General features: G+C 33.1%; 5 protein-coding genes across 12 annotated transcripts; 3 read left to right on the top strand and 2 right to left on the bottom strand.

The window, feature by feature from the left end:
- Window positions 1-17,904: 17,904 nt before the first annotated feature.
- Window positions 17,905-20,919, top strand: LOC107907424 (probable inactive receptor kinase At2g26730). Its single transcript, XM_041093071.1, has 2 exons — window positions 17,905-19,526; window positions 20,223-20,919. The coding sequence occupies exons 1-2, from the start codon at window positions 18,239-18,241 to the stop codon at window positions 20,885-20,887; spliced, it is 1,953 nt and encodes a 650-aa protein (XP_040949005.1). The 5' UTR covers window positions 17,905-18,238; the 3' UTR covers window positions 20,888-20,919.
- Window positions 20,920-26,066: 5,147 nt separating this feature from the next.
- On the bottom strand, window positions 26,067-29,207 carry LOC107907425 (pentatricopeptide repeat-containing protein At5g55740, chloroplastic). The gene has a single exon (XM_016834797.2). The coding sequence runs from the start codon at window positions 29,087-29,089 to the stop codon at window positions 26,579-26,581; it is 2,511 nt and encodes an 836-aa protein (XP_016690286.1). The 5' UTR covers window positions 29,090-29,207; the 3' UTR covers window positions 26,067-26,578.
- Window positions 29,208-35,334: 6,127 nt separating this feature from the next.
- LOC107907426 (myb family transcription factor EFM) lies at window positions 35,335-38,128 on the top strand. The gene is made up of 4 exons (XM_016834798.2): window positions 35,335-35,905; window positions 36,306-36,935; window positions 37,027-37,103; window positions 37,228-38,128. The coding sequence occupies exons 1-4, from the start codon at window positions 35,713-35,715 to the stop codon at window positions 37,741-37,743; spliced, it is 1,416 nt and encodes a 471-aa protein (XP_016690287.1). The 5' UTR covers window positions 35,335-35,712; the 3' UTR covers window positions 37,744-38,128.
- Window positions 38,129-39,985: 1,857 nt separating this feature from the next.
- On the bottom strand, window positions 39,986-43,320 carry LOC107907427 (zinc finger CCCH domain-containing protein 25). The gene is made up of 9 exons (XM_016834799.2): window positions 43,003-43,320; window positions 42,552-42,650; window positions 41,951-42,387; window positions 41,516-41,579; window positions 41,389-41,442; window positions 40,985-41,053; window positions 40,838-40,903; window positions 40,670-40,738; window positions 39,986-40,296 (listed from the first exon to the last, which is right to left on the bottom strand). The coding sequence occupies exons 1-9, from the start codon at window positions 43,111-43,113 to the stop codon at window positions 40,216-40,218; spliced, it is 1,050 nt and encodes a 349-aa protein (XP_016690288.2). The 5' UTR covers window positions 43,114-43,320; the 3' UTR covers window positions 39,986-40,215.
- An 8,884-nt stretch (window positions 43,321-52,204) lies between these two features.
- Window positions 52,205-62,192, top strand: LOC107907428 (protein argonaute PNH1). 8 transcript variants are annotated; one of them, XM_016834802.2, is made up of 25 exons: window positions 52,250-52,528; window positions 52,996-53,087; window positions 53,805-53,907; window positions 55,953-55,954; window positions 56,732-57,089; window positions 57,169-57,377; window positions 57,486-57,766; window positions 57,867-57,976; window positions 58,142-58,248; window positions 58,368-58,506; window positions 58,588-58,704; window positions 58,789-58,896; window positions 58,996-59,067; window positions 59,192-59,314; window positions 59,428-59,587; window positions 59,802-59,923; window positions 60,001-60,138; window positions 60,215-60,357; window positions 60,739-60,801; window positions 60,912-60,975; window positions 61,057-61,192; window positions 61,288-61,361; window positions 61,439-61,533; window positions 61,621-61,652; window positions 61,743-62,192. In XM_016834802.2, the coding sequence occupies exons 5-25, from the start codon at window positions 56,739-56,741 to the stop codon at window positions 61,910-61,912; spliced, it is 2,814 nt and encodes a 937-aa protein (XP_016690291.2). In that variant the 5' UTR covers window positions 52,250-52,528; window positions 52,996-53,087; window positions 53,805-53,907; window positions 55,953-55,954; window positions 56,732-56,738; the 3' UTR covers window positions 61,913-62,192. The 8 variants fall into 8 exon arrangements, with proteins under 8 accessions (XP_016690290.2, XP_016690291.2, XP_016690289.2 ...); XM_016834800.2 differs by lacking the exon at window positions 55,953-55,954; XM_016834801.2 differs by lacking the exons at window positions 52,996-53,087; window positions 55,953-55,954 and having other exon boundaries at window positions 52,205-52,528.
- Window positions 62,193-63,464: the final 1,272 nt, after the last annotated feature.

Below are 63,464 nucleotides of genomic sequence, written 5' to 3'. Positions count from 1 at the left end.
CGCAATATAATCCTTGCCAGCCCTTTCGTTCACTTGATGTTTCCATTCAAATCTCATATTGATCAAAATGCTAAGATTTTGAGGTAATTATGGAATTCAACATGTAACTTGTTACATCCCTAACCACATAGATAAAAATGAGAACATGCATGCATAATTTACGTCGTTGATTGGTTGTTTTGCTGTTGGGGTAATCATATGTTTGCAGGATCAGATCTATAATTGAACTGGTTAGGCCATTGGTTAGTCAATTTGAATAATTAAATTAAAAAATTAAACAAATAAAAATATATTAAAGAAACAATTAACCGTAAGTTTAATTAATTTTTTAACTGGTTTAATTAGTTTGTACTAAATTCCGATTCAATCGTTTCAGTGTTATTTTCCGAAACGATACTTCAATCAATTTCGATCCGACCAACTAATCCGATTCAATTCAAATATATTAATGTTTAGTTGTTGAATTTACTATTAGTTGAGTAATTAATTCTCCGTTAATACAAGCTGTATAGTACTGCAGTTGATTGTACTCCCAAGATACCAGGTTGAACATCATAAAAATCAAATATATAATAATGTTTAGATTTGATCCCATTATTGCGAATTGATCCGCAAATTTATAAATGTAGGTTCCTGGCGGATATCTATTGCTGGAATCGTAGCATATGGTTATGGGTCGTCAACTGCCAACTGCTTTCTTTTCTTGGAAGTAACAACTCGGAATTCTGCTGTCCCTAAAAAAGATAGCCATACTTTTTCTGAATATGATATAATATTGTAATATCATTATGTGTTCGACTGAAAGTTAGGTCTTCCATCTTCAAGCTTCATTATTGTTCGAAAGGAAAATCTTCAACCTTGGTTTAATATTTGAAGGACGTATATATATTTAAACAAGAGTGTAAATTAAAAAAAAAAGAGAGTAAAAAGTTAAATTTCAAAAATAAAAATGTTGAATAACATTTAATTATTTGAATGAATCTAAATTATATATATCTTTTTGTTAGATTTTGTGTTGTTCGAATCTCGTCACTTGTTAAAAAAATAAATACAGTAAAAACAAAAGGATGTGTAGGGGCAAAGCCTTCACGATACGGACCATACAACACAAGTTGAATCCGTATAGAATTATTCTTCTTCTATCTGAATTTGATTAGAACAGGACTTTTCAACCCTTTAATAGACGTAGTCAAAACTCCTATTGTATATCATTTATTTTTCAACATTAGTGAATTTCTCCTCTTCTGTCGTGATTTTTTTTTTCAAAAATATTTGTACGTAAAATTTATGTGTTCTTATTCTTCTTTTTTTAATTGATTTACGATGATTTTACCGCTATTATAAACGTTTATTATTACAATTTTTATTATTAAACAAATTGGAAAAGTTGAAGCAAAAATTGAGGGTTACAGTCGGTCTAAGTAAATACAAAAAAAAAGATTAACTAAAACTGAAATTAAATTGGATGCCAACACCTCTGATTTATACGATCTGCCTTTTTTGGTCATATTGTCTATAAATATAACACTGTAAAATTCCGTGTGGCTGAGATTGCAAGCTTCCATGCGTTGGTAATGAATGATCAGATGATTATCAATAGATGGCGTCCAATATAATCAACTGATGCTCGGATTTTACTATAACCGATGTTACGTTCTCTAGATTTTAATTAGTATAAGTTTATTATTTTAATTTTTTAAAATAATTCATGATATTTTAAAAATAACAATATATGTTTTTATAGTTGATTTTGGAATTTAAATTTTTACAAAAGTACAAAAAAAAACACCAATGAAAAGATAATATGTTACTATAATAATGTACAATTATTTCAAATTATATTAATTTCAAAAGTAGATGAAATTATTATTTATTGTAATTTTTATTATTAATTATATGCTGTGATCACGATTTTATTCACTTATTCATAGAAATTTTTATTTACAGAAGTAGAGATCAGTGGTTACATAAAAATTCAAAATTTCAATCTAAAAATAAAATAAAACAATAATTTGAAAAACAATTTAAAATAATATACAATAATAATTTATAAAAGGTACTTACAGCTAGACCTCATCACGGTTTGGGTCACTTGTTCAAACTCAAAATCCATTCGAGAAATGGGAAGGTTTGAGCAAAAATATAGGCCCGAAAAATAAGTTTAGACAAAAAATAAGGCCTGCTTTCTAAATGAGTCGGGCCTTGAGTCAGAATTTTTGGCTCGAGCCCGACTTGTTAAAAATTAGTGCATCTTACTCGATTTTTTAATTTACTTGTTTTCTTTATGAAATAAGTTGGTTCCTATTTTATAGGGATATGATCAGATTATGTTTTGTTAGTTAAGGTTTTAGTGGGCTATTAGTTGCATGTTTTTAGCTTTAACGTTACATGTAGTTAGACTATTTATATGTCATTTTATCTAATGTAATTTTGTGTTTTCAGTAACCAAAAACGTTCTTCAATACTTTGAGCTTTTCTTGTTATTATTTCTTTCATTGCCTTTGTCATTCCCTTTTGTTTTATGGTATCTCAGAGCCAGGTTATTCATTGGTTAATTGTGTTAAAGGGTGTTTTGCTAGTTGCTGCAATGGAGGTTTCAAATGAAGGAAACAATCAGATTGGTATGGAGAAACTTGTAGGCACTAACTACAAGTATTGGAGGATGTGTATGAAGGTATTTCTTCAAGGCCAGGACTTGTGGGGATTGGTTGTTGACGCTGATGCAACAATCCCTCCTGATATTCTCGAGAATGCCAAGTCACAAAGGAGGTGGAAGGTTAAGTGCGGTAAAGCTCTCTTTGCTTTAAGGACTTCTATTAGCAAAGAGTTCATTGATCATGTTCGTGATGTTAACTCTCCAAAAGAAGTTTGGGAAACGCTCGAAAGGTTGTTTACGAAGAAGAATACCGCAAGGTTGCAATTGTTGGAGAACGAATTGGCCGGGTTAAAACAAGGAGGTATGTCAATTTCAGAATATTTTTACGAGTTAAAAATATTTGTGCTAAAATTTTAGAGATAGATACGGATGAGAAAGTTAGTGAAGCTCGTTTGCGTCGTTATATTATCCGCAGTTTGAAGAAGGAGTATGGGTTTTTTGTCACTTCTATTCAAGGGTGGTCGACACAGCCTTCGGTGGAGGAGTTAGAGAATTTGCTCTATAATCAAGAAGCTTTGCAAAGCAGATGGCGAAAAGTTTTGAATCTGATGCCGTTCTCTTCTCAAAAGGGAAGCCAAGCAAGAAGAATGAGTTTGGAAATAAAGGCAGATCTGAAGACTCTAGTTCGGAAAAAGATGGCAACTCGCAAAGCAAAAAGTCTTTCAAATGTTTCAGATGCGGAAAGACTGGGCATATCAAGAGAAATTACAGTGTGAAGATTTCCAAGGCCAATGTCGCGTCCACGGAAGAAACCGATGATCGACTCAATTGGGAGCATTGCTTGACTGTTGAAGCTATTGAACAAAAGTCATCAAAAGCTTTTGTCAATTATGCTGATAACAAGAAGGAGGAGTGGATTATTGATTCTGGTTGTTCTCACCATGTAATCGGAAATGATACTTTGTTCTCGGAGATGCATGAACACCGTGGAGATCGAGTTATTGTGACTGCGGATAACTCCACTCATCCGGTAGCAAAAGAGGGTGTTGTGGTGATCGATGTTGCCGACGATACGAGAACCGAAAGTGTCAAATTGATTGATGTGTATCATGTTCCAGGTTTGACGAAAAATTTAGTTTCAATTTCTCAAATTACTGATTCTGGAAAATATGTCTTGTTTGGCCCTAAAGATGTGAAGGTGCTTGATAATGTGAAAGAAATTTCTGTTGATGTTGTGTTTTCTGGTGAAAAGAGAGGCTCGTTGTTCGTTATGTCGGCAGGTGAAGCTTATCTGAAGAAAACAAGCCAAACTGATAACGCTACTATTTAGCATGCTCGATTGGGTCATGTGGGGTACCAAATGCTGCAACAAATTTCTTCGAAAAGGTTGTTAGATGGGATGTCGATCTTGAAGAGTGTACATGAAGATGTGATTTGTCAAGGCTGTTAATATGGTAAATCTCATCGTCTTCCTTTCAAAAGCTCATCAAATCGGAGATCTTCTTTGCTCGAATTGGTTCATACGGACTTGACCTGACCAACGAGAACACAGAGTTGTAGCGGCCACTGTTATGTCATGGTTTTGGTGGATGATTACTCAAGGTTCGCTTGGGTGAATTTTTTGAAAGAGAAAAGTGAAGCATTATCCACGTTTGTGGAGTTCAAAGCTGCTGTTGAAAAAGAGTTTGGAAAGAAGATTAAGTGTCTTCGAAGTGACAATGGCTGAGAATACATGTCCGATGATTTTTTTTTCAGTATTGTGATGACAACGGCATCTGTCGTCAAATGACTTGTCCAGATACTCCACAGCAGAATGGAGTTGCAGAAAGAAAGCTTGGTTATCTTGCTTCAATTTGCCTTTCATGTGTTAACATTAATGGGAGACAACATTAATGGCAAACAATACAAAATGGTGCAAGTTTAGCACCCTAAAGTTGACTTTGAAAAAGTGGCATGGGATAATTTTTTTTGGTCCTTGAGATAATGGGCTATTTATTGTTTGGTCATTGAACCTCAACTATAAATAGGCCTTCTCATTTCTCATTTCAATCATCCCAACCAATCTTTCTCTCTTAGTTTTCTCTCTTCTCCCATTTGAGAATTCTTAAGGAATTCTATTTGTTTGTAATACTTTGGAGATAGTAAAGTTATCATCTGGTGTTAGTACCCGAGGACGTAGGTATAATTTACCGAACCTCGTTAAATCTCTTGTGTTCTTTCTTGTCCTATTTTTCTTTCAATATTTGAGGGTATAATAGTAGTATTTAATTGTGCTATTAAATTACTATAGAAGGGATATTCTGTCTAAGGAAAGACTTGGTATTTAAGATATCCATGTGATCCACCTCTCTTCCCTGGGAATTGAACTTTGTGTGATTTTTTAGTACAATAATTTACACGCTTCCGACCCTATTGGAACAACAAGTGGTATCAAGAGCCGAAGGTTAATCGTAGTATGCTCTGTGGTTGCAGTTTGAACTAATCTTCCACATCAGAAAAGATTTCCTTAGGTATATTGAAAGATTATGGAGAAAACGGTCGGTGTAGGAGCTTCAACATCGTCCATGTGGACAAGACCGACAATTGCAAATGCAAGATTGACTGTGGAGATCTTTGATGGCACGGGCCATTTTGGTATGTGGCAAAGTGAGGTTCTAGATGCCCTTTTTCAGTAGGGTCTAGACATTGCCATTGATGAAGAGAAACCAGATGATGTACAGGAGAAAGATTGGAAGGCGATCAATCGGTTGGCATGTGGCACAATTCGATCATGCCTTTCTCGAGAGCAGAGGTATGCTTTTTCAAAGGAGACTTCTGCAAATAAGTTGTGGGTGGCACTTGAAGAAAAATTTTTGAAGAAAAACAGTCAAAATAAGCTCCACTTGAAGAAAAGACTGTTTCGCTTCACATACGTCCCAAGTACCACAATGAATGATCACATCACCAAATTTAATCAGTTAGTCACTGATTTGCTGAATATGGATGAGACATTCAAAGATGAAGATTTGGCTTTGATGCTATTGGGGTCACTTCCTGAGGAGTTTGAGTTCCTAGAAACCACTCTACTTCATGGCAGGAGTGATATATCTCTGAGCGAAGTCTGTGCGGCCTTATACAGTTATGAACAGAGAAAGAAGGACAAACAGAAAAACTCAATCAGAGATACAGAAGCTTTAGTAGTCCGAGGTCGTTCATACACTCGGAAGAAAACTCAAAAGGGGAGATCAAAGTCAAAGTCCAGACTTGGGAAAGATGAATGTGCTTTTTGTCATGAGAAAGGCCACTGGAAGAAAAATTGTCCAAAGCTGAAGAATAAGGGAAAAGCTGCTGTAGATGCTTGTGTTGCTAAGCATGATACTAGTGACTCTGAAATATCACTGGTTGCATCATCATCGTCGTTCCATTCAGAAGAGTGGATATTGGATTCGGGTTGTACCTATCATATGTCCCCTAACCGGGAGTGGTTCTCTGATTTAGTAGAACTAAATGGAGGAGTTGTTTATATGGGCAATGACAATGCCTGTAAAACTGTTGGGATAGGTTCAATCCAATTAAAGAATAAAGATGGATCAATCAGAGTTCTGACTGATGTTCGGTACGTGCCCAGTTTGAAGAAAAATCTCATCTCATTGGGAGCCTTGGAATCCAATGGTTCAGTTGTTACTATGAGAGATGGGGTTTTGAAAGTGACATCTGGCGCACTTGTGATATTGAAGGGCATCAGGAAAAATAACTTGTATTACTACCAAGGTAGTACAGTTATTGGAGCAGTCGCTGCAGCTTCCGGTAACAAAGACTTGGACTCAATGCAGTTGTGGCATATGAAGTTGGGACATGCCAGCGAAAAATCCTTGCAAATTCTGGCAAAGCAAGGATTGTTGAAAGGTGCAAAGGCTTGCAAATTAAAATTTTGTAAGCACTGTGTTATGGGAAAGCAAAAGAGAGTGAAATTCGGCACTGCTATCCATAATACAAAAGGTATTTTGGAATATATTCACTCAGATGTGTGGGGGCCTTCCAAAACACCTTCGTTGGGAGGAAAACACTACTTTGTTACTTTTGTTGATGACTTTTCCAGAAGAGTTTGGGTGTATACCATGAAAACTAAAGATGAAGTGCTTGGAGTTTTTCTTAAATGGAAAACTATGATCGAAAACCAGACTGGCAAGAAAATCAAGCGGCTTAGGACGGACAATGGAGGGGAATATAAAAGTGATCCGTTCTTCGATGTGTGCCAAGAGTATGGTATTGTTCGACACTTCACAGTTAGGGATACACCACAACAGAATGGAATGGCAGAGCGTATGAATCGAACATTGCTGGAGAAAGTTCGATGTATGTTGTCCAATGCTGGGTTGGGCAAGCAATTTTGGGCTGAGGCTGTGACATACGCTGGCCATCTTGTTAATCGTTTGCCATCATCTGCATTAGAAAGAAAAACTCCTATGGAGGTATGGTCTGGAAAACCGGCTACAGATTATGATTCCTTACATGTGTTTGGAACCACTGCATATTACCATGTGAAGGAGTTAAAGTTAGATCCGAGGGCAAAGAAAGCTCTCTTTATGGGAATCACTTCTGGAGTGAAGGGATTTCGTCTTTGGTGCTTAAGCACAAAGAAAATGATCTGTAGCAGAGATGTTACCTTTGATGAATCTGCCACATTGAAAAATGTAGCAGATAAAGATATTCAGACGAGCAATACTCCACAGCAGGTGGAGTGTACTCCAAAACAGGTGGAGTTTGAGCATATGGGGATTTGCCCAGTTAATAAGTCTAATTCTCCAACCACAATGGAGGAATTAGAGGTTGAAGAGGTTCTGACCCAAGAACCACTAAGTACACCAGAACCAGTTGCAGTTGCAAGGCCACGGAGAGAAATTCGTAAACCTGCTCGATTTACTAATATGGTGGCCTACGCCCTTCCCGTTGTTGATGATATTCCTATCACTTATCAAGAAGCAATGCAAAGCTTAGAAAGTGATAAATGGAAAAGTGCCATGGATGAAGAAATGCAGTCTCTCCGGAAGAACAATACTTGGGAGTTGGCGCAATTACCAAAAGGTAAAAGGGCAATCGGATGCAAGTGGGTATTCACAAAGAAAGATGGATCTCCTAGCAAGAAGGATATTCGCTACAAGGCAAGATTGGTAGCTAAAGGCTACGCTCAGAAGGAGGGAATTGACTACAATGATGTATTTTCCCCTGTTGTGAAACATTCCTCCATTAGAATTTTGTTGGCCTTGGTAGCACAGTTGAATTTGGAGCTAGCTCAACTTGATGTTAAGACGGCTTTCTTGCATGGTGAGTTAGAAGAGGAGATCTATATGACTCAGCCAGAAGGATACACAGATGCTGGTGGTAGAAATTGGGTTTGTAAGCTTAACAAATCGCTATATGGGTTGAAGCAATCCCCGAGGGAGTGGTACAAGCGATTTGATAGCTTTATGAGAAGGCAGAAGTACACAAGAAGCAAATATGACAATTGTGTATATTTGCAGAAGCTGCATGACGGATCTTTCATTTATCTACTCTTGTATGTTGATGATATGTTAATCGCTTCGAAGAGCCAAAATGAGATAGATAAGCTGAAGGCTCGGTTGAATCAAGAGTTCGAGATGAAAGATCTAGGTGAGGCCAAGAATATTCTCGGCATGGAGATAAGTAGAGATAGACCGAGAGGCAAGCTCTGTTTAAATCAGAAGCAATATCTGAAAAAGGTATTACAATGTTTTGGTGTAAATGAAAACACAAAACATGTAAGTACCCCACTTGCTTCTCATTTGAAACTTAGTGCTCAATTATCTCCGAAGACTGAAGATGAAAGAGAATATATGGCGAAAGTCCCATATGCTAATGCAGTTGGGAGTTTGATGTATGCGATGGTGTGTACGAGGCCTGACATTTCACAAGCTGTTGGAGTTGTGAGCAGGTATATGCATGATCCTGGAAAAGGATATTGGCAAGCTGTGAAATGGATTCTACGGTATCTTTGAAAAACCGTAGATGTTGGTTTAATTTTTGAACAGGATGAAGCACTTGGTCAGTTTGTAGTTGGATATGTTGATTCCGACTTTGCTGGTGATTTAGATAAACGTCGTTCAACTACGGGGTATCTGTTTACTCTTGCGAAAGCCCCAGTAAGTTGGAAGTCTACCTTACAGTCTACAGTAGCTGTGTCTACTACAGAGGCAGAATATATGGCAGTTACAGAAGCTGTTAAGGAGGCTATTTGGCTTAATGGATTGTTGAAAGACTTAGGAGTTGTTCAAAGTCACATAAGTTTATATTGTGACAGTCAGAGCGCTATTCATTTAGCGAAAAATCAAGTCTATCATTCAAGAACCAAGCATATCGACGTAAGATATCACTTTGTGCGGGAAGTCTTTGAAAAAGGAAAAATTCTACTTCAGAAGATTCCGACAGCAGATAATCCCGCAGATATGATGACCAAGGTGGTAACAACAATCAAGTTTAATCATTGTTTGAACTTGATTAACATCCTGAGAATTTGAGCACCTTCAGGTGTATGGCGCTCGAGAGTGCATTTGTAGGCACTACAAAAGATAACTTTATCGAATTTGGGGAGTTGAAAGAAGTGTGTGAAGATGTGATTATCCTAATCAAATCTTCAAGGTGGAGATTGTTAACATTAATGGGAGACAACATTAATGGCAAACAATACAAAGTTGTGCAAGTTTAGCACCCTAAAGTTGACTTTGAAAAAGTGGCATGGGATAATTTTTTTTTGGTCCTTGAGATAATGGGCTATTTATTGTTTGGTCCTTGAACCTCAACTATAAATAGGCCTTCTCATTTCTCATTTCAATCATCCCAACCAATCTTTCTCTCTTAGTTTTCTCTCTTCTCCCATTTGAGAATTCTTAAGGAATTCTATTTGTTTGTAATACTTTGGAGATAGTAAAGTTATCATCTGGTGTTAGTGCCCGAGGACGTAGGTATAATTTACCGAACCTCGTTAAATCTCTTGTGTTCTTTCTTGTCCTATTTTTCTTTCAATATTTGAGGGTATAATAGTAGTATTTAACTGTGCTATTAAATTATTATAGAAGGGATATTCTGTCTAAGGAAAGACTTGGTATTTAAGAGATCCATGTGATCCACCTCTCTTCCCTGGGAATTGAACTTTGTGTGATTTTTTAGTACAATAATTTACACGCTTCCGACCCTATTGGAACAACATCATGGCTGCATAACAAGAATCTTCCTCGAGAGCTTTGGGCGGAAGCTGTTCTTTGTGCATGTCATGTGACAAATAGGCTGCCTCTTTGGCCAGGTATACAGAAATCTCCTTTTGAGATTTTATATGGTGAAAAGCCAAATGTGAATTATTTTCGAGTCTTCAGTTCTATTTGTTATGTACATGTTCTGAAATCGAAAAGAACTAAACTTGATCTGAAAGCAAATAAGTGTGTATTTGTTGGCTATGATTCTTACAGGAAGGGATGGAGGTGTATGGATCCGGATACGAGGAAGTTTGCTACTTCGAGAGATGTTATGTTCGATGAATTATCATCTTTCTACTCCACTCAAAGATTTGCTGCAGAAAATATTGTTCTTGAAGGTGATGGTGAAAACTTGGATGAGCTATTTCCAAGAGTTAATTTGCAACCATTTACTGATGATGAGTTGGAAAATGAATCTCCAACACCAACTCCAAGTCAGAATGTTCAACGACATGAGGGTGGTGAGCAACAGAGAGTGAGGAGGTCTACCAGAGAAACGAGACAACCTGAGTATCTCAGAGACTATGAGGTGCAGCTTAATCATTGCAGTATCACTTCTTGTTTCTTTGTTGGAGCGTCTGATGAAGAACAGTAAGTTATGAAGAAGCCAAAGGCCATTCAAAATGGGAGGCAGCCATGGAATAAGAAATTGAAGCTTTAGACAAAAATGAGACGTGGGAGTTGGTTCCTAAACCAGAAAATTGTAAGTCAATCACTTGTAAATGGGTTTTTCGCGTGAAGAAAAAATTGGATGGCACCATTGATAGATTTAAAGCTCGTCTGGTGGGTCGTGGTTTTTCTTAAAATTATGGATTGGACTACGAGGAGACGTTCAACCCAGTAGCAAAGATGGTGACGGTGAGATCGATTATTTCGCTTGCTGCGTTTAAAGGTTGGAGACTATGGCAACTTGATGTAAAGAATGCGTTTCTTTACGGAGATTTAGATCATGAAGTATTTATGGAGCAACCTGTTGGCTTTGTCTCTAAGGAATTTCCCGGTCGTGTTTGCCGTTTGAGGAAAGCGTTATATGGCCTTAAGCAAGCGCCACGGGCATGGTATGGTAAAGCTGCTCAATATCTCATTTTTTGTGGCTTTAGAGTTTCTGAATCAGATTCTAGTTTATTTATAAAATTGGAATCAGGTGCACATCGCTTGGTATTATTATATGTTGATGATATGATAGTAACTGGAGATAATGAATCAGAAATTTGTAATTTGAGGAATGACTTGTCTGTTCGTTTCGAGATGAAAAATTTAGGGGAGATTGGATGTTTTCTTGGTCTAGAAGTGGAAAAATCATATCAAGGTTACCTTGTTTCTAAAAAAGGCTATGCAAGGAATCTCTTGGAGTGTTTCGGTATGAGGGAGTCGAAAGAAAAAGCTACTCCGATGGAGCCGAATTTGAAGTTGAAGAAAGAAGATGGGAGGTCGTTGGAAGATGCAAGGAAGTTCCGACAACTTGTTGGAAGCTTAATCTATTTGACCAACAAGGCCTGAAATTTCATACTCTGTTAGTGTTGTTTCTCAATTTATGCAGAATCCAACAACTATTCATATGGATGCAGCAAAGAGGATTTTGCGTTATGTTAAAGGAACTATTGGTTATGGTCTTCTATACAAGAGATGTGATAGCTTTATGTTGAGTGGATTTATTGATGCCGATTGTACTGGAGATACAAACGACCGTCACTCGACTTCGGGATATTGTTTCAGCATCGGTTCAACAATGGTTTCTTGGTGTAGCAAAAAGCAATGTGTTTTTGCTTTGTCAAGTACTGAAGCCGAGTATGTGGCAGCAACTATGGCTGCACAAGAGTGCATTTGGTTGAAGAGGTTGATTGGAGACATATGTAAAGTTGATTATGCTGTAAAAATCAAGTGTGATAATGAAAGTGCTACTAAGCTTGCATCGAACCTGGTTTTTCATGCTCGAACGAAGCACATTGAGGTTCGACATCATTTTGTTCGAGGAAAGGTTCTAAGTGAAGAGATTGAGCTTGTAAACATTCGCACCAACGATCAAGTGGCTGATATTTTCACTAAGGCTTTGGTGAAGCCTAAGTTTCAGCAATTTAGAGATGCTCTTGGAGTTCTTAATCGTAAGCATGCACTAAGGGGGAGTGTTAAAAATTAGTGCATCTTACTGGATTTTTTAATTTACTTGTTTTCTTTATCAAATAAGTTGGTTCCTATTTTATAGGGATATGATCATATTATGTTTTGTTAGTTGAGGTTTTAGTGGGCTATTAGTTGTAGGTTTTTAGCTTTAACGTTACATGTAGTTAAGCTATTTATATGTCATTTTATCTAATGTAATTTTGTGTTTAATTTCAGTAATCAAAAACGTTCTTCAATACTTTGAGCTTTTCTTGTTATTATTTCTTTCATTACCTCGGTCATTCCCTTTTGTTTTACGACTCAACCCAAATTTGCCTTTTTTTTCACTGTTATTTGTTGTTGTTTGTTGTCATTTTGTTATGATATTGCTAATATTTTGTTGTTATTGTTCGAATATTGTTTAACTCTTGTTTTATTATTAATTTTGTTATTATTTTAGAGTCATTTGCTTGCTAAGTTTTTGTTACTATCTTAAAAACATTTGCTTGTTAAGTTGCAACTTTCTTAATATTATTTAAGTATAAAGACTTTTTTGAATATATTTTTAATTTGTTGGGAAATTTTTATTTTAATATTTTTTAATGTGTTTGATATATTGTATTTTTAAAATTTTATTTTATATAAAAATAATAATATAAAAAAATAAAATGGACGAGACGGATCGAGCTCGGGTTTAGTATTTTTATCTGGGTCAGATTTGGACAAAATTTTAGACACATTTCTTGAGCCGAGCCTAAAAACAAACTTAAAAACTTATATTGATCCGACTCAAATCTAACCCGACACAGGATCAAATCTAGTTATAATATATTACAATAGTAAAAGTAAAAGGCTATTGATTTCATCGATTTTTCTATTTATAGAAATAAAGAATTAAAGATAGATGGCATGAAAATTCACAATAAAACAAAACTATAATATAATATAATATTATTTAATTATTCACATTTTTTTTTTCAAATCTTAAAACGACTCTTCCCAAACATATGATTAGTACGTAGTAGAGTAATTGGGTAGGGGGGCAGCAGCAACGGATTTAACCATTTTCTGCTACTTTACACCTCAAGAAACCAAATGAAGGACATTTATTTTTTGGGTAAACTGTAATCCTACTCAATTCCTATTGTTATTCTTCATTGAACTCGTGTTTAAAATATTATATATATTTTATATGTTATAATCATATGTAAAATATAACTCTACAAAAAAAAACAACAAATCATTATTGATTCATGTTGTTCGTCTTCATTGAACTAATGTGGACATGAAGTTACCAAAGTATTTAGAGGGGATTGACTCGATCTGTAAAATTAAATGGTGAGCTAATTGTATTGAGAATTACACTTTGACCGTTGTTTGATATTTAAATTTTATTGATTGTTGGTGTAAGGGTTAAAAGTGGTCTTATATTCTTCAGAAAACATTTACGATGAGGAAAATAAATATGCTATCGACGGTGGATACCCGATTTAGACAAAAAAAAAAAACTCATGTTATATATCAAATAGAATTGGTGGTGCTTGACAACTAACATAGTTTTCATTATTCATTTTAGGATCTAACAATATCATTCAGTAACCAATTGAATAATTAAACTAAAATTCATTTCCCTTCCCAAAATAAAACTAAAATACATTTGAATCATTCTGATACAACTGTTAAATTTATACTTGATGAAATTTGTATTCAGAACGGCAAAGAATTAATAGAATTTTTTCTAGTAGTTTTTTTTTTTAAAGTGTGTCAAGTACAGTTAAAGCACAAATACAAATATGTGTTTAAATAATTGTAAATATCAAATTATTACAACACATATTATTTAATGAATCGCAAAGTAGAATAAAACTATTACAATACGATTGAACTAATAATTAGTACAGTTTAAACTAAAGTCAATAAACTAAATTAACTAGACTAAACCCACACATAGTGATGTCCACGAAACTAACTAAAAAGCCGACTAAAACAAGTGCACCTATCAATTAATAGTATAGTTACAGTAAGTACATCAAATATGAATTAATAGTCTAGAAATGTCAAACTAATGATTAAGCACATATAATTGAGAATAATATCTAAGTATTTATTACGTAAAATAAAAATCATATGACATAATCAATCATAGGGTTCATCTCCCCTAGGTATTTAAAAAATTAGTTTATACTTACAAACAAAAAAACATCCTGGAGACAATAAAATTGAAAGAAATAAATAAACTCATCATGGTTTACTAAGAAATCAACCAGGAGTATTCAATCTTGACATAAATCTGCTTCAGAATCAGCTTCGATGATATTTTTTGAGTTGTTTTCTTGAGTTTTCTATGACGGATCACTCATATCTTCTTATTTTTGTCATATATATGTCTTAGAATACCCGAAAAATCTGAAAACCACGTTTTCCCGCAGTTCAGGGTGTCAATTCGCAGAATCGGCACGGTCTGCCACATGGTCGTGTGGCTCAAACGGACATGGGGAATGGGTCATCCCATGTGGCTCCTATACCTTACTCTGATTCGGTTTTTACTCCCAAATGCTCTCCCAAGTATAAAGATATGAATTTAAAGGATTAAGAGGATAAAATTCACCATTAACATTGAAAAACCACCAAAAAACGCATTAAAAATGAAATCAAAACATGTTGCTTTTAGCACTTATCACATAACAGTTACTAATGATAAAATTTGAGACTTAAACATAAAATTACAAATGATAAATCTTAAATTTGATACTTAAAAATCAATAAATCTAATTTTACCAATCGAATCAAAACTTCATTTAACTTTTTCTCGGTTGTCATCAGTCAAAGTATTGTATATTTATACAAATTGAATACGTGAATAATTTATATTATATGGAACTTAATTTATGTATCAAGTGTTTTAATAATAAATTTGATGGCATGAAATTGAATCTTATGGCTGCAGTGGTGGGCGTGTGAAATGAGCATTACCAAGTGGACTCGACAGAGAGTGTTATGGTTGCAGTTGCAACTTGCAACACTGCACTTTTTGTTTCAGCAAATACAGAAACCTATAGGAGAAACACATACCTTATATTCAGGGAAGAGTACAAATTTCGAATTTTGATGGCCATTTATGGGGGGAAAATTTACATTTCATGTATTTGATGGAAATTTTGTACAAAGTAAAATAGTCAACATTTTATTGATAGATAGAACTACTATTTGTATTTTTGTTATCATCAATATTTAGAAAGTATTATAAAACTCTAGTCAATTTACGTTTTATTTTATCCATTAAAAAATAAGTAAATTAGTTATTATATATTAAATTAAAAAATAAATTATTTTTTAGTTAAATTTTACTATTAAAAACTGATGTAATTGACAGAATAATCAAATAATTACACTTGATGTACCACGTATATCTCATTATGTTAATATTCATAAACTGATTTTTAATAGTAAAAATTGATGAAATTTTCAACTAAAAATTTAATTGGTGCCCCAGTTATTCTGTTAGTTTAAAATTCGTGTGTTTTGAACTCGATACATCATTCTAAGTTGTAGGTAAAAGAATGTATTATTTAAAAAAACAGAAAAATTATCATTGAATAAAATTTTAAGAATTAGTTAAACGAGGGGAAGATGCGAAAACAATTTTTTTATTACAAATATTGACCTAACTTTGGTTTTTACAAATATACCTACAGTAATATATATATGTAAGGTGCTTATAAAATTTTGAATTTTTAGGAGCGGTCCACCTCCCCACTTTTTATTTTAAAATTTTAAATAAAATCAAGTTTTAATGGTTATTGACAAATTTTATAACCTTGCTTATGCAAAAATAAATAAATAAATAATGCAACCTTATACATATTATTTTTTTAACCTTTTAAGTCACCCTTTTCCCCAAATTTCATAAGATAGCTTCAAAAATTAAAAGATTAAAGTTATACCATTTAAAAAAAGCTTTGCCAAATGAATCAAATTCATCTTATGAGAAATAATTATTGGGAAAAAAGTGTCCTACCCATTTAATAATTTGGGGCGTTAAAAAGAATGATGATCCCATTGCCTTATCACATGCTGAAGATATCCATACCATACCTTCTACCACTACTTTTCAAGGCTCTTTTTAGGATTTTTTTTTTATAAAATCAAATGACAACTAAGCATATATTAGAAAAATTAATTGGACAATAATAAGATTAGAACTGTTCGTAGATAGTATTTTGGTCACTCAATTATTATTTTATTTAGTCATTTAATTTTTTAAAATTAAATACTTTAGTCCTTTTTCGTTAGTTAAGTTAAGGGTTAGAAAGTTGATGTGAGTTTTTTTATTGGCCTATTAATATTTTTAACTTTCCAATATTTACACATCCTAGCAAAAATCAATAAATTTTATTAAAAAAATAACTGGACCCTCTCTTACCTATCTTATTAGACTTGGGATCAAATTAATAGAATATATCAAATTTGTTACTAAGCCAATAAAAAAAAGTCCCTATCAACTTTTTATCTATGAACTAAAATATTTAATTTCAAAAAATTAAATGAATAAATAAAAATAAAAATAACTAAATAATGATTATTGTTGTATTGTACCTTCACTCGACTTATAATCTTTAAATCCAACACAATATTTGTATCAATTGAAATGGCATTCAACAGAAACCCATCAAATTTGAATTTTGTAATTGATTTTGAAAAAGATAAGATTGTAACATGATTATATAATTATTTTATTTACATGCAATAAATTGAGAAATATGCGAATTGATGTCCAAAAAGTCAAAAGGGCAATTCAAATCCTCAACTTCTGAGTTATATTTTCTTTAACATACAACAAAGACGTTGCTTCACTCAAATACGCGTTTATTGTTTGAAATATGAACCGCCTACTTATAATTAATGAGTTTTCATTCAATTCAAATAACCTATTTATTATAAAGTATTGAATTTTTGTAAAGATTTAATAATACGCAATTATAACTAAAATTCATTCAACTTAAAAAAATTTAGATCTACATCAAAAACAAATTTGGATATAAAAGTATAAGAAAGAATCAATTTATGATATAAAAGTTGAAAAAATAAAGTGGAAATATATATTAATGTTTGAAGTATATAGAAAGGTAAGTTATAAAAATGTACCACTTACACATGCTAAATTTCAATTTATGCTTAAATGGAATTTGATTTCTTCATTCAAATTCTTAATCTGTTGACTATAAAGAAAAAGAATAGAAATGCCAAATGACTGCTGCCTCATTCCAGTTCATTTGTCAGTGATGCGTCAATTATAAACTCCCAACAATGGCACCCAAGCCGAGCCGAACCAAAGTACGACTGTGTCTAAAATCAAGCACTCGTAAGCTATTGCCACATGTCGATCGATTTTCAATGGTCAAACACTCATAAAGTTTTGCAACCATTAATCGTACCGGCCAAACCAATGTCACATTGGTCATGTGATGGGTACCCGCATCCGGAGCTCTGGAACCGTCCGATGAATCACCAAATGTGAAACCAGTGTGTGTACTGTGTACCGAATCAGTGCGAGAAAAGTAGGCCCTTTTTTAATTTTACTTCCCAGCACCTATCCAATAGGATCAAAGTTTTATTGAGAACTGAGAGCGAAAATAGTCTGACCATCCAAAGAAAAAACAAGAGAAACGTATATCGATGAATTAAAAAACCCCCCACTCTGTTTAAACGCGTGGAATCCACTCCCTTTAGCTGATACGATTCATAGAATACGTAAGTAGAGCGATGGTTTACGGTCGGGACCCATCCCTTCCATCACAACAAAGTCCAAATATTGACACTCACATGGAGCAATCGAAGTAGTAGCTATCATTAAAATTAACAAATCTCACGCGCTCCCAGTCGAGCGTTAACAACAGAATAGGCAAGCAAAAGTTAAAAGAAAAGAAAGACAAGCGCTTTTTTTTTTCTTCTTCTTTTTTAATTTTCAGTTTACCAATATGAAGAAAATATTATTAGAAAATAAAACGCTTTTCCCACCACTGCCAGTCGCCAGCAAAGCCATATGCTCACTTATCTCTCTCCTGTTTCTAGTTCAGCTCTATTTTTTTTTTTCGTTTTTCTGTAATCTCGTGATACCTTACAAAACCACACTGTTCTCCTTCCGATTTTTCATTTTTTCTTTTATGGGTTCTCACCGGAAAATCGTACTTGGGTCTCACCGGCCGCCGAGAAAAACAAAGCAAATATAGAGTGAAACCCGACTATTTTTCCTCATTTCTTTCTTGTGTTCCATTTTTTCAAGTGAAATCCCAAAATGGTTGTAAATTTTAGCTTTGTTTTTTTAGTTTCGGTTCTGATATTGTGTTTGGGAGTGACCTCAGAGCCAGTTCAAGACAAGCAAGCTCTCCTTGCGTTCCTTTCAAAGACCAAACACTCGAACCGGATCCAATGGAACTCATCAACTTCAGCCTGCAATTGGGTCGGCGTCCAATGCGATGCGAACCGCTCTTTTGTTTATACTCTTAGGCTCCCAGCTGTGGGTCTCGTTGGCTCGATTCCGCCTAACACCATCGGTCGGTTAAACCAACTCCGAGTTTTGAGTCTCCGAGCTAACGGTTTATTCGGTGAGATCCCTGCCGACTTCTCCAATTTGACTCTCCTCCGTAGCCTTTATTTGCAAGATAACGCCTTTACAGGCCCGTTCCCACCCAGTTTGACCGGTTTAACTCGTTTGTCACGGCTTGATCTTTCTTCCAATAATTTCACGGGTCCAATCCCTTTTGGGGTCAACAATTTGACTCAGCTGACACGGTTATTCTTGCAAAACAACAGATTTTCCGGTTCTCTTCCGAGCATCAACTCCGACGGTTTGAATGAGTTCGATGTTGCTAATAACAGCTTAAACGGTTCCATTCCCGATACGCTATCTAAATACCCTGCGTCTTCATTCGCCGGAAACCTTGGCCTTTGCGGTGGCCCACTCCCGCCTTGTAACCCATTTTTCCCTTCGCCGGCACCATCTCCTTCCGAGCCCATTTCGCCCTCAACATCTGGTAAAAAGTCTAGAAACCTTTCCACCGGCGCCATCATTGGTATTGCCGTGGGGTCGGCATTCGCAGCGTTACTATTACTGTTATTCCTCATTCTTTGCCTCCGGAAGCGGCAACGGCAGCCGTCGAAGCAGCAGAAGCCGGTTGCGACCGGCGCAAGGGCGGTTCCGCCGGCGGAGGCGGGAACCTCCTCGTCGAAAGATGATATCACCGGAGCATCAACAGAAGGGGAAAGGAATAAGCTGGTGTTCTTCGAAGGTGGGGTTTATAGCTTCGATCTGGAGGATTTGTTAAGGGCTTCAGCTGAAGTATTGGGAAAAGGTAGTGTCGGAACATCGTACAAGGCGGTGCTAGAAGAAGGGACGACGGTGGTCGTTAAACGGTTAAAAGACGTTGCCTTGAGTAAAAAGGAGTTCGAAATGCAAATGGAAACGTTGGGCAAAATCAGGCATGAAAACGTTGTTCCTTTAAGAGCATTTTATTACTCCAAAGATGAAAAATTGCTCGTTTCCGACTTCATGCGCGACGGTAGCTTGTCTGCCCTGCTTCACGGTAACTTTTCTCGGTTTCATTTCATTATTTCATTCTTTTATTTACTTGACTTTTTCTGGGTTCCCCCCCCCCCCTTAAACAGCCTAATAATTCATTCAAATTTATGCTTAATATTATTTTTGTGGGGACATTTTGGAATGTTGTTGGGATAATGTAATATTTAATTGGTTGATGTTACAGTGATGAATTTAATAATGGAAAGGTTCTTAATCATTGAAGAAAATGTTTTAAGTTTTCCAATTTAATAACCAGAGTAATGTCCGGGTTATGGGTTTCTTTGTACAATTCCCCCACTTCCTCTGCAAACATTCTTACAAGAGTATGTATTACGCTTGTAATGGCTGTCTTTTTTGTCTTCATTTGCATTCAACCACCAGCATTGTAACATGCAGTCTCATGATTCATATATGGATCCACCGACATTATTTCATTGCCCCCTTTTTTTTTTCACTAAAGTTGCTCTGCAACCTTGAAATCATGCTTTTAAGTGCCAATTATAACGCTTACTGCTTTGTAATAATCAAAAACTCTTTTCAATTCAAGGAAGCTACACTTTTTTTTTTTGGCTTATGCTTAGTATTAGGATTTTGACCATTAGGTTTATTTTGACTAATCATGAAAATTACAGGCTCACGTGGGCAAATTACTTTTTGTTTTTGATAACGATGTGAAGGGTTTTGTGAAAATATGCTGCAGGTAGTAGAGGCTCAGGCCGAACTCCGTTAGGTTGGGACAACAGGATGAGAATAGCGTTGAGCACGGCTAGGGGTTTAGCCCATCTCCATGTTTCCGGGAAGGTGGTGCACGGCAACATCAAGGCCTCCAACGTCCTTCTCCGACCAGACCAAGATGCTTGCATCTCTGACTTCGGTCTCAATCCTTTGTTCGGCAACTCCACCCCACCTAGTCGTGTTGCAGGCTACCGAGCACCTGAAGTGCTTGAAACCCAAAAAGTTACTTTCAAGTCTGATGTGTATAGCTTTGGAGTGTTGTTGCTAGAGTTATTAACCGGCAAAGCACCTAATCAAGCATCGTTAGGCGAAGAAGGGATCGATCTTCCTCGTTGGGTCCAATCCGTGGTTCGGGAAGAATGGACGGCCGAAGTTTTCGACGTGGAATTGATGAGATATCACAGCATCGAAGAGGAAATGGTGCAACTATTACAAATCGCGATGACTTGTGTGTCAACGGTGCCAGATCAAAGACCCTCCATGCAAGAAGTGGTACGCATGATTGAAGAAATGAATAGAGTGGAAACAGACGACGGATTACGACAATCATCTGATGATCCTTCGAAAGGATCAGACGGACAAACTCCTCCCACAGAATCAAGGACCACACCGCGCTCCACCACTCCTTGAGCGTGCGTGATATCAACAACGAAAGGAAAAGACAAAGTGAATCGGAAAAGTGAAAGGAGAGTGTGTGTGGGGATGGGAGTGTTAAAGTGTGCAGAAAGCGTAAGTAAAAGAATGATAAAGTGCGCATTTGATTGGGGGAAGTAATTAATGTTTGCCCCTAAATTTGTGTCTTTTTTTTTTTTGCTATTTTTTTAAATTTCGTTATCCTGGGGTTTATTCTTTTCCTTAATTTTTAATTTGCAATTATTTTTATAGATGGAGTTGAGAAAAGGGGGGGGGGGATTTGAAATGTTTTTGAAAGATGGGGGAGTTCCATGAACTTATTGGAATTTGACCATTTGATGAATTAGATGATTTTCTTTTTCTTTCTCCTAATCTCTTTTATTGCAATGGCCATGTGACAAGCTAATCACGTAGTTGAAAATTCCTTGTAAAAGTCTAAGGAGAAAATAGAAGTTGAATAGGTAAAATGAGGAAGAAAAACAATCCATTTTGGTTATTTGGTATTATTTCTAGAATTTCTCTCGCCACAATTTGAATTAAAAAGTAACGAGGTGGATAGTTTCCTTAAATTTCCTTATTTCAATATTTCATCACATAAGTTAATTTTATTTTGATTCCTGATAGAAAATTGAAATGTAGGCAAGGGAGCCTATTTAAACGGGATTAGAAGCGTAGTTAAATGATGGAATGGAGAACCGAACTGGAATCGGAGGGACTAGAGGCATGACACGTGTAGCTCAGAAGTACTAATGATGATGATTGGGCAGATTTGGAGATATGATATTTTCACCGGGGGAGAGAACTTTTGTCTGTTCATGGATTGGCATGGTAGCCAGAGGAAAAGAAACGCAAAAGCCAAGAGTGGGGAACAGCCTGGCCGGCTTTCCTTCTTTTCTTTTTCCCTAGACAAAAGAATAAAAATAAAATAATGATTTTTTTCATTTTTCATTTTTCATCAAAAATGGTTAAACATTATGTTTGACGTGGCTAAGCTGGTAACGTTGATCTGTTTGATCGGACCCACTCAGTCTATCAACTTCATTTTTCCCGCATACAATTTCGGCCTTGGACAAGCAAATACAAATGGTCAAAAATAGGCAGGGAGGGTATAAAGAAAAGTAATTATCGGAATTCGGGTAATGTGTAGGTATTGGTCGTCCAGCGAATCACAGTAAACACCAAATATTAATTCCAAAACGATTCGTTTCGAATGAATTTTTATTTTTGAAAAATAGAAGTGGGGTAGAGTGGATGTTTAGTTTTGATTAGGATAATGAATAAAGAGCGATTATATTAATTATTTGTCTCGATTCATTTCATTATATGAAATTATCATTTTATTTATATATACATTACAAAAAAAAGAGTAAATATATAATAATGAAATATAAAAAAAATCATATATTTTATGTTTAAATATATTTTTAAAGAATTATGTTTAACTATTTATTTGATTTGAAAAATATTAAAAATAAATAGTAAATTTTTCCATGGAGGTAGTAGTAATTTTTAAAATTATACATCTATAATGGAACAAGATGAGTGATGGAGCTGACCATACCAATTGTAGAGCGATGATGGGATTAATAATATTTGTCTCCGCCTCGCTTCATTGCCACCTGCCCATTGCTTATCTCTAATGTCTCTATGCTTGTATAATTTATTAAATTAGCATTTAATCGTTATTTTAACATTTTCTATATAATTACACGTATCATCATCCGTGATTTGAGCTTAATCCTAATCAAGTAAGAGATGATATTCAAGTGAAACTCTCTTAAATATGTTGATTTTAAAATTTGAGTTTGGTCCAAATACTACCGGAGAAAACAATTCACTTTCATTTCTTCAAATCATTTGTTGGCTCATTTGAACTATTTTACTAAATTAAGTAGTCATTCTTTAATTATATAATTTATATTTGCAAAATCTTAATTGACACATGAAATATTATAATATATGATAGGTGGTTAAAATATAGTATAGATTTCTGTATTTTTCACAAATTTAAAATTTGATCCTCTTATTTTTAATTTTTAAAATTCAGATTTAATTGTTAACGGTGTTAAATTTATTAGTGGATCATTTGAAAATAAAAAAAATTCATTTAATAGCAATGCAATTAAAAATAACATTATCATAAAACCGAGTTTAATAAAAATAATATTAACTATTAGATTTAAAAATAAAAGTATATAGGTAAAGAAAGAAGGGGGGGGGGATATTAACAGATAAGCAGTTGCCGGAGAAAGCAAAGTTTTTGGTGCACCGAAAGTGTGTAGTTTGCCAAAATAAAAAAGATAGAAAAAGAAAAAAAAAACATCTCTTACACATTGTCTGGTTTTGATTGTTTGACCTAATATTCGATTATTCTTAATTAAACCCTACATCAGGTTGTCTTCTCCATACTGTTTTTTCATTTCAAAAAGAAGAAAAAGGATTAATGAAGAAGAAAACAAGGTGTGGGTCATATATGTATGGACCCACCCCTATTATCACATCATCAATATCTTCACTTTTTCTTTTCAATTAAGTCTTGATAACACAGATCAAACCCTTTAGAATATTAAGTTGTAGTGGTTGAAATTCCCTGGACGTAATCAATTTGTATAACACCGTGAATGATTATGGCGACAGATCATTTGCATAAGATGCAAGGCTAAGAATATTTCTAGATTTCCTTTTTCTTTCTTTTTGTAAATTAAAACTACTCCCATTTATAATCAACAAAACATCCTTCTTTAAATAATTCATTATCAACTTAATTAAATTAATTTGAATCTTAACATATGCCATCTCCATTAAGTGAGCATTCGATCGAATCGAGTTAATTGAATTGACAACTCTTATTTTATCATCCTAACTCGATTTGAAATTTTTCGAACCGAGTCGAATAAAATGAAATTTAAGTCGAGTAGAATTGAGTGAAATTGTTCGAGTATAAGTCAAATTAAAATCTTATTACAGTATAACCAATTCCACGTTAGAGCACATAAATGTAAAACCATATACATTTGAAAATTTTTTCAAAGCAAAATAAGAAAAAAAAATCTTTAATATGATAAACTTGAATAATTAATTAACTTAATTAGGTCCCAAAATTATTAATTTTTAAAAAATTTAAATTTCTTTATATATTCTTTAGAATTTTTTTTGAATTTTTTAAAATATATATTTTGAAATTTTTATAAATATTTTAAAATTATTTTGATTTTTTTTTGTAATTTTTGTTGAAAGAAAGACCAATTTACTTATTTTCAAAATTGATAGAGACCAAAAATGTATTTATACGAATCTATTATTCAGATTATTTAAATTGTAAAATTTAACTTGACTTAAACTCAAAACTCGAATTACTTATTTGAGTTGACTAAAAAAATCGAATAATTCAATTTAATTAACACAAAATTTAAATTTATTTTCAAATTTTTCGAATTAAATCAAATTTTGCTAACCTCTAATCTCTATTCTTCCATCAACCAAAGAGATGGAAAAGGACCTTAGCCCCATTGGGCATTGGCAGTTTACGTAAATTATTTAGTGGTTCATGAACCTGAATTGATATAATAAAGACACCAAGAAAGCAATAAAAAAATCAAAACCAGAAAAATAAAATCTGTCTCACTTCTCTAGTTTTATCTGATGATAGTAAAAAAAATGACCTAAAAAACAAATAAAAAGAATGTTAATATAAATCTTTTTTATCATAAAAACACTTAAAAAGGAAATAGCCAAATAGGCACTTTTGGTGGGGGGGGGGCATTGGATTCTTCATTCATCAATGCATATTTACAACACTACTGTTTATCACTTAATTTTACAGGTCATGTTTAGCTTTATTTTACAATGATGAGTAATCCAGGTTGACCTAATTTTCTTTATTTTCCCTCACAAAATACAGTTCAGCTAAACTTTTTTACCCTATTCATTAAGTCCTTTTATGGGTCTTTTAAGGTGGCTTTAATTAGCTCATCTTATTTTTTTCAAAGACCTTTTTTTGGAGTTTGGCTGATAATAATAATGCAAATGTATTATGGTTATCTTAAACCCTAAGCTAACCAGTTTCTTGCCTTCTAAGTTCATCTTTGAATCCATATATATATATATATGAAAAGCTGCCATTTGGAAATGGAATTGGCTTTTTGCCATTTTACTTGTATGACAGTCAAAAACCATAATCATCTCTTGATTTTTAATGTTAGTTGGATCAGACAAGATAACCTCAATTCTCTCTCAAGGTTTCTAATGTTCTCATAAAATTTTCATTCATTAGACAAAAAAACACCTCCATTGAAATCTCACCAACTTGAAAGGCCTCATATGTTGGATGTAAGTAAGTGAATGCCAATTCATTGAAATCACATCAGAACTAATGAATTAATTGAAGAATCATAATAAATATAATAAGGTGAAGTACACAATCAAAGAAGGTAGTTGCGGAAACAATCTAATTCATAATAAATAGTTAATATATATAAATTACATCTCAAAGTCTATAAATTTAATGATTGTTAACTACTTTATGGAACATAGTTAACTTTAGTTTTGATGTGATGCCTTGTGAAAAGCAACTTGTTCCATTTGTGGGCTTCGCTTGCCCATGAAACAAGGTGCAGTGCTAGAGAGGGGTGGTTGCTAATGACGCAAAAAATGCCTTCTTTTTCTTTCACCGAAGACTAAGGACCTAGGGAAAAAAATTAAATTTGTATAACAGCCTAGTAAACCATTGAATGTTAATCGTCTTCATGCTTTATATCGATTGTTTGAGGTGTTTGAAGAAGCTGACTATAATGTTGTTCCATTGCAAACCACAGGTTGATTGGTCCCCATGGATTTGCAGCATTGGATATTGTACTTTGTGCACATGTGATGTGAGTAGAAAAGCAAAACCATACGAAGCAAGTGCAGGAAAAAGAGAAAAGAAAAAAGAGAGGAGAAAATACCCTTCATTGGATACCTTGGAAAAGGCATAAACATAAAAGATGGTGCTCGAAGTTTGGGCTTCGGCTATTAGCTGCTTGAGAAACCTCAACCGGTAAAAACTATCGGCTTATGTTACTCAGGATTCTTCTCCTATACTCGTATTTATGTACATCCAAATTTGTATAAGGTGTACGCAAATCCCTTTTTAGGTAGAAATTTGAGGTATTTATTATAGTGTAATTACAAATGATGCTAAAGTGAGAAAGATAAAAAAATAAATTGCTGATAATGTTCTTTGTTACTACAATAATCAAGCCTAAACTCATGATAAATGTAAAAAGAATTTGGTTTTGAAACCAAATTTTGTCATTTTTTTTCCAGTGCCCTCTTTTAATGGAAGATCCAGAAACTGAAGAAGCATAGCTGCATTATTCAATTTACTGTAATTTTTTCTGAATACGAACAGAACCGCCTCGAGTTTTGTGTGAGTATCTTATACAGATTGATATGAGTGAAGCAGTATTATCCATTCTTCCAACATGTCTAATGTGTGGAGCTCAAAGCTGTTATCTGGTCCGATAATTCGGATAAATCAGCATCAACTCATCGGTCCTGGCCGAACATTCTGAACAATTCTTCCTAATGAAGCAAAAAGTATCCATTTGTTGTTTGCTTCTTTTTGCTTAAACTCGAGCCGGTGTTGAGTCTCCTTGGAGCACTTCATTTGTTACCTACAGATCTGATTAGTGCGTAAGAACAGAGTTTTTAAGCACTGGATTTCATATCAATTCCCAACAAAGCCAATGTAGCTTGTATATCCTCAGTATTGGGGTGTGATCCATCACCACCAATGAAAGAATGAAGTTTTTCACCTATTTGAATCCAACTGCACCCGGGACTCTTCTTCAACCCTTTTTCTTTCATTAAATCCCTTATTTCAGATACGTCATCCCACCTTCCTGCAGTAGCATATGCATTTGAAATCGCCACATAATTCCCTGAATTATCTGGTTCCAATTCTAATAAATACTTTGATAAATGCTCCACAAGTTCAATCTCGTTATGCTCTCTGCATTTAGCAATAAGTTGTCCGATTATGTGTGCATCTGGTTCAAATGGCATTGTGAGAATAAGCCTAAAAGCCTCATCTAAACGACCTGATCTAGAAAGAAGACTAACTACACACCCATAATGCTCCATGCTTGGCGACAAATGATGTTTAGAGGCCATTTCAATGAAAATCTCTAAACCTTCATTTACCAGTCCGGTGTGACTGCACGCAGATAAGACACTTGTAAATGTTATACCATCGGGTTCTATGCCAGCTTCCTTGAGATTTTTGTACACCGCAAGAGCTTCTCCGGCTTGACCATGTAATGCATAAGCAGAAATCATAGCATTATAAACAGGCAATTCATTGCTTGAGATATGATCAAACACCCTCTTTGCTCGACTTAAACATCCACATTTAGCATACATGTCAACTAAAGCTGTTGAAACAGAAATCTGTGAACCGAGGTCATGCCGTATAGCGTATCCATGGATTGCTCTTCCATGTTGTAATGATGTCACATTTGTGCAAGCTGAAAGTGCACTACTGATGCTTACGGTATTCGGTTTGATCCCCGATTCTTGCATTTCTTGAAAAACCTGTAATGCCTCGTTGTGAAAACCATTATGAGACAGGCCAGTGATAAGAGTAGTCCAAGTTATAAGGTTAGGGTGGACGCCAAGCAATTGCATCTGCGAGAAGAACTCTTTAGCTTCATTTAACTGGGAGTTCCTGATAAATCCTAAAATCACGGAATTCCACGACGCTACATTCGGCGGCACACTCTCTAACTGCATTTGATAAAACAACTTCAAGGCCTCACCACTATGGCCAACATTTGCATAAGCAGCCAACAATGTATTCCATAATATGATATCTTTGTTATTAGTGGAACTAAATACATGTCCAGCATAATCAATTCTTCCACATTTGGCATACATATCTACAATGCTACTTGCAACAACCACATCAGACTGAAGGCTGTTCCGAATACAATAACAGTGACCCTCTTTTCCAAGTTTTATATTGCTCGAATTCGCAGCTGCGGTCAATATAGACGATAGAGTCACGCAGTCAAATCTCAAATTTTCCGATCTCATCAGGTGACACATATCGAGTGCCTTATCGATCAAGCCAGATTGCAAGTAACTAGAAATGATCAAATTCCAAGTAACTACATCCTTTTCAAGCATCTTATCGAAAACTAGATTGGCATCGTCAATCAAACCAACCTTGGAATAGAAATTCAAAACAGAACTACCCAAAATGCTATCCAATTCGAATCCATGTAAGACAGCAATGGCATGCCCCTGTTTTCCCTCACCTATTGCACCTAAATTAGCTGAAGCCGATAAAAAGCTCGATATGGATACCTGACTAGGTTCCACACCTTCCATTCTCATCTCATGGAACACCCCAATTGCTTGCTCATTCATCCCATTTTGCATATACCCAACGATCATCGAATTCCAAACAATTACATTCCTCTCAATCATAGCATCAAACACTTTCCTTGCATCTTCCAAAGCCCCACATTTTCCATACATATCAATCAAACTACTTGCAACAAAGACACACCCATCAAAACCCACTTTCACCACATGCCCATGAACCCCTTTCCCATACCCAAGCCATAACAAAGCACCACAAGCTTTCAATGCATTAGGGACCACGAAATTATCTGGCAAAAACCCATTTTCTTGCATCTCAGAAAACCCCATTAAAGCCTCTTCATTTAACCCAATTCTACACTTGAGTCCTATAATGGCAGCCCAGGAAAACACATTCTTTACCCTCAATCTACTAAACAAATTATTAGCAACATCAAAAGCACCACACTTTGCATAAAAAATAACCAACTTTGTTTCGATATACTCATTTCGTGCAAAGAAAGCACCGTGTTTTAGAACTTGAGCATGAATTTGCTGACCTGTGAAAAGATCTCGTTCATAAACGCAACCCTGAAGGATTTCGCCGTATATTTCAGGTCCAACCGATAGGTTTTTAGAGTCCATTTCAGTGAGTAAGTCAACAGCTTGTTGAATTTCGCCATCTTTGCAAAGTGAAGATATGGTGTGGAAGTAAGATTTATACAAAGTATGATGATTTCTGGTGGTTCCATTGAGTTGTGTAAGATGAATTGGCTCATTTGAATTGAAGGATTTGATTGTTTTTGATAATTTGAAATGAGAAAATTTGGGGGTTGTGAAAGGAAGCGAAGCCATGCAGCAAGTAATGAAGAAGAAGAGTGATTGTTGTAAGGGGAAGCGGGAAGGATGGTTTCATCATGAGAAATCAACGACTCTTTCCTTTCACCAAAAGGAAAAGAAGAAGAAGATAAGTTTATCATCCAGCAATCAAAATTGTGATGGATTTGAACCTTGGGCCCACAAAATATTGGGACCCAATTCTTAGTGAAAATATTTAATTATTATACCATCAAGCTGAAAGAAAACATGTCATCTCATGGATATATTTAGTGTTACGAGTAAATTATATATTAATTTAAAATAGAAAATTTAAAATATTGTTTTTTTATAATGAATAAATATGATTAATTATTTTTTTAATAATTTATATAAAATCTATGCAACTATCTCTTAAAAAATATAATATTAAGATTTGAAAAACCCAATCACTACTTTAAGCGGATATTATTTATTTTAATTTTAAAGACGAAATCGTAAATGAATCTCTCTTTTTTTTTTTTTTTAAACTCTATAAATTTCTCTAAATGTCAAGTAATTAAAGTGGAAGATATACTAGGCTGTTTACAACAATGGGTTCATAGAAATCAGCCTACTATCTTTTACAGGCCTTCAAGAATCCCTTAAGACCCCATACAGGGCCCAATAGCCTACTGCCGTAGCCGCAAAGGCAAACTTTTCCTTGTTTAACCTACCATGAGTGTGAAAGGGGAAACCATCCAAACTTAATGAAATATTGAATTGATAGATTTAATTAGTGAAATAAGGTGAGTCTAGAATTAATAATATCATTTTCATTATCATGATTGGTGGTCTGCAGTTTTAGTTTCCCTCCCACTTCACGTAAAGAAATTATTAATGAATGGGGTAGTGAAAAATCACGGATAATATATTCCTCCTTTTATTACATTTTTCACAATAATTTGGATCTTATTATTTTTAATTATAAAATATAACAGACTGGAATGAAAAGATAATTAAAAGATTTTTGATCTACCCATGAACAGATAAGAATGCGTGCGACACATTAAATTAGGTAAGGAATTTTTGGATTTTTTTTAATAATTGATATTAACTGTATTTAGTGTTGACACTTATGAGAACAACAGGTCAAAATTATTTATTATTACAAAATTCCAGTCTTCATCTACACTCTAGTTCCTGCCTTTTAAACTCGTCTTTTAGGTAAGAGGCCGACCAAAGATATTCTAATTCCATTCTCCACTCTCTTGCTTTCGATGCTAATGGCTATTGCTAATTTGTATTTATTTATTTATTTATTTTTCCTATTCTAAATTTATGGTCAAACCCCACTATTTAGTAAAGATGGAAAATATTTTTGTATCAATATATCAGTTTTAGTATTCTCTTTTTTCTTTTCTTTTTTCCCTTTACTGCGGCTCTCATCATCCAAAAAAGTAAATGATTTCAATCAAACAAAACTAAGAAAAGCACAAACTTCTTTTTTTATATGTACATTAAGATAAGCTTGCATCAAGAATCCAAATCATGCAAATCCCTATACAGCTAGATAGCAATATATAACATTTTTATATAAACAATAAACAAGTTTCTGATGCCAAAGCAAACGACGACGAATCTATCCTATGTGAATTGGGGAATTTATTAGAACATTGAACCACCAATCCCTATTTTGATGATTCCATTTTTTTAACACTTACATAATACATTACAACCCGTAAATGTAAACATCACTGCCTTTCCGCAAAGCTTAAGAATCTTTCATATCATATAAAGATATACATGAAAGAAGAAGAAGAAGAAGAAGAAGAAAAAAAAAAGAGTTCGTCGTCGTTGTTTCTTTTTCATTCTTTTAATTATTTCCTTCTTTCAAAGTTGTATGGAACTTTGAATTCTTCTATCGAATTTTACTGATAATTCAGTTCAGATTTTTTTTTCCATTAAGAGGAATTGAATTTTATATTTCTTTTTTTTTTTGGATTTATTAATATTCTTAAATATTTTTCATATATGTAAAAATATTAATTTTAAAATTATTAATTATGTTGAATAACTTAATAGATGATTATGTTTTATTTTTAAGCGAAACTATAAAAAATAAGAGAAAAATACTTAAAATTAGTTTAAAGTATTACATCAAATTGATACGGACCCAATTTATTACTAAAACGGAACATTCCAACAGTATTGATACAAAATTGACTTCTTCTTTTGTATATCTGATCACATTTATTTGGTTTGTGATTTGTATTCTTTATCATTAGATTAATTATTTAATTAAGTTGTTTATCTGCATTAATTAGGCTGTTAGAAGACTAATGATCTCATCTCCAGTATCTAAGAAATGAGTTAAATTATAATTAGTTAAAGTAGTTCAAATAATGACGGATTATTTCAATTATTTTTTTAACAAAATCATTTCATTATATTAAAAAATATTAAATTTTCCAAATGAAAAAGAGAAGAAGCCAAGAACATGCTTGTCACTTTAGATCAAATAGGGAAGAACGAATCGATGTCAAATTCTAAAATTAGACTTTTCACTTTGTATTAATTAATTAATTAATTAAATTGATTGGTCGAGTTAGTGAACTTAAATTTCACTTACAAGATTTAGATTCGATATTTTGTTGTGGACTGTCCCTATAATTGGTCTTGAATTGCAACATACCTTAATCTTGAAATGGAATTTTTTTTTTCCTAAAAAAACAATTATCTTTTTCTTTATCAAGATTACTTTTTTTATGGAATACTTTAATTAATTTTTAACCCCTTTTCATTTATTATTTATAAGCTTTGGATCCTACTTTCTTTTTTTCTTACCAAATACCCAATTGGAGCATAAATTGGAAACTTTGCCTTTTAAATTGAAACCCCTTCTCTCCATAACATAGACTCTCCTTTTTTTCTTTTTTCTTTTTTTATATCACTCTAAATAGTGGTCCTAATTGTATGATAAAAAGTGTATTTCAAAAACAAAAAAAATTGTATGATAAAAAGTAGAGGATAGGCTGTTTGCAGATACGCTTTTGCTCAATTAATCCAACATCCACACCATGTGAGCCTGCAATCTCACAGCCAATGCATGTTCATCTTTAACATTTTTATTACTCGATCCATATAATATTAACTGCCAAAAGTCCCCCCTAATTCACTAATTGAATTAATTCTAATTACTTAAAATCATTTTATTTTTTAACAATTAGATTCTGATCATATCTGTTCTTTTTGACATAATATATCTGGAACTACTCATAATCCCTTCCAACCTATAAATAAGAGGATAATGTGCTTCAGTGTACTCGAACCCACGTCCTCCTATATTGACAACAATATTCATGACATTCCAATTAAAACTCAATTGATAAAATATCTAAAATTATTTTATTAGAATAAGTATTTTATTTTTTGAACAAAATAAGAAGGAACTTTCATTATATAGGTTGACGAGTGAGGGATAAAAATTTGCTATGGAATAGCCGCAAAGGCCGAATAATTTATCCTACATATGCTACATTAGATTGTAAGATTTGGAAATTAAAATATCACACGTAATCCAAATTCAATTGTCTTATTTCTTAGCTAAATGAATTTAGCTATGTATTTGAACTATATGAGTTCCTCCGGTCTTTGATATTTAAACATGATTATTATTATGCATTTAATATAGGTATTCAACATTTATATATATATATTTTTTGTTAATAACGGAAATACTGATTAAAACATTACTTTTTTAACGATATCAACATGGCAAACTGTGTGACATTCCACATATATTTCATTTTGACATGTCACTATTATCTTATATGTCATGTTAACAAATAATTTAAAATTCAAAAAAATATAAATGAAAAATTCAAGAAAAATATATAAGAAGCTCATTAAAATTCAAAAAAATTATCATGAAGCGCATGTGGATTGCGACACGAGTTGCCATGTTTGAAAATTTAACGTTTTAGTCCATATTTATGTCAAAGAAAACAACAATTCAACTTTTTTTAAAATGTTGATGGTCAAATATTACTCTCTTTTTTTTTCTAAAATTAAGGACTATATTTAGCTTAAAAATAAAAATCAAATTAAAAAGAACTTTAAAGGCTAAATTTCACGTTATGCATTTAATATATGTTTTGTATTTACTTACGTTTCAATTTTAAAAAAATTAACAATTGATATTTAGTTTATAATTACAGGATTGGTGTAAAAAATGAAAAGTAGTGCTATGTATAAATTGCAAGTTTGCTAGGCTCACACTTTTCTCTTTTTCTTCCTACTGTGACTTGTTACTATTAATTTAAAATGTACATTTTTTAATTGAAAAACATGTAATATTATTAATGTCCATCTTTTTCTAATGTATATAGGTTTATAGAGAGAGCCCCCATGGTCCATTGTCGAGTATTGTTAATATGGTTTTAGGGAAATAAGAAAAATAAAAGGAAGAAAAAGGGCGGGGAATATTCCGGGGGGGTATATAAATAAAAATATATTATATAGATATTGACACCAGACAAAAGGGATATTCAGAGGGACGAAATAAGGGAATATCAGTGACACTTGTCACGAGGAGAATCTCCTTTGCTTTTGCTTTGCTTTGTTTTAAGTTTCTTCTACTTTATTTTTTTCCTCATAGAATAAAACATGGAAGAGAGAAGAGAAAAAAAAAAAAAAAAAAGGCATGGGTTGGACTGGAGTCTTGTACGAGAAGGGACTGATTTGCTTTTAGATTTTTAGAAAGGGACTCACTATCCCAACCCAAACCCATCATTATTATTACCACTACTTTCCTCTTTTTGCTGACAACCCAGTAGTGTTAAGGCTAAGGGAATTCGATGCAGTCAGCAGCAGTCTTTCTTACACTATTTTCAACTTTGCCTTTTTACTTTCATTCAACCAAAAAAACAAAGGCATTTCTTACTGTTATTCTTCTGGACCGTATCGGGTCGGATCCCTGTCCCTGCATGCATGTTATGGTATCCCATGCACATTATTAATGTATTCATTGTCACATATTTTCTATTCATTTAACCTATACAAGTTGCTGTCAAGAAAAGTGGAGTAACCAACCAGGATTGTTCTCCATTAAACTAAAATGATCCAACTTCTTATATATACCAAAAAATGACTTGAAGAAATTCTCCACTTATTTTCAGACTGTTGGTTGGGGATGATATATGCATATTAAGGAATACTTGAGCTCACTCATATCATATCATATCAATATATAAGAGTGGGATTGGAATTCCGACCCGAACCCGGATCTTCGGCAGTGATTCTATTAGTATTAATATATATAAATAAAGAATAGTTGTGAAGGGAATCTTGTTACCTTCGTAGCCACTTCATTAAAGTGAGTAGCAGAAGAAGATTCCCCGGCTCTTAAGCTGCTTTATAATTCTTTTAGGGGATGGGATTTTGGGGGGGCTTTAAGCTGCCCCCCTGTGGGTTGTGTTCCCTTAATTTAGAGTCGTAGAATTGGAAATAAGATATTCTTTCCTTAGCCCCCAAATATTATATTCTTTTGGGATGAATGTTTGGTTTTTTAGATTAGATATTCTGCACTCAATTTTAGGGCAATTATGCACCTTTTGAAACCATAAAGAAACTTGCTTACTTACTTTCCTGGATTCATACTATACATCTCTCTCTCTCTCTTCAGTATGGTGGGTTAAAAACTAAAATTAATTACCATAAATTATTGATTCTTTGCATATTTTTTCAAATTAATTAATCTGTGTAGAATCTCTCTTTTTTTTTTTTGCGTACTTTATGTTACTCAAAAGAAAGGAAGATGAACTTCTTATCTCAGGTAATTAATGAAGCCTGTTTGTTACCGTTCACGTGTCCAGCATCCAATTTTGATTGGTGATTGGAAGATTTTTCTGGATCTAGATTAAAGCTGAACAAATGTTGTAATTACCATATATACTACACTAAGCCTATGCAAGGATTCATTATTCTTTTTCTTAAACATGATTAGCTTTTAAATCCCACACCCTTAAATTAAGTTGTGAGTTTATTTCAAATATCCAACCTTTTCTTTTTATAAAGAAGGGAGAAGAAGCAAAGGTTAATAGGGTTATTAGTAACATTAATAAGAAAAGTTGATAGAAATTTTAAAGTACAAACAGTAATAAGAAGAATCATCTTTTGTATTAGAGGATTTTGAATTTCGTACACAGGCTAAGCACATGATCCTCTTGTTGTCAGACCTTCTTGATTCCCTTCTCTCTTTCTCTTAATTTTATTTTTAAAGCATTTTTTTGCAAGAAGTTACCATCCCCTCTGCTTTATCCCCTTCCCTTATTTAGCTTTTTCTTTCTAAAACCCCACTTTATTCCCCCACCTGGTGGACTCACCCCCTCTAAAAGAGACGATCCCTCCCATCGAATCCTCCTTGTGTTCACAACACAACAGACCCCCCCTTTCTTCCCCTTTTTCTTTCTCTCTTTCAACTCAAAAACCTAGAAAGACTCAAAGCCAATACCTCCATCCTTTGTTTCTTTGCATACAAACAAATCTTAATGTTTTGTTGCTATTATAGCATGACTGGTATTGTTCCAAACAACAGCTTTTCCTGAGAAGAAACAAGATATACATATTTAAGTTTCTTGCTGTTTTGTAAACCCTAAAGAAAAAAAGCAGAAGGAAAAAACATGGCATCACCTACTGGATTAACCCTTGACTGCAAACCCCACAGTTATTCTATGCTATTGAAATCATTTGGAGATCAGCAGATTGATCAAACTCAGAAGCTTGAAGATTTCCTTGGTCGTCTGGAGGAAGAACGCCTTAAGATTGATGCATTCAAGCGTGAGCTTCCCCTTTGCATGCAACTTCTCACTAATGGTAACCGATCATCATTTCTTTTCTTTTTTTATGGATTCATCTTTAATAAACAGAAAATAATGTTTAGGATCTACTACTTCATATGTTGGAATTAATGTTACCTTTGATTCTTAACGTTTAAAAAAAAAAAGGGGGTTTTATAATAGAATCATCATCACCTTAAGATCCAAATGACAATAAAGAAATTATATTTTTTTTCCGAGCTACTGGTGGATATTCATGTTCTTTCGGATGAGGTGTTAATTTCCAAATTCTAACCTTTTTTGTTTTATAGAAGTTAGAGCTTGCTTTCTATTTGTATAATCCAATCCCTTTGAATTTAAAGGGGCCCGATATTTGCATACGTTTTCTAGAGAACTAAAGCATTTATTAATGCTTTTTCTTTTCCTTCTTTCTTCAGCTGTGGAGACTTCGAGGCAGCAACTACATGCATGCCGAGCAAATCAAGGATCAAGGCCTGTTCTTGAAGAATTCATACCCCTAAAAAATTCAAGCTCAGAGAATTCAGACAAATCGCAAAACATATCTGATAAAGCAAACTGGATGACGAGTGCACAGCTATGGAGCCAAGCGGGAAACGAAACGAAACCACCACAATCCTCAGTTGCGTCCCCTAAAGAAGCTGATATTGGTTTCAATGTTAGTCCCAAGTTGGGGTTAGATACCAAGCAGAGAAATGGAGGAGCTTTCCTTCCATTCTCCAAAGACCGACAGAACCCATGCCCTGGTTCGACTTTACAGCCTCTTCCTGATCTAGCTCTTGCCTCTATGAATGAAGATATGGATGATAAGAAATGCTCAGAGACTGAAAATGGTTGTCAACGGAGAGAGAATTCAGGCAGAACCGGCGACGGGGGAGCTTTGGTTGAACAAGGGAAAGGAACTAGCTGCAACGCTGCTGAAGGGCAAACGACAAATGGTAACACGAATACAAACACTGGTCAACCTCATAGGAAAGCTAGGCGGTGTTGGTCACCTGATTTGCATAGGAGATTTGTTAATGCTCTCCAAATGCTTGGCGGTTCTCAAGGTATCAACAAAATTCATCTTCTTTTAATCTTTGTTGATTATCAAAATGACCGGTTCTGATATGAGAATGTTGTGATGATGATTACATGCAGTTGCTACACCAAAACAGATAAGGGAACTGATGAAGGTTGAAGGTTTGACCAATGATGAAGTGAAAAGCCATTTACAGGTAAACTCGCAGTTTCCACTGATCCATGCAAGAAAGAAGCTTTTGTACTAAACCTGACACAGAACAACATTGCAAAATAATATGCCTGGTAATAACGAATTTTGAGTTTTTTTTTTTTTTACAGAAATATAGGTTGCATACAAGGAGATCAAGCCCAAGTCCACAAGCACCAGGAGCCCCAACACCGCAGCTTGTAGTCCTAGGTGGTATCTGGGTTTCACCAGAGTACGCCACTGCTGCAGCAGCTGCCCACGGTGGGGCTCCTACTCTTTATGGCGCTCACCACCCGGTTGCTCCCCATGCACCTCCTCCTCACTTCTGCGCATCACCAGTGCCCCAAGAATTCTACAGTGCGACTGCAACGCCCGCTCCAACTCCTCCACCCCAGCTGCACCACCACACCCTCCAGCAGCAGCTCCACATATACAAGTCCACCTCACAGGCACATAGCTTACCGGAATCCGACGTCAGGGGAGCCGGAGACCGTTCCGAGAGCATTGAAGACGGCAAATCTGAGAGCAGCAGCTGGAAAGGAGAGAGCGGCGAAAACGGCGGCGGAGCTGATCAAAGAAAAGGGCTAGCTGCATTGAGAGAAGACGGAGAAGAAAGCAATGGAAGTGAGATCACTCTCAAGTTCTAAAGAGAATTAGGGTTTAGGGTTAGGTTTCAGGTGTTCGATGGAATTCTCTACATAAATCATAATGGTATTATTTTGAAAAAGAATAATAATTAAAGAATTATGTTAAATATGAAGAGAGGGTAAAAAGGGCATAAAGGAAAAGTGAAGCTCTGTTTTGTTCGTTCCTTTCTATGCTTAAACGTCTATTCGGGAAATCATTGAACTTTGGATATTTGTTTTTGGCGTTTTCTTTTAACTTTCTTCTTTTTGCATATCTTGACAGATTTGCCCTTTTAATTTTTACATGCAGATCAGCCAAAGTTCTCATTGTTCATATAATGGGTTAATATAACCTTTGATACTTAAGTATTTCTTTTTCCTAATTTTCCAATAAACTCCATTTTAATATTTAATTTAGTGTTTAAATTACACTAACATAATATAACCCGATAAATGTTTGACATGTGTGCTTTAGTAAAAAACGATAAGAAAAAACTCTAAGTTAACATTGAAAGAAGAAAAACTAAACATCAAAATTTAGATATCAAGCAAAACCAGAGTGAGGTAGCAACTCAACAGTACATTAACTCTTCTCATCAATGAGTAATTATAACAATTTAAAATATACAAATTTCCTAACAATTTTAAAATACCCATTGATTTTATTATTACTTTTTCAATAGAGGATTATTTTGTTACAACACTTCACTTTTATTGATATTTGTCATTGTCCTTATAAATTAAACATAAATTTATCATTATATATACCTTAATTAACTCTACTTTGAATTTTTTTTGTTTTTCTTTTATTTGATTCAATTTTTCCACTAAACTTAAATTTTAATTGAATTTTTCTATTCAATTTTAATTTAAAATAAGTTAATAATTTTTTATATTTTTCTTTAATATTTAAAAATAATAAGTTAATTAACATAATATTAAAAGTAAATAAAAATAAAAATTTCAAGTTTTTATTTCATTAAATAATAATTATAATTTAATTTGTTAATTTATAATATTTATAACTTGAATTATTTTTAACTATTAAAATAAAATATTTGAAATAATTTTTCTTATGAAATTATGTTTTCAAATCATCAAGATTAATATTGAGTGGTAAAATTTAATTAAAACATTTTAATAAAAATTCAGAACTTAAATCACATAAGAGTTGAATAACAAATTTACTGAGATTTTGAAAATATAAAAACAAATATCAATGGTGATAAATTTAAATATTCCCATTAATATTTTTAATGAGTTGAGATAGTGAAATCATTGGAAATATATTTTGAAAAAGATTATAAATAAAGATAACAAAATAAATATAATATATATTTTCCCGAGGAATTTAAAGAAAAAAGAAGCACCGAAAGTGGGTGTTAAACTCCTTTACACCTTATAGTCAGTCCGCGTGTATAAGAGCCAGCTCTTTTGGATCTCTGCCTTTGAATCTTTTATTTCATGTTAATCGATAAGCAATGCCATTATTATTTTTACAATTATTGAATGAAAGCTCTCCAATAAGGGATAAAATAATTAATTACCTTCAGTTTTCTTTATGTTGTCGGAGATTTGGAGAAAACACTTGCACCCAAAAAGAAGCTTTTACCTTTGATGAGAATATACAAAGATCAAAGAAATGTTTATGATTGGGCCTTAAATATATATATTATTTTGTTTATTACTTGGCAAATTCTATAATAAATGCAGTTGGTCACACAGTATTAGTGGATAAATGGGTGCCTGGTATTGAGAATGTTCTGTTAAGCTTTCCTAGGCAAATTGATACGCATTTGTCGAACTAATAAAGAACGAAGATAGAAGTTGGGATCTGACTGGTATTGAAAATTGGGTAAGGGATAAGGAGATGCCACTAATATTGTGCGTAAGTTTTATTGGAGAAGGAGGCTATGAAGGGATCATCAAATCTTGAAGTGCTTTTATAGAGGTAAGGTTTTACAGGTGTTCGGTATTTGCGTTTTCCTTTGGAATGTAAGGTGTTTTGTCGGGTTGTTTTGGTGTCAGAACACTATTTGGTTTTCGGTTGTAAATAATATCATGGAATGACTATTGGCCAAAAAAGTAAATGCAATTGGTCATCCTATAAAATCCTCAGGTTAGGACCTAGGATAAGAGACACGGCCCCCGATAAAACAGATTTCGGCTGGGAGAACTATGGAGGCATATACCAGCAGGAAAGCACCAGTCATATGGGGGGTGTTGGAGAGGGTTGGACAACAGGCCCTAAGCTTCAAGCTCATTAGAATAAAATAATCCTTTCATTTGTGCATCACCAAATGTTATGATGTTACATTAATAAAGAACACTAGAGCATAACAACATTCTAAAAATTATCAGTATATACATCAAAAAAAAGAAGCTACTTTAATTGTACTTCACTTCTTTCTCATGCTCTATCTACATAAAGGTTTAAGTACTCCAACCAAAACGTGACAAATCAGAGGACTAGTGAACTACTTCCAACACAAATCATGCAATCCCATTTGCCAGACTGCCACCCTTTACACCCCCATCATCTTCACACTCTAGCATTGCTGACTCAACAAGGGTCTGCAAGGTAAAGTTTAGAGTTAGTATAGTGTCTGCCATTGTTTCTTCCATCAATGATTCTATAAACACGATCTTTTATCCTCAGTAGGTAAAATACTGAACAATGATCTTTGTCCACCGACAAAACACCACATAGTAAAAGGCGATTGGCATCACTCATATGCAATGCAAGTCTTGTTTAGTATGGTGGCATATGAATCTTAGCAAAGCAGCAAAATTTGACAAATCAAAAAATTGACACATATGAGAAACAATGATATGGAATTATGTGTGTAAGTGTAACAGCTCCATAGCATGTTTTCAACCAGACAACAGAACAGATAAGAAATGAAAAATGCATATAGATCATGATAAACAGACTGAAGAGGCTGACCTGAAGTTCTTGTTCATAGCTTTTAAGTTTTTCCCTACACTCCTTTACTTGCAGGAAACACTTATGCAGCTGTACATCATTCATTTAACATTAATTTTTTTTTGTACCAAGAAGAAAAGATAATAATTTACTTCACCCAAATTGCAGTAGCATATTTTGGAGGATTACCTTGGTTAAATGCATTTTGCGGCGTGACGAAACCTTCTTTGCAGCAATTAGTGCATCTTCGAGATTCTGTATGCAATTATAAAATTATTTGTGACAAAATCTACCATGCCAAATATAATAAAACAACAGGTAATGTCATTTAGATACCTTAGATTTTTTCTGTAAATCCAAAACAATATGCTGTCTCTCTTCTAACCTCCCTTCCATCAGCGAAATCTGATGAGTCAGAAAATGTTACTTGTCTTTTCTTACCACCATAAAAGGTGGAAATGAAGTGCCCAAACAAACCCATCCACAAAAACACTTATGTATTGCAGTGTCTTGGAGGATAGGGGGATAAAACAGACCCTAACAATAGAAGGCTGGTTTGACCCTGTAAAAAGCACCTTGGATACTGATATTCTCACTCTAGTGATTGCCAGGTAGTGCAAGTACAAGAGTGTATATGCACACATAAAAAATGCATTAGACTGCACCTAGATGCTATAACATCCATCTTCCACACCAGATTTCTTATAAAAACAATACATAATTCTAAAGATGTAGCAAACCTCTGTTTTAAGTTCTTCTCGGCTCTGAATTGATCTTTCCAGTTCTTTTTTCATCTGAAAATAAAACATAATTAACAAAAGGAAATAAGGATTACGCAAGTACACATTAGATCAAAGTTAAGGTTACCTGATTGTAATCATCACTTGAATCTGATGAAAGCCGTCCTCTGCCATGATCATTGCTCGTTGAACTGAAATTTGAAAATTAATGTAAAAAGACCTCTTATAGAAGTGTGTATTGCTAAACTGAAGTAATTAAACTGAAGAAAGATAATGAAGTTCATCCATAAGGAAGAATTGATAGATTCAACTTGTTACATGTGAACATGAAGACCTTAGACTGAAAGCCATAGACACAAAAAGATATGTTGCAACAGTTCATACGAAGTACATTAGAATCAAAATCAACATAGTGAAGAGCTTCATTACCAAACATATATTGTGATGGAAAACAGAAAACATTCAGTAAACAACCTTCGGCAACCCTGAATGCAAAGAATCCTTGAAAGAAGGAAAGAAAAAAAGAGGGTAAGGTAGTGGACGTGGAGTGGAGTGTTCTTACCCATTCCGTCTCCTTGGTTGTTGCTCCTTGTCCTCATCAACACTTCTACGGTAACCATTAGTTATAGCAGGCTCCCTATCTTGATCCAAATTCAGCTCGTGATCCCTATCCCAATCCTGAATATGGTCCCTGCTTTCTCCTTGCATATGATCATCCACATCTCTGCCATGATCTCTATCCAATGAATATTCCCCAGCTTTATCATGTTCATGATGCTCATATCCTCTTTCTCTTCCAGAATCATAGTCCCGAGACCGATCATGCTCTCCGGATCTATCACTATACCGATCCCAATACCATTCTCTATCACGATCATGATCTCTTTCTCTGTCACGCCCCCTATCCCACTCACTCCGTCTAGGGCGGTCCCTACTGAAATTTGATCTGCCCCCCCTGGTGGTCACTTCATTAACTCTTACAACCCGACCATCAATAGTCTAGTTACAATTTCAAGTTTCAACAATGTTAAAATCTCTACAAGTTTCAAGAGTTGGCATATTCTACAAGACCAGATCTCTAAAAGTTTCAACATTCATTAACTCTTAAAACAAGCAAGAAAGGAATCATTCCATATTCCATGGAACCAACAAGCAATACATACCCTGCCATTCATATCGTTGATGGCATCATAGGCTGAACGAGGATTTGTAAAAGTAACAAAGCCATAGCATTTCCCTCTAGTTGTATGATCATTAACAATCTGCGAACCAACCACATTGTCAAGCCTCAACCGTTCAGAAAACCCTAATGCCAAACATTACTAAAATTCTAGAAACATTTGAGCAAAATAAGAGATAACAATTCCATCACCGGTAAGTTCTATCCGGCATTCCCAAATTAATTCCCGAAAAATATAACAATTGGATTTCTTTTAAATAACAAAAAAAAAATTAAAAGAGGTTTCCAACAACTATTTTGCCGCTAAAATCTTTAATTAAATAAATAAAAATTCGCCCAAAAATTTGAGAATAAAAAATTAGAAACCTAAATTCATAAGAAAGTAAGTGAACAGTGATATGCGCGTAGGTGAAAGTCAACGGAAAGAGGAAGACCTTAACAGCGACGACGGCGCCGTAGAGGCTGAAGACTCGGCGGATGGAGCTTTCGGTGGCGTCGTAGGGAAGCCCTCCCACATACACCGAACTTTCGTCGTCGATCGTCATTTCCCCACTTTTACTCCAGACCAAAGCTTCAATTTTTATTTTTTTAAAACGAATCTTTTTTTTCCTGTCACAATGGGTATTGTTTATATATTTCTAAATTACTTTATTTAAAAAGAAAAATAAGAGAGAGATGATTGAGGAATGAAATCCTATATCCGCGTCAGGCCTAACTTGATCCAACTTCCAAGCTTGAAGAAATAAATAAAAAGAGGGCTGGGTTAAATGCTCACAAGTTATTAAATTTAATTTTTAATCTTTTAAAAAAATGAATTTAATAAAGAAAAGGGAAACAAATGTATTTTGACAGCTCAAATATTTTAATTAAATGAAAAAATAAAAATATAATTACTGTTTTTTTTTTAATTCGAAATTTTTTTTACACTCCTAAATATAAGAAATAAAAATGTATTGAGAAATAGTATATGAAATCATTAAGATTTGAGTATAATTTTTTAAATATGAATTATATACTAAATTAAAGGAGTGTTAATGTTGATCTAGTTGCATTAATTTATATAGTCCATAATCACAATAGTGGTGGGACGAAAATACACTGTGATTCGAGAAAGGGCATTTTCATATTTATTGGTCCCATAATCACATATAATACTATTTTTAATTCAGTGACAAAAATGCATTGCTATTTTGGGCTTGGTTTTGCTGATGAAGAAATTGGGTTAAAGCTTATACGGATTCGAAGCTATCCGCACTGGATATTCTTGTTTATCACTGCTGGAATTTTGAGTTATTTTAAGAAGGGTACATGAATTTTATTCCAAATGATTTGGTGCTGAAACCTGAATTATGGTTTTTATGTATACTTGAAGTTTTGATTTTTATTCAATCATATATATTTATTTTCATATTAGATTATATAATTATTTATATTATAATATATCAACATAAAATAGTGTTAATTCAACCATGTTGTTGATAATTCATGAAAACTGAATCGAATAAAAAATTTTATGTATAAAATTATACAAAATCAAAATTTATATAAAATTTTTATATTATCCTTTTTAAGAATGATATTATCATACCCAAGTTAAAGCCCGATCCAAATGAACTAAGGCCTATACAGAAAATTTTAGCAATGAGTCGTCTGGATTCTGACTTAAGTGGAGCATGTTCCTTATAAAGTGTTGGTGTGGTATTTGTCTTTTGCCGTTAATTATTTTCCAGGAACATCAAAGCTGTTTGTTTCCTAGCTAGCTGCAGATACTGGAAAGACAGCCTCTGTTGTGATTAAGGTTAATAGGAATTAGAGACAATGGTCTTGGTTTTGTCTTTTTTTCCCCCCTTCCCTTAGGAGGGGGGCACCCCCACCCTAATAATAATCCTAAAACAAAATTATCCTATCTGTAATGATGTTAGGGTTTGGTGAAGAGTCACCTCATGCTTTGATTTTCTAGCAAATCAAAGAAAACCCGTTATTCATGAACTAAAACTTGAAATTTTAATTTATTGGATATTATTTTAAAAAAATACGTTCCAAAAGAGTTAAATTCAAGTCTTAACATATATAATTATTATCCAAAATTAATATTTAAAAAATAATAAATTATTAATAATTTGACTACAATTGAAATCGAGGATAAAGTAGTAGATCACGAATTGAAATACTAGTGATAAACACACACCTATCATCCTAGCTTTATTTTTTTTAACAGTTTGATTAGCTTTGACTCTGTGAAAAAGGTCAAGTCTCACGTATAAAGGAGCAACTATTAGTCTTTAAAAACAGTATAAGGTCTGTCTCAAATAGCTAGCCCCAAACAGGGCATTGCATGCACTGCAAAAACTGATGAGAATAAAACATATCGTACGTAGAGACTCCTCAGATATATTTCATTTAAGCTGGTCTACGAGAGAGAGAGACACACATATAGATACAATCAAAACAATGGAGCAAAACAAAGTTATACAAAAAATATGGAATCCCAATATTTACGCTCACAATGTTGCCACAAAACAACAAGAACAGTAGTTTAACAGATCGGGTTTTTGGGGTTTTCTTGTCTCACCACCATGGACAATGATTACAAAATCTATTAAACCAACCGGTACCCCCGTCATCAGTTACCACACAGTGTTTGGCATTTTCCTTGCCTTATCGTTGATAGCAAAAGGAATGTCGGTGGAAAGGGTGGAAAAAATTATGTGTTAAAATGTTTTTTAACCCATCGATTCATGGTTATGGGGTGTATCACTCGTCCCTTTCTATTTACAAACTGACAAATTTGGGGTTTCATTCTCCTTTTTGGAGGGTCCAATCTAATTCATTTAAATAATATATATGCCTTTGAGAAGTAAATCTTCTACATGTAATCTAAATAAAAAAAGGTGCATATTTTTTTTCGATTTTTCCACTTATATAATGTAGAGCATCTTGTTTCTCATTGGGTTTAAGGGACTTTACATATGGTGGGACTAGTAAGATTGAATTAGGACAATAATTTGAGTCTTTCTATAGCAAAACTTTTACCACTACTACACCATCACAGCATATATGTCTCAGGTGGGGTTTATTCAAGCTTTTTTATGGATATTTTAGTTTGATGATTTTTCAATATGAAATGGACATTTGAAAAGAAGGGAAGGTTGAGAGGGTGATTGAAGCATTTATAAAAATTTAATTCCGCTCAATGTTGCTACTAAACCCATCAGATAATCCTTCGGGTATTTTTTTATAAATATGGAGAAATTACGGGGAAAAAGAAAATCCTATTGCAGTTTTTTCACGAGGGTATAATTGAAATAAGATATTAAGTATACTTCATATTCATCTTAACGTATGTGTTATATCTTTCTATAGCTCAAATACGTGTCAACATCAGACACATTGTTGATTTATGCGTTTACCATTTTTAAAGCAGTACTTCGACAGGTCAATTTGTTTTCCGAACTTTTGAAAAAGATCACCCGCTCAATTTAGAGGGCGACATTCATATACTAATAGAGACATATGATATACACTCATGATTATCCTTTACGTATTTAGCGGGATTAAATGTATATCCTACCACATCATAGTAATGGACAAGGGAATCTCTACTATAAATACCCTAAAAAAAATGGAGAAACGATCGGTTTTTTAGCATCCTAATAAAGTTACTCTAAACAATTGTCTTCTTAATTAGACTATCCCATTGTCTTTGTTCTGGCTTTCAATCTATTTAGGTGAATCAACCTTTATTGCACCATCTTAATCTCTTCTTGATCTTCCTCCCTTATTGTACACCATATCAACAAGACCTGTGAAGATTAATCCTTTCAGAGGTTTGAGGTTGTCCTTCCCAACAATATTGTATCTAGTGTTCAAACTAAATTCATTTTTTTTTGTTAAGAATATAATGTGACTTATCACCATACGTTATGGCACACTCATGATGTGAATAAAAAATCATATACAAAAAATATTTATTAAAAGTTTATGTAAAAATAAAAAAAAATGTGTAGATAAAAATGATAATTTTGAATGTTTAAAATTATAGACTATGTGCAGAATTTTATATAAAAATAAACACATTTTTATAAAAAACTTCAAATGGTAACGTATAAGCCATACACAAACCCCTTTTGTCTTAGGTTTTAATTTACAACGCATTGTATATAGGCTCAACCACAGTTTTCAAGTACTTCAATTTTGGTAGTTTCAGTATTAGATCCCATTTATAATCCTTCATTCAATACCATTTTTCTTGGCTCTGCCGGTGATCATTTGTAATCATTTATTATACTTTCTTTAATAATTTGTAAACTTTAAGTTTATTATACGTTTAAATGGATTTTCAAAATCTTTTTGAAGTTTACAATATATGAACTCTATCGAATATATTTTAAATGTTATTTGAATTATAATTATTTAAAAATATTTTAATTATGATTGTGGTAGGTAAATAACTTGGATTTTTAAAATTTTGTTGACATTTATATCTATACAACTCTTTTACCCAAAATGAACCCTAAACCCTTGTTGAGAATAGAATCCCACCCCGCCCCTCCGACTTTCTCTTTCATCATCACCATATCTGACATTTTTTACTTTCTCCGCTTTTTATGTTGCAACAACTGTTGAGTATTTTTCTTTGACCCCGTTAACATTATTAGCTCATCCAAATATTCCTTCAATGTTTTCATTTTTTTATTGGGATTCATGTTTATCGATTTTAAGTTTAATTTTATCAAGGACTCATGTTTTCTGCTTAAAAGTACTATGTGTTTCATTGCATCAATATTTGTTGATAATTAATATCATATAATAAATTTTTTATTTTTACCACCATCACACCGACACTTGCATGCTATGTTTGTATTTTTGGCCCCTAAATTTGACAATTAAATTTATTTTAATACATGTATATCTTTTTTTATTTTGATACTTGAACTTGACACTTAAATTTATTTTGATCTCTAAATTTAAAAAAAAAAAGTAAAAATTTGACATTGGGGCTCAAAGTGTCATATTTAGCATTTTAATAAATGAATCAATGGTTGAACATGTCAGACCATCGGTTCTTGATTCAACCAGTTCAATTGTTGAACCAACAACAATTAAATATAATATTAAATTTTTATAAAGATTTAAAAATATTAAATATAAATTTTTTTATTAAATCGGTTCAACTATTTATTTTTCTCTCGGTTTTCAATTTTTATCAATTTTAAATAATTTTTAAGTTAATTAGTTCAATTTCTTTGTTTGGATCATTATATCAATCAATTCTTGGTCCATCTGATCTTATCATATTCAATAATACTAATCATATCATCAAACATTCGCAAAATTTAAAAATGAAAAATATATATAAATACTAAAATGATTAGTAAATTGTCACGACCATAAATCCACCCGGCCCCACGCAATTTTCCCTCCCCAACGACTTCTTTTTCTGATTAAACACTCAGAGACCTAATTTCAGTTAAAAAAACTTCAAGCTAATTTCAATATATGTAGATACACATATATGTATAACAGTTTGAATGTGAACATGTCTGAATTTTGATAATATTTTCTGAAGCGCAATATCAAACATGCAAATTGTAAAGAGTATGGAATTTTGGACACATCGGTTAAAAACAAACTTGAGGCATAGATTTATTACAATAAGGCCAATGTTTTTTAGCTCTTTGTTTCATGGAATCTGATGTCCTGTTTTAGTCAAAAGGTATTAATGTACGTATATCATGATATATTTATGTAGCAAAGTACTAATTTGGTAGCAATCCAGATCTGCTGCATAAAGCATTTGCATTATCAAACCTTTTACAGATGGAACAGTTCTATATATATACTTACCACTATAAAAGTAGGATCCCCCATTTAAGCAGATCGTGTCTCTATATCATATATTCATTTTATCAGACATAGCATCGACAAGTTAATGTGAAGTTTTCGATATTGCAAAATGTTCTACAGACAGGGACCTGCCTTATTCTTCGATTTCAGGGTTTTTTTTAACCCCTTTTTCTTAGGCACACTATACTTTGATTTGCAATTAGTTGCTTAATGAAAGAGTTAATTAATATTGAAATTAATTGGGAATTCACGGATTTAGTGTTTTGAATTTTTTGATTGCATAAAGTACGTAAAAATCGAATCGTTTATGGCATGTGATTGGTTGAAACATGTGTCTTTATTTTAAGAGAACAAACCTTTTTGTTCAGACTATCTTCTACATCAATACTATTACTTGTTACATGTATGTTACGCACTAACTGTACATTTGTGAAATTTTAGCCTTTAACTTAGGGCATTGGTTCTTTGGGTACGGTGTGCTGTACCCTAAGTTGGTACAAATTTTTTTCATTTAATTTTCGAACGTAATTTATTTATTGGAAAAACGCAGTTTATTTTGTAATATTAGATTTAGGCCCCATTGAATAAAATGTTGAAAATTCTTAATTAATTGGAAAATTAATAGTTTATTTTAAATACATTGGATAATTCATAATGAAAACTATTAGATGAAACTTTTTTACAAAAAAAAAATATAAAAAATGATGAATAAATAGAGGTATACTTATCGTTTTTTCCTATTCCATTTAAAATTATATTATTTATTTATCAAACAATTCAATCATACTCCCTATTTAATTTTAAGTAATATACTAAATATATTTTATAACTTAAATTCAAAATATAATTATTTAGTATTTATTTTTCTAAGATTTAACTTTTTAATTTATTGAACGCAGATAAGTGATACCACCTTCAACAATCATTAATAATAGAGACACTTATAAGACAAGGTAAAGTGCTAAGAAAATACACAAATAAGTGAGTGACACTTGTATACAAGTAGTCCTTGAAAAAGGAATAAGACTTCTTTTACCCTAAAATCTCAATTTCATTGTGATTTGGCTTCAATATCACTACGGTATAATTTATTATTTTATTTTGATTCAAATTTTAATTTAATTTAAATTCAAGTGTATTTTTATTTGATTATGATTTATAACGATTCATTATAATTATAATTATTTGAGTGTGTATTGTTTATTTTTGTAATATAATTTATACTTGTAACTCAAACACACCAAATAATACAATGGAATAAGCCTAAGGTTGTGTTTATTTCACCCAATGTAACATTACATTGCATAAACTTACAATTCATAAATAAAATTATATTATTTTAATTTTCAATGTTTCACTCATCCCATAATTTTACATTTTTAATTAATGTTAAGATGTCGGATTATAGAATGTAAACTCAATACCATTCATTCTTTAAGTTATACTAAATCACGTGCGTAATCTTAAATTTTGAATCAATGTACTCTTCGTTTTCATTGTTTTGATAAGTTTCATCCATTTATCCTAAATAAAAGTCAAGTTTAATTTTAAAAATGTCATATATTAAAATTATAATTCATCTACTTATCCTAATTATTTATTTACTAATATACTAATTATGATTATTATAATTTATAATTCTGGCGGGTGATGTAATATTTTTCATAAATTATTATAATTAAAATTTATAAATTTATTTTAATATAACGTATTTACTTATTAATTTATAAATTGTAATAAAAATATGAAATATTATAATTTATCTTCATCTTATGAAAATCAAGATAAAATATTAAAAAATTAAACTTATTTAATAAAAGCGAATTCTATAATAATGACAATTTAACAGAATGTATTTACCTAAAATTTTATATTATTATAATTCTATTATCAAATGTAATTTTATATTTCTTGGATCAGGGACAACTCTTGTACAAACTGTTTAGAAAATAAACTTAAAATATTCTATAGCTAGGTTTTTTTTTAAACATTTTTGGTAAGTGAGTTTCTAATGATTTCTCCAACCAACAAATAACATACCTTGCTAAATGACGCGTGTCTAATTAAGAATATTAAAAATTCTATTAAAATTAATTACACCTTTTTGTCCATTGCTAATAATAATCGGTTAATCTTATGTAGCTAATTATCCCCTACTGTATGAAATTTTGTTGATACAATATGTTTATAATTATCCGTATTCTTTTTTTAGCCTATAAATAAGAGAATAATGTATTTTAATGTACTCGAACTCACGTCCTCCTACATTAGTAACAATACTCATACCAATCAAAATAAAACTAAATTCACGTAAATATATCCACTTTTGCTACATGTATAAAATGATTGAAATATAAAAATACGAACGTTGACTTGACTAATTGAAATAAAAGGTGCAAAATTGACTCTACTAAAAACGAAATATATTGATTACCATTGAATGGCCTAAATATTGCTTTTACAATTAAAAAAGCAAAAACGTCTAAATACATTAAATTACAGATAATACTAAATAATTTACCAAAAAGATATAATACTAAATAATAATTTATAAAGACAAAAAAGTGTATGGAACAATGATATTATATATTTCTAATAGTTTAATATTACATCAATAATTTCATCCTGAATTTTAATATTTTTATTTAAATTTAATTTTTTTAAAATAAAAACTCTAATGTACCATTAAACTATTAAAAAATAGATACAAATAATATAACCTTTTATACACCATCTTTTTTCAAAACCGTTTAACATGTTCATTCTTTTTTTATTCACAGGCTGCAATGGAAGGACGTTCCTCTAAAGAAAGCAGTTGACTTCTCCAATGGAAATTCAAAATTGTGATGGTATTTTTAAAAAAATTAAGATAAATTATTTTAAATTTTATTATATAAATATTGTGTAAATATTTTTATCTCAATTCATTCACATCAACATTATTATTAAATTGATTTAAGCTTTGTATAAAAGAAAAAATAAATAGAAATGGTATTAGCCTTCGGGCTAGTTACCGTTCGCCTTTTTCTATTGCCTTTTAACTTTTTTTCCTTTCTTTTTCGCATTCATTTTATGTGTCTTCTCTCTTTTCAGTTTATAGATCTATTTTGTGGGTATTTTTGTTGTTTTTATAAGTTGTGATGGACAAATGACAGTGCCTAACATAGTTAAAACACTACTGACCACCAACAGTTTCTTTTAGAAAGTGGGTAGCTCTTCGTTGGCTTCTTAGTCTGTTTCTATTTTGAGAGTTCCAGAAAAATAAATGATTTCATGAGTGAGTTTGGACTCGTGTTATCTTTAAGTTTTATATATATATTTTTTGTTTTTTCATTATTTAACAAGTCTTCACTTTTAAATTTTTTTGTCTACTATTGTAGTATGCCTTTTAGGCTTGCTTATGTATGTAGTCTTTGTTTTTGCGAGTAACTTTAGGGTTAATTTTGTCATTGTCCTCTCTAGTTTGGTGGATGCTCGGTTTTTTTACTGATTTAAGCCTGCCACTTTAAACCATCCAGGGTTGATTTATTTATTGTATTAAGTGCTTGTAATCATTTTTGATATGTTATGCTTGAGTTGTGACAGAACCAATTATAAACGTGCTATAATGTTCTATTAATGCTAAAGCTGAAGCTTTTATTGTGTTAGTGAAATTTGTCATTTAGCGCGTACAACAAGTCTTTATTATTTTTTTCATCAAATTATATGGTTTATGAATTTTTTTTAAAGAAAAATTAATAAAAGTAGAAAATATTATGATATAAAAAGAATAAGTAGCAGTAATCTAGTATATAAGAACCTCGAAAGTAGAACCCCAGAACCTGCTTCGTCTCCTTTTTTAAAGCCCCAACTCCTTAGCTTTTGCTTTTACAATTTACATTTCTTTCTCCCTCACATACATCAACTCCTTTTTCACCGGAATCTCAATTTCCGGCCACCCGCCGCCGGAGTCTGACACCCCGCCTCTCTCTTTATTTACTCATATTATATATAAAACCTGCAGCATGGAAAAGCACTGAAAGCCATTGCCTTTGCCCGAGAGACACAGAGATATTAGACTACTCCACCACACTATACCTCTCTCTCTTTTTATCTTTCTTTCTCAGTATCAGAGTATGGAATCTCACACCTTTTATTGATTTATTTTTTCTTTATTTTTTTTAATTAGTTAAAGTTTAAACGTTAGCTTTTTTGCATTTGGTTTTTTAATATTCAAAACCCCAAGTTTTCTCTTTTGCTGTAATTTATAAATGTAAAAGTTCATCAGTTATTATCAGTTGCACGCTAGCTTTCATGTTCTAAACTAAAACAAAAAAAAAACAAGATAAAATAATAAAAGCTTAAAAGCTCATTCAATCCATCTCACAAAGCTATTTCCCACACTCTTTCTCGTTTAAAGTTCCTTTTCTTAAAGGTGGTGTGTGTTTGTTGATGGATGAAAAGCTGATAATTGATAATAAAAATAGCTACAATAATTTAATTAATCTTTATTATTCCTTTGAAGAATAATCATTTCCCGAAAGTACTCAACTCCCTATGATATATATATATTTTCATATATGGTCCTCCCTTCTTCACAGCTTGGCTTTCCTGGTATATTCGTGCTGCTGCTGCTGCTTCGTTTTCCAACAAAGACATTCTTTCTTTTCAACAACAGTTTCAATATTATCATGTAAATTCCATTTACTTACTTCTTGTTTCATCATTACCCGAAATATTAAAAAAAAAAACTCTCTTTCATCTCCTCTTTGTATATTTTCTCCTTTGAACTTTCAAGTTTCCGGTAGGTCAGGGTTTTGCTCTGAAATGGGTTGTAATTACGCTTTCAATTTTCTCTGTATATATATATTTCGTTTTGGTTCATCGGCCATGCAGCATGAGCACATTAATGATCATGCCCCCCCAGAAAAAGAAAATCTTTTGTTTTCTTCTTTAGATCTTCTTCATATATCGTGGTCTTCAATATTTGTTCTCCTCGTACATTTCACCTTTCAGTTGATCACTTGCCTAAAATACTCAGTAAATCCCTAAAATAATTTACCCACCAATACCATCAGTCCCGATTGTCACCATTTCATCGCCTTACCCAAAATCCAAATCTTTCTGAATTTTGATATCTGAAACCTACATAGCTTCAGTACAGTAAAGATTTGGCCTATAGTACTAACTAAAACCAAAACCAAACCAAACCAAACCCAACCCAGTTCTGTCTGTTTTGGATATAGGTTACAGGGTAGCTATATAGGTGTATAGCCGCAGCAGTTTGCCTTTGTCACACATATATCAAAGCTGCAGTCCAATATATATTATCTGCTGTTGTGATCTATCTTTCTTTAAGTCATTAAATGAACCAACACTTAAAAATGTGTATATATTCTTAAAATTGCAGAGTATGGAAGCTGGAAAACCCTGGTTGTTGAGAAAGCTGATGAAGAAATAATCGCATTTATTGTTAACGTGATGTTTCTATAAGGAAACGTAAAAAGCAAAAGGTTCGTTCCCAGTCTGCCTTCCCCTTCTCCATTAACTGCTCTATTACCCCCATAATATAAAACCTAAAACTATATACACAAATATCATGCATTATTTAGAGACTAAGATAAAATGTTGCTTCAAATTTATATTTCTTTTATTATTGCTTAGTTAGGCATTTGGTGTTTGGTTCTCAGCCATATCTTTGTGCAGAAGAGAATGAGGGATATTCTCTCTCTGGTACATAACCATCCACATATATATAAAAAGAAAAAGGGTGTGTGGGGTTTTTGTAGGCTTTCTTTTTTGGTCAAATTTCGGTTTGTCCTAAGGGTTTTTTTATTTATTGGAGATTAATTAGTGGTAAGTAATGGGTATGTGAGTGGTTGATGATGTGATAACTGATGAGTAGCTTTTTGAGGTATTTTGTCTTTTTCCTTTTTAGTGTTTACCTCTTGTTATCATTTCGTGGACATGTTTGTATGTGTTTTCAGATCGACAATATTGGCAAAATATCATGTCAATATAGCTCCCAAGTCTTAATAAAAATAAATTAACCAATCATAAGTCTAAAATCTCAACATTAGTTTTATTTATACACCATTTAAGATATAAATACGGATTAAAAATATATAGTAATAAAAGATTAAAGGTTTTACTATTTTATTCTAAAATTTATATGTTTTTTTTTATTTTTTAAAAATATAATGATTTCGGAAATAATTGTGCACATTTCTAAAAAATAAAAATAATATTGCTTCACTTTGCTAGTTTTTTCTTTTTTTCTTTTTAACATAAAATTGATGATTAAATCAATCATTAGGGGAAAATTCATGAAAAACGTACATAAAAAAATGCTAATAATAGTTAAACTATATAATCTACAGATGTGATGGCTGTGGAATAAAATGGGCAGTGCATGTGCTTACTGCCTTACTGACCTACAATGAAAACCCAAATATATAAAATATATAATAAATCTTTTTCCGCTTTAGAATTTTGTTTTCCTAGTTGTTTAAATTTTTAGTTTAATGTTAAGTTATTGTATGCAGTAGAAATTTACGGTAAAAAATGGTGAGGAGTAATTCGAATTCGAAGTGTCTTATAAATAATAATAATAAAAATGTTAAGAAATATAACTAAAAAAATAACATTACGATGAATCTGAATTTAATAAAATAATTTTAATAAAGTTGATAATTAAATTTAAATTTTGAAATCTGAAAAATAAAGGGATTAAATTTTTAAAAACTAAAGACATAAAAATTAAATTTCAAATTTATAGAGAATACAGGGATTTATGCTAAATTTTAACCTTTGCGAAAATCATAATATAATGTGAATTGCTTTGGGGTTTGTTTTTCCTTAAATAATAATCCTTCATGTCATGATTTTTTGCCATAATGGGCCATCAATTTGAGCCCAAGACTAATCTAATACCGAAGTGGGGAAGTTGGACCATTTCCATTCTTCCACTAAATGGAAAGGGACATATCATTTGATTGTTCTTCATGTCTTGTAATAATCCCATGGTTGGAAGCTATTGAAATTTACCCTCATCATCCTATTTTCCTAAGCTAAAAAAAGTCCCCCCTTTCTTGCCCTGCAACTTCCTGCAATGGCCCCCTCTCTGCCATAAAAAATGGTACAGCTGACAAATTACAGCTAAACGTATCCCAATGCATGAAGTAAGAAAAAGAAGAAGAAGACAGATTTCAGAACAATACAATGTGTCCGGTTATTAAACAAGAAGGAAAACTACACACAAGTGTAAAGTAAAAAACTTTATCTATATATATATCTACCAGTTTTAATTTTTAGGCCCTTAATTGATTGATTTGATTGAGAGCATTAATGTTTTTCTTTTATCCCTTTTTGAGGCGCTGATTTTCCTATCTGTTGTGTTGTCTTGTGTTATGTATATGACTGTGTGGGTTGTCGAGTGGCTTAATGTTTAGTCACTGTTAGTGGGCTTTGGGATGAGTTAAAGTTCCTTTATGCCTCCCCTCCCCTTTGAAAAAATAAAGCAGTTTATACATGCTAGATTACAAGCTGTCCTGCAAAGAAGTTGGAGAAAATGCAGCCTTCAATGCCCATTGCTGGTAAGGGACCACAAGTGCCATAGCTACAGGCTTTCAATGTGGCTATCTATGAATATGTGTAAACTGTGGTCCATCTTCCACTGTGGATCCCTTTTTTTCTTTTTCCTTTAGAGTTGACTCTTTATCCTAACCATGGAAAAAAACTGAGTTTGATTCCCCAGGGAGGGAAGTAATGAGAAAGTTGGGTTTCATAGATACATGGTATATATACGATGAAAAGCCATAGAGATGAGCCGAAAGCTACCTTCACTTTTTTTTTCTTTTTTTTGCATGAACTTTATCAATGGACAAATGGGATTTTGATGCTATCCTTTGTTTCTTTTGTTTAAACTTTCTGAATCTCTGAGCCGTGGATTCTTGCTTTTATGCATGTTTGCATATCTTTTTTCGGTCATTCTTTTCAAGGGAATATACAGAGCTATATAGGCTAATACGCATTCGAGATTTGTTTGGTGCCATATATATATATGTATGTATATATCCTCCCTTTCTTTTCTTTTTAACTTGCTCAACGGTTACACTGCTTCGTGTTGTTTGCACTGGTTTCTAAAAAAAAATCCCTTGCTAGTAAGATTCTTGCAGGAAACGTGTACAATGTTAAGTCATCACCTTTCAAATTTAGTCTTTTGAGCTATCATTTTGTGTGATCTTTCTCTCGTATTTTGGTGCTGTTTATCCGTCTTTTTTCTTTATCTCTCGCTTTCTAGTGTTCATTTACATTATAATATTGTTTGTTCTACAGAAAAAATATGCCTCACATGCAAATGAGAGACCTGAAGGAGAACTATGTGGTGTCAAAAGAAACTCTAAAGGGGTCTATGAATCAGAAAAAATCATCACCCCAAATGATGATCAAAAGTGGGGATAGATTTGAAGATGGAAAGAAGGTTTTAGGAAGGAGAAATGGAAGGAGAAGAGGCCGAGGGTATAAAGTAGATAGGTTTCAAGATGGAAAGCTTGAGCCAAACATGGGTTCTACTCCATGCAAGAGCCTTATGTTTCATACAAGGCCTGGTTATGGCCAGCTGGGAACCAAGTGTATCGTTAAAGCCAACCACTTTCTTGCTGAGATACCAGGATCTGACTTGAGTCATTATAGTGTAAGTAAAAAAAAAAACATATAATAGTAAAACCGGGTTGAATTTGAAATGCTGAGACAGAAATGTTTGTTTGGAACAGGTAGAAATAAACCCAGAAGTTGCTTCTCGTAAACTGGACAAAGCCATAATGACAGAGCTAGTTAAACTATATAGAAACAGTGACTTGGGGACGAAGCTTCCTGTTTATGATGGAAGGAAAAACCTATACACTGCTGGATCACTGCCTTTTACTTCTAAGGTGTTCAATGTAATATTGGCTGATGAAGATGAAGAAACAGGCAATGTTAGGTAAATTCATTCATGAAAAATGGTTTCATAATACTTTGCGTTCTTAATCCAGTTTTATCAATTGCAAACTAATGAAGCTTTTGATGCTAATATGTCTATTTTAATCAGGAAAAGAGATTTTGAAGTGACCATAAAGTTTGTAGCTGTAGCTAGTATGGCACAATTGCGCAACCTTCTATCTGGTAAACAAGTTGACACCCCTCAAGGTGCCCTTAATATTATTGACACGGTGTTAAGAGAACTCGCGGCTCAAAGGTACTTATCGGTTGGAAGGTTTCTTTATTCTCCTACTATAAGGAAACCGCAAGCATTAGGTGGTGGTGTAGAATCATGGCGTGGCTTCTACCAGAGTATAAGGCCTACTCAAATGGGATTGTCACTGAATATTGGTAAAACCATCACCATGCTAAGACATTTTCAATTGTTTGAGTGATTGTTTAGCAGCCGGTTTTTACACTAAAATTTGATGTTCTGCTTCTTTTGTGTCAGATATGTCAACGATTGCTTTCATTGAACCATTACCTGTCGTTGATTTTGTTGCTCAAATTTTGGGTAAAGATGTTTATTCAAGGCCAATGTCCGATGCAGATCGTGTTAAGGTATATACTGTGTGGCTCATAGTGGACTCACTCTTTGAGATGCATATATATTATCACAGTTCACATTCTTGAAGATCATATATAGATCCTGTATATCACATTGGAAGTTTAAATCAATCCTTTTCTAAGAGTCACAATTTTATCTTTTTTTGCCATCTTCTATAGGTTAAGAAAGCTCTTAGAGGTGTCAAAGTGGAAGTGACTCACAGAGGAAATGTACGCAGAAAGTACCGGGTTTCAGGGCTAACAACTCAGCCAACAAGGGAGCTAATGTATATATCCGTTTATCTTTGATCATGTCCTCCTATTTCTTAGATTTGAAATGTTTTTCTTTGTTTCTTTAACACTTCATTTTCCTGGAAATGGACTTCTTATGTTTCCCTTTCGTCAGTTTCCCACTTGATGAGCATATGAACATGAAATCAGTGGTTGAGTACTTCCAAGAGATGTATGGATATACCATTAGATATGCACACCTACCTTGCCTTCAAGTAGGAAATGAGAAGAAGGTGAATTATTTGCCTATGGAGGTACGTATTGCCCAATTCTCTTTAAGCTCATCTATGAAAGGATTTAGATTTCCATCCAATGTAATATAAATCTTATCACAGGCTTGCAAGATTGTTGAAGGACAGAGATATACTAAAGGGCTGAATGAAAAGCAGATTACTTCTCTGCTGAAAGTTTCATGCCAAAGACCCCATGAACAAGAATTAGACATCTTACAGGTCTCTGATAATTTGCTGTTTTTTCATATAAACAAACAAATACGAAGCCTATAAGATGTAACCATCTTTCCATTGTCTTTACAGACAGTTCAACAGAATGACTATGATCATGATCCTTATGCAAAAGAGTTCGGCATCAATATAAGCAGCAAGCTTGCATCAATTGAGGCTCGAGTTCTTCCAGCACCATGGGTAATTGTCGAGGTTACAGTTGGATTCTTTTACATGATCTATTCAATTCAGCTTCTAACTATTCAAAATATTGTTCCTTTTATCCTCTTTTGTTTAAAGCTGAAGTATAGTGACACTGGAAAAGAAAAGGAATACTTGCCCCAAGTTGGTCAGTGGAATATGATGAACAAGGTTAGTCTAGTCTATATCAAAGGAGTGAAAGATAACAAGACTTTCACCACAAATGGCATCATTGTATGTCTACTGCATGTTATTTTTATGTAAAGAAACGCAATTCTTTGTTGTTTTGATGCAGAAAGTGATAAATGGAAGCACTGTAAGATACTGGGCTTGTATAAACTTCTCACGAAGTGTTCAAGAGAGCACTGCACATGGTTTTTGTCAAGAGTTGGTTCAAATGTGCCAAATTTCTGGCATGGTGAATTTTCCTAACCTTTGTTTTCACTAACCAACTAATTTATCTATATAACAGCTTCCAATGGATGCCGTTTGGTGCCTGAACCGTTGATCAATTTGGTCTTTTAAATGCAGGAATTCGATCGGGACCCTGTAATTCCTATCTATTCAGCTAGACCAGATCAAGTTAAGAAGGCACTGAAATATGTATACCATGCTGCTGCAAACAAGCTTGAAGGAAAAGAACTTGAATTACTCATTGCCATTCTTCCAGACAACAATGGATCCTTATATGGTATGTCCCTTCTTGCAACTATATTAATTGTATGAACAAATTTAATCATGATTAGCAGGATAACAATGTACAACAAGACGGAATTTACTTAGTGATAGAATACATGTGCTTAGTTTGCTTTGATTTTTGTTTAAAAAAAATCATCTTTTTCATGCATATGACATGAGATATGGTACTTTTGTTTTCACTAAGAGCAATTATGTGCTGCAACCAGGCGATCTTAAACGAATTTGTGAAACTGATCTGGGTTTGATATCTCAATGCTGCCTCACAAAGCATGTCTTCAAGATTAGCAGACAGTACTTGGCAAATCTCTCGCTTAAAATAAACGTCAAGGTCTGTCATAAACTACATGAATCTTTTGTCTTAATTAAACATGATATTTATTTACGCTGTTCTTCATCATTTTTAAGATGGGAGGAAGAAATACAGTGCTCTTGGATGCTTTAAGTTGGAGAATTCCTTTGGTTAGTGATATTCCGACAATAATATTTGGAGCTGATGTAACTCATCCAGAGTCCGGAGAGGACTCTAGTCCGTCGATAGCTGCTGTAAGTAAGTGAAATCCTGTATATTAAGAGCTGATAATATGCCTACTTCTTAGCCTTAATGATTGCTGTAATTCAGGTTGTGGCCTCACAAGACTGGCCAGAAGTGACCAAGTATGCTGGACTTGTATGTGCTCAGCCTCATAGACAAGAACTTATTCAAGATTTATACAAGACCTGGCAGGATCCTCAACGAGGAACAGTTGCTGGAGGCATGATCAGGTTTGTTCACTTAAAATTTTATCAGCATGACTCACTGTAACTCATCATTCAGTTACTTTTTATACTAAGTTTAGCCTGTTGGTCTACTTGGTCCTCTTCAACATGGTCTTGTACGAATGAACTGCCTTCTAACTTTTCAGACAATAGTGTTTGGAGTTCTGAACTATTTTTCTGCTCAGTTGTGTCCTATAGTGAATGCATTTTACAATTTTAAGGCTTCAGGTGTGAGTATTATATAGGCATATCATATATTTTGAGGGTCATCAAAAATCCCTGGTTGAATATAAGTTGAACACGAATACTTCAAGAAACTAAAGAGTGAAAGCAACATAACCTGCAACACTCATTTGAGTAAATTTTATAAAATACATGGAAATGCAGGGAGCTCTTACTTGCATTTAAAAAGGCCACTGGACAAAAGCCACTGAGGATAATCTTTTACAGGTACGCTCTAAACTTGATTAGTTTATTTACATTTGATTGGATTAAAAAGTAAAAGCTATTAGGTTTATATTTGTTCACCCTGTTTCTAATGTTGTCCAAAATTCATGTAGAGATGGTGTGAGTGAAGGCCAATTCTACCAGGTTCTCCTATACGAACTCGACGCCATAAGAAAGGTTAGTTGGTTATAACATAAAGACATTTAGAACCTGCTTACCATGTTTATTCTTCTAAGCTTAAACTGTGTTAATGTCCAGGCCTGTGCATCACTGGAACCCACTTACCAACCTCCAGTTACATTCATTGTGGTTCAGAAGAGGCATCATACTAGGTTGTTTGCTAACAATCACAACGACAGAAGCAGCACTGACAAAAGTGGAAATATATTACCTGGTAAATGTTTGTGCTAGCTTCTTGTTCTTGCCGGTTTTGCGGTTTGCTTATTTAAATGTTAAAGTTCAATATCCACTTGATGTTTCCAAATGTAGGTACTGTGGTGGATTCTAAGATCTGTCATCCTACTGAATTTGATTTCTATCTTTGTAGCCATGCCGGAATCCAGGTATGGTGTCATGTCTTAGATTTTAATGCCGTAAATAGCATATAAGATGTGATTATGTTGAAACTGGAAATCGACAGGGAACGAGTCGACCTGCTCATTATCATGTTCTCTGGGATGAAAACAACTTCACAGCAGATGAAATCCAATCACTCACAAACAACCTCTGTTACACGTAAGAATTTCAATCAACTTGGTTCGATGCTATATCGATCACCTTTGTTGCTGACACAATCACATTCATGGATTCATTTTATTGCAGGTATGCTCGGTGCACGCGATCCGTTTCTGTTGGTATAACTTCTATTCTAAGCTACCACTTGCATGATCACCTCATAGCATGCTTTTGAGTTTGCTAAATTCTGTCTCTTTCACAATATGCAGTGCCTCCAGCATATTATGCTCATCTAGCAGCCTACCGAGCTCGATTCTACATTGAACCTGAAGGTTCCGAAACCGCTAAATCACGTTGTACACGCACAACCAATGGTTCACCGGTTCGGCCTTTACCAGCATTAAAAGATAAAGTGAAGAACGTGATGTTTTACTGTTAAAAAACATCGAAGGGAAAGAGTAACCAAAAAAAACATATATGTACATGCTTTGTTGTGTTCACAGTGTAGAGAGACTGCCACATCCCTGACTTTTTGAAAGCGCAACAAACAACCGACTGTAACAGTTACTAGCAGACTAACAAAAAAAAAAAAAACCTCAGCTTTTTAGAGCATATATAATCTAAATGCATATACGTATATGTATATGTATGTGATACGAGATTTCTAAGCTGAAAATTCAACAACATTTAATATTACTGGTCCGAGAGACACAACAAAACAACTGTTGAACAAAAACGATATATAGCTGTCTTTCAATTCAATGTAAACATCTGACATTTGAACAAATTTAATAATTGAAAGCAATTGATTTGAACTGAAAAGAACTAAACAGTGTATACCAGAAACATCACACTACTGTCCCTGTCATCTCGTCTCCCAGTTTCTCAACCCAAAAAGCAGTAAAACAGCGGTCAGTTGCAAATGCTTATACATATATATGTGTGAGAGAGAATCTTCAAATCTTATAACTACCCAAGTCTTGATTTGAAGCAGATTGATGATATAACCGATTAATGGTTTCAAAAATTTGGTATTTGAAGAGGTGAGGTACCACCATCTTTGTATGCTCAACATGATTACTACAAGCTACTGTCATTGCATGTCTTAATCGACAAAGGTTTCTGTTTTTTTTCCTCTCCATTTATGTTGCCACATTCAATCACGTGTATGTTGGATAATTGATTTGATCCTCTTTCGGTCAATGTTAAAGACTTGATCAACTTTTTTTTTTACATTTAAACCACACGAATTCGAATTTTATATATATAAAAAACTATAATATTAAATTTAGTGTTTAATGTTTATATTTTTTTGTCAATTTAGTCTTTATTTTTTAATTAAATTTGGCCATTAAATTTCAAAAAAGAGTTAAATCATTTTTTTCAAATATAGAAATGTTGATTAAATCATTAATTTTTTAACGATATTAGCATCATAATCAACCTGTATTTCCTGTTGACATGGTACTATTTTTTTTATATGGTAGGCTAACAAATAATTTTAAAAAATTATAAAAATAGCATGGGGTACATGTGAATTATTATGTAGGCTACCATATTTAAAAATTTTATGCTTTAGACAGTAATTTTATTAAAAAATCAATTCTGACTCATTAGAAAATTAATGACTAAATTTAACTTTGTTTACAAGATTAAAAATTAAATTTAACTTAAAAAATCTAATTGATAAAAGATATATATTAAAGGTTAAATCTGATATTATAGAATAAAAAATAATAAAGAAGTGCTGGAATGGAATCTACACTTCTCACACCCTTCATATTCCATTCCCAATTTCATTTATTAGTGTCATTAAATCAGTATAAATTTCTCTTTTTATTTATGAGTTTTTTATTCATGTTTTAAAAAATAAAATAAGTTTATAAAACTTGGAAAATTGAATATTAAAGTTATTGAAAAATAAAAATAGTGGCATACATTTATTTATGAGATATTGTTTTCTGAAAATGAGATTTACTGCAACTTACGAC

This window comes from Gossypium hirsutum, chromosome D05, assembly GCF_007990345.1.
Source record: "Gossypium hirsutum isolate 1008001.06 chromosome D05, Gossypium_hirsutum_v2.1, whole genome shotgun sequence".
NCBI classification, from domain to species: Eukaryota; Viridiplantae; Streptophyta; class Magnoliopsida; order Malvales; family Malvaceae; genus Gossypium; species Gossypium hirsutum.
Note: the sequence above shows the minus strand (reverse complement) of the source record. Positions and strands in the feature narration are given on the sequence as shown.

Excerpts from the sequence above, each read along its gene's own strand:
- LOC107907425 (XM_016834797.2), bottom strand. The coding sequence starts at position 29,089 with ATGGCTTCGCTTCCTTTCACAACCCCCAAATTTTCTCATTTCAAATTA.
- LOC107907427 (XM_016834799.2), bottom strand. The coding sequence starts at position 43,113 with ATGACGATCGACGACGAAAGTTCGGTGTATGTGGGAGGGCTTCCCTAC. Across the intron at positions 42,388-42,551 it reads TCAACGATATGAATGGCAGG|ACTATTGATGGTCGGGTTGT; the intron begins GTATGTATTGCT and ends AATTGTAACTAG. Across the intron at positions 40,297-40,669 it reads GCTATGAACAAGAACTTCAG|ACCCTTGTTGAGTCAGCAAT; the intron begins GTCAGCCTCTTC and ends TTTACCTTGCAG.
- LOC107907428 (XM_016834806.2), top strand. The coding sequence starts at position 56,461 with ATGTATATATCCTCCCTTTCTTTTCTTTTTAACTTGCTCAACGGTTAC. Across the intron at positions 60,976-61,056 it reads AACTCGACGCCATAAGAAAG|GCCTGTGCATCACTGGAACC; the intron begins GTTAGTTGGTTA and ends GTTAATGTCCAG. Across the intron at positions 61,362-61,438 it reads GTAGCCATGCCGGAATCCAG|GGAACGAGTCGACCTGCTCA; the intron begins GTATGGTGTCAT and ends GGAAATCGACAG.
- LOC107907424 (XM_041093071.1), top strand. The coding sequence starts at position 18,239 with ATGGTTGTAAATTTTAGCTTTGTTTTTTTAGTTTCGGTTCTGATATTG. Across the intron at positions 19,527-20,222 it reads CTTGTCTGCCCTGCTTCACG|GTAGTAGAGGCTCAGGCCGA; the intron begins GTAACTTTTCTC and ends AATATGCTGCAG.
- LOC107907426 (XM_016834798.2), top strand. The coding sequence starts at position 35,713 with ATGGCATCACCTACTGGATTAACCCTTGACTGCAAACCCCACAGTTAT. Across the intron at positions 36,936-37,026 it reads AATGCTTGGCGGTTCTCAAG|TTGCTACACCAAAACAGATA; the intron begins GTATCAACAAAA and ends GATTACATGCAG. Across the intron at positions 37,104-37,227 it reads AAGTGAAAAGCCATTTACAG|AAATATAGGTTGCATACAAG; the intron begins GTAAACTCGCAG and ends TTTTTTTTACAG.